Source organism: Carcharhinus amblyrhynchos, chromosome 26 (assembly GCF_965287045.1).
Source record: "Carcharhinus amblyrhynchos chromosome 26, sCarAmb.v2.hapA, whole genome shotgun sequence".
NCBI classification, from domain to species: Eukaryota; Metazoa; Chordata; class Chondrichthyes; order Carcharhiniformes; family Carcharhinidae; genus Carcharhinus; species Carcharhinus amblyrhynchos.
Genome location: NC_137349.1, coordinates 19,932,055 through 20,004,143, shown reverse-complemented (window position 1 = coordinate 20,004,143; position 72,089 = coordinate 19,932,055). Strand labels below are relative to the sequence as shown.

At 43.3% G+C, this 72,089-nt stretch overlaps 1 protein-coding gene across 2 annotated transcripts; it reads left to right on the top strand.

Annotated features, from left to right (window-relative positions):
• Window positions 1-26,702: 26,702 nt before the first annotated feature.
• On the top strand, window positions 26,703-63,363 carry tbxa2r (thromboxane A2 receptor). Of its 2 annotated transcripts, XM_080212772.1 has the most exons (4): window positions 26,703-26,860; window positions 58,362-59,204; window positions 62,001-62,273; window positions 62,845-63,363. In XM_080212772.1, the coding sequence occupies exons 2-3, from the start codon at window positions 58,419-58,421 to the stop codon at window positions 62,244-62,246; spliced, it is 1,032 nt and encodes a 343-aa protein (XP_080068898.1). In that variant the 5' UTR covers window positions 26,703-26,860; window positions 58,362-58,418; the 3' UTR covers window positions 62,247-62,273; window positions 62,845-63,363. The 2 variants fall into 2 exon arrangements, with proteins under 2 accessions (XP_080068898.1, XP_080068896.1); XM_080212770.1 differs by having other exon boundaries at window positions 62,001-63,363.
• The last annotated feature ends 8,726 nt before the right edge of the window (window positions 63,364-72,089 follow it).

The following is a 72,089-nucleotide window of genomic DNA, read 5'->3' as shown; positions in this document are numbered from 1 at the left end:
TTCTGTCTGTCGTACTAACAAGGAAGGTCAGCAGAGCTACAGGCCGCAGAGCCCTCTGTTCCAAATACAACATTGAAGAGTGATGCTTCTAGGTCATCCTCCTCAAACACATTGCAAAGATAATTCCAAAAGAAAAAGTTGCTGACAGAATGTCTCTGGCTGCAAGCTGTTCTGTAAGAATGGAATATGGGTCACTGGTCATCCCAATGGAAAAACAGGGGCAAAATTTTCCACTGTGCGCACAGAGTGCTGCCTGAGGTGAGAAAACTGGCACATCGCTGCCCAGCCTTCTCTCCCAGCACTCTGTGTGTAGAAAATCCAGAGGTGTGGCCCATGCTGTCATGGTGACGGGATGGGGCTTGATAGAGCTGGCAATCAGAGATTGGGGAAACCCACCCCTCCCCCAACTGATAAGGGGAAGCATCCTCCCCTCCCCCCACCATAAGAACGAGGACAACACCACCCTCCCATGCATTCGGACAAATCCCCCCCCGCTCCACAAGCACCAGGGCAAACCCCCTAACCCCTATAAGTGCTGGGGTAACATTTCCACATACATAAGCCCCCCCCCACCTTCCACCACAAGCACTGGGGTAATACCTTCCCCATCAGAACCAGGGCAACACCTCCCCGCCGCGCACTCGGGCAAATCTCCTTTCCCCCCACAAGCACCAGGGCAAACCCCTAATCCCCACAAGCAGGGGGGCAACATTAGCACATACATAAGGGACCCCACCCCTTCCTCCACCACAAGCACTGGAGTAACAGCCTCCTCACAAGAACCAGGGAAACGCCCCCCCCCCCCCCCTCCCCACCTACACACATTAAGGGGACAAACCCCTCCCCCTTTATTAATAACAATTCTGTGATCCTGTGATTGAATGGAAGTCTCCAGAGGGACCCCCTTGGCACTGTTCCCTGGCATGGTGCCAGGGTACTGCCCAGCAAGTCTCTCTCCCGCCCTGAGATCTATATAAACCCCCAGCGGGTTCCTTTCACCTGCTTTTTACAAAAGCAGTTGTAAACCTTGCCGATGTGACATCATGCTGGCGAGGGGGCAGTTTCTGTTGTTGGGAGATCATATGGCAAAGAAGCTTATGGAAATGAAGTTCCCATCCTTTCTGGGCGGGAATCTTGTTATAGGGAAAATTTGTAAATGAGGTCTCGTTGGCGAGGGTGTCATTTCCAGAGACTCGCACAACACTACATCATTTGCACTCATGGTGAACGTAGGCACAAAATCACGCTTCCTATCTGTGATACTGATTCAATCCATATGCCCTTGTTGACTTTGTCGATATTAGATGGAGCATCAAAGGAGGTCCACAATGATTTCCTCTTAAGATTCATGAGGTGAGATGGGTCAGGAGTTTCTATCTATGGTGTGCATTTCATGTAGCCACAGATACATCAGCACCTTCCCATTCCCAGTTCATTCTTCTGTACAGATACATGATAATATGAGGTAATATGAATGATTCACACAGGGGAGATCACTCAGGTGCGTGATTTTCTAAGTTTTATGTATCAAGGTGCATTATATAATGTCGTCTTGATAACTACAAAATGAACCATTTGACCTAACCTACTGCTGACGCCAGTAAACGGTAGCAACTGAGGACACAGACAGAAAATCACAGCAACAAATTTTCTGTAACATGACTGTGTGTTCTTTGGCACTGGAACATTATAAATACAATGCCAGAACTACCCAGGATCTTCCTAAGTACACAAGGAGCGAAGTACACCAGAGCTAAACTTTACTATAATAGGAAGCACAATAAGAAAATACCGGAAACAGAACATCTGGAAATTCTCAACCACAGCCTGAGAAGATAATTATCCTACTATTAAAGTGCCTTCTTCCTCCTTAGAGGTAGCTTGTGGGAATATTTTTCCCACAAGTTGTCTTTTTCCACCCCGCCCCCCCCTCCCCCCCCCCCCCCCCCCTCCCCCGTAGCTCCCCACACCCTGCGATCAGCAAAGCTGTCATCATATTGGGCCATATTCCAATATGGCCCAATATGACGGGGCCATATTTGTAATACATTTGAGTTGCTGTGTTTTCGTGTGCCCATTTTCAGAATGCAATCACAAGATCATTCCTTACCATCATTGGGTATTTTGTGGGCTTTGCCTAAGTCAAAATGCAGCCCTTGTACAGTGAACAACTCTTAATAAACCTGTGTCTTGTTTTCCACAAAATCTACACGATTAACACCACATTCTTTAGAACCAACATCTAAAGCAGCACGTACAACAATATTCTGGTGGGGATATAAACCATTGGACATTCAGAGTTACGTGGCATGTTTGTCTGACCATTAGTTCAAACACTTATATAACTGTGTATTCCATGTACCAGAATTTCCTGATTGCACTGCCATGAAGAAGATGCTCCAAATGCAACATGAAGTCGGAATCAGAAAATCACCTCCAGAGTGTTGCTTTAGCAACAAAGAACAAAGAAAAGTACAGGACAGGAACAGACCCTTTGGCCTCCAAGCCCATGCCGATCGTGATGCCCCAACTAAACTAAAAAATAAACCTTCTGCCCTTACTTGGCCCTTATCCCTCTATTGTCTCCCTATTCATGTACCCAACCAGAGGCCTCCTAAATGTTGCTGAGTGCCTGCTTCCACCACTTCCCCTGGTAGTGCATTCCAGGCACCACCACTCTGCATGAAGAACTTCCCCATACATCTCCCTTAAACTTTCCCCCTCTCACCTTGAACCTGTGCCTCTGTCTAACTGACACTTCCATCCTGGGAAAAAGCCTTTGACTATCCACCCTGTCTATGCCTCTCATAATTCTGTAGATCTCTATCAGATCTCCCCTCAGCCTCTGTCTTTCCAGTGAAAGCAATCCTAGATTATTCAACCTTTCCTCATTGATAGGAAATGGTGCCAAGTTTGAATCAATACAAACAACAACAGTGCTACAGAACGAGATTCCAATTGATGCTTCACTTAAACTAAATTGTGTGAAACCTCCACCTCAAAAGAGGCCAATCAATTCACACCAGTTTTTTTTTCTCTTTCCATGGATGCTGCCAGACCTGCTGAGTTTATCCGGCATTTCCTGTTTTTATTCCAGATTTCACACATCCGCTACATTTTGCTTTTATTTATATCAGATTTGAGTTTGGCTTAAAGCTGTGATTTGAAAGCTTACAACCAGAATGTTACGGCTGTTCACGCCGGTGGGATTTTCCCATCCTGCTGCAGTGAATGGAGATTTGGCTGGGCACCAAATTCTCCAACCTCGCTGCAGCTGGAGCATGACATGATTGGCTGGTAAGATCGCGCTCTACGTTCCATCGGACTTCCGACCCTAATAACAAAAATGAACATAGGCCTGCCCATGTGTCGAAACTCCTTTGATGCAGATTTACATGTGGACTATGTTCAGGGAGAAGATGGCCCAGTGGCATTATTGCTAGACTATTATTAGACTAAGATGTGCTCTTAGGCTGATTGGTTTTACCAAATTGACACTATTCTCCCCTGAATCTGGCTAAGTTAGGGGTTCCATTCGGAGACACGCAGGGTAGAATAGGTGTAGGGTGATGCGGCGGCGCGGGCTCATTGGGCCGAAGGGCCTGTTTCCCGTGCTGGGTTGTTCTTTGTTCTTTGTTCTTTGTTAATACAGAAACTCAGCTAAGGTTCTGGGGTCCCAGGTTCGAATCCCACCACACCAGATGGTGGAATCTTAATTCAATTAAAAAGTATCTGGAATTAAGTATCTACTTCTGACCATGAAACCGATTGTCGGAAAAACCTGTCTGGTTCTCTAACATTCTTTAGGAAAGAAGATCTGCTGTCCTTAACTGGTCTGGTCTAAATGTGACTCCAGAGCCACAGCAATGTAGTTGACTCTGAACTGCCCTCAGACAACTAGGAATGGGCAATAAATGCTGGCCCAGCCAGCGACACCCATGTCCCATGAATTAATTTTAAAAAATCAAGTGAAGGCCCTTCAACTATCAAAATCATAAATATATAACAAGGGAATGTCAAACAATGTTGAGATGTAATTTTATATAGAATGTTGAAATTATAAGAGAAATATAACTTGAAGAAGTTTAATTGGCAGACATCCACATCAGGCCCAGCCCATGTACTGGTGTTTTTGTGTTTGTCAGAATCAACCCAATTTAGTCACCTACAAATTTTATCCTCATCATTCTAGAGACCAGCTAAGCTCTGCCTTATGAAAGCCTTTTCTGCTTACAGTTTACTGAAGGAGCTTTATTTTTTTGGTGTGGTGATGAGCATATCTGTTGTTGTAACTATAGCTAGGATAATTACCAAGCTTGTTTGTGTTCAGTCTTTGGAGACTAAGTAATTATCCCAAAGACGGAAGATAGGAAGCAAATATTGACATGAAACAAATAGATTGTACTTGTTTCTATCATCAGTGGCACATGCTCTGTCACATCATCCTGATTTTCAAGCAACGTACAATGTTCAGACTCTACAACCTTACAAAGATTTCAGCAATTAATAAGTTCAGGTTGTGGAGGGTTATCTTTGCAGTTCACAACAATAAAGTCAAATCCAACGAAAGTGAAAATAATACTGCAAAGGGTACCAGCTAATGACTTTATTTTTCCTTATCTTCTCTTTGGAAAAGAGTTGATGTCTCTATCATTATGGCTGGGATCGAGTTTAACTTCCAACTGCTTTTGGACAGGAACCCCGATGACCCATTTTAATTCTAACCTGCCCAGTGACAGCTTCAGGTTACAGCTCTCATTAAGATGCCATCAGTGTTATTCCAGCCTGGAACAAGCAGGAAATGGATGGGAAGCAGTTGTTGCTTTCTGGAACAATCAGGTGTCCTTTCAACATCTGTCAGCAGTCAATTAAGTCTGGGGAAGAGGGCTTCAAGGAAGGTCCTACAGCTGCCGAGAGCAGCCAGGATTTTACCGCCTCGCCCTCCATGGAATCGGGGCGGGCGAGGCTCACAGAACGGCATTCTCCTTTGGCCTTGGGCTGGATCTTAGCAGCCTCGGGTAGGCAACGTGTTAAAATTCTGGGTGAGTCCAGTCTTAAATTTCCCTCGTGGGACTCAGAGAAGTATTTCTCCCTCTAAAGGAAAAATAAAAATTTACCTTACAGCCCCCATCATATCCTGGTTCTCTTCTGAGCTGCTTTAAGACAACTGTAATCTGCTTACTAAGGAAGTACCCTCTGGCTTTAGACCTTTGTGTTTGTTTGGAAGCTCAGGTTAAAATCCAGGTGAGTGGGTAAGTCACCAGGCATTTCAACCTGCCTAGTTTCCATTGGATGGGTACTGGGCAGGGTGAAAATCTCCCCCACAGGTATTTATCAAAATATCTATAGTGCATAGCCAGCCCAGTGTGTATCCTAGTAAATCATAGTATTATTTATCAGTAAAACGTCCTCTACATCACCTGTGTCCAAGTTGTTAGTCTAGCATCTAACTTCCATGAAACGTCATTCATCATTGACACAAATAGTTCAACTTCAAAAACTGTTACAACATAAAATTTAAGAAAGGCTGTCTCCATAATGTAAGAAATCTCACAACACCAGGTTAAAGTCCAACAAGTTTATTTGGAATCATGAGCTTTTGGAGTGCTACTCCGTCATCAGGTGACTCACCTGATGAAGGAGCAGCGCTCCAAAAGCTTGTGATTCCAACTAAACTTGTTGGACTTTAACCTGGCGTTGTGAGGCTTCTTACTATGCCCACCCCAGTCCAACTCCGGCATCTCCACATCATAGTCTCCATCATGGGCTTCCCTTGCTGTGCAAACCCAGACGCAGTGGCCGGAACTCTACCACCTCACCCGCCACAGAATTGGCACGGGCAAGGGTCTGACAGAGTTGACCTCGGGTGGAAATTTCCAGTCTCTCCCGAACGAGGCCGTATCTCTATTTCATCCCCCTTTGCAATCTTTCCAATCTTGGTGATGTCTACCGTTACCTTAAACCTTTCGCACAAAGAAAATAAATCGTTGGCAGCCTGTTTGGATTAGGCTAAATGGCCTTCTCCTGTGCCTGTATTCCTGCTTCATTTAAATCTTTTATCATATATAAAGTGGATTGTTTCATGGGTGGTCTTAAAAGTCAATTGGAAAACCACATTGGAAAATTACGCAAATGTGAATTTATTGGATTGTAAGTACCACTTACAATTAATGACACTCGGATAAATTTTGGGAGCCTATTAAAACTTTGTTGAAAAAGTGCATTGCATTCTGGTCAAACATCAAGCTTAGCTACTATTATTCTGGGAATGGTTTGTTGATCAAATCCAAAAGATGGTGCTTTCAATTGTCAAACCATACAGTACACTCACTTCACCATATTTTAGCAATTTGATGGCTGGTATGAAAAATATTGAGCCATTGGAATTTTGGTTTCAATCCAATAAATTCTCATTTGCGTAATTTTCCAACATGGTTTTCCAATTGACTTTTAAGACCACCCATGAAACAATCCACTTTATATACGATAAAACATTTAAATGAAGCAGGAATACAGGCACAGAAGAAGGCCATTCAGCGCACTGAACCTGTCTCACCATGGCACAATGCCACATTTTTGTACTATCCCCATATCCCTTGATATCACTAATCTCCAGAAATTTATCTATATAAATTTCTGGAGATTAATCTATATGTCTTGCATATACTCATTGAGGGAGCTTCCCCATACCCATCTGGGGTAGAGAATTCCAAAGATTCACCACCCTTTGAGAGAAGAAATCCCTCCTCCTCTCAGTGTGAAGTGCCCTACCCTTTACTCTGAGATTATGCCCCCGGGTTCTAGTTAGGGGGAACACATCCACACTGTCCTGCCCTGTTAGAATTTTGTGAGGTGGAATGAGATTGCCTCTCATTATTTGAAACTCAAGAGAATACAGGCCCAGTTTCCTCAATCTATCCTCATAAAACAATCCCACCATCCCATGGATAGGTCTGGTGAACCTCCATTTCTCTCCCTCTACGACAAATATATAAATGTATCATTGCTTACATAAGGAAACCATAAACTATACAAGGCTCCTGGTGCAGTGTCACCAAGGCTCTGCACAATTGCAGCAAGACATCTTCAATCCTGTACTCAAATCTCCTTGCAATGAAGGCCAACATATCATTTGTCTTCCTTATTAGCCTTAGTGACTCATGAACAAGGGGAACCAGATCCCTTTAGACACCAACATTTCCAACCTCTCAGTATTCAAGAAATATTCTGGGTGCGATCTTCTAGTTGCGTCCTGCCAACCGATGGGCAGAGTGAGCTGATAAGATCGCAACAGAGCTGAGAAATCTGGGTCACGCCTGATTTCTCACCTCTTGTGATCTTACCAGCACCGGATATCCGGCACATTCAGCCTCCTGCCCATTTCTGGTGACAGGCTGAATAAATTATTTAAATATATTTAAATCTGTTTTTACATTGATTTAATGAACCCGGGATGATTTCGTCCCAGGCTCACTTACCTGTGTGGCCTTGCCGGGAGAGGCTTTTTCCAGTGGGAAACGCAGCTGTTTCCCGCAAATGGGGAACAGTTGTTCAGGCCTCGCAAATAGAACTGGAGGTCATTGAGGTCCCCCCAGGAGGTCGAGGGCAAGCGGAGTGCCTCTTTGGCATTGCCAGAAGGGCTTATGGGTGGTGAGGCCAGAATGGGGATGGGCCATTCAGGTAGGAAGGGGGGCCCCACTGTCACTCTGCAGGTGACTGGGGAGATGGAGGGAAGCCCTGCTGCCCTCTGCATTAGCAGTCGGTGAAGGGGGGGGGAGGCCGACCTTGGTGGCGGGGGTGGTGGTACTGCGATATTTCCGGACAGGACAGGGCTCACAATCAGCTGCAAGCCCCCCACGGTAGCTGGTGGGGGTTGGCTGGATCAAGGCTGGCTACAATAGTAGAGAATACAATAATATTCTCAGACCACAGAGTTCTGCACATGCGCAATGGCACTCTCTGCTGCCATAGTGGATTTGCTAGTGGTTTAAGCCCCGCCCCTTCCCCTATAGGCAAGGAATAGTTTAGCCCATTTTTTTCTGCATGAAGTGGATAAGATACTGGATTTGAACTCACCAAAGAAGGGTCAGAAACTCTCCTGTATTCACGCCTGTCCAGTACTTAGGCCAGAATTCCACCGCGCCACCCACCCGAATTGGAGTGGGTGAGGGGTGGGCAATGGAAATGTCCATGGTTCTTGGGCGGGATTTTCCTGTCTCGCTCATTCCCACCTAGCTATAGGTCAACAGCAAACAGCAAACTCTTTGTCAACCAAACTCGAAATGTTGGCTCTGTTCATTCTCTACAGATTCTGTCAGACAGGCTGAGACTTTCCAACATTTCCTGTTTTCATCTCCTGTGCGCTGTTATTTTTTCATTGATTTCCTGTATGGGACCTTACCAAAAGCCTTCCGAAAGTCCAAATACACCATATCCACTGCTTCCCCTTTGTCTATGCTACAAGTAACATCCTCAAAAAACTTCAGGTGGAACCTTCCGCCTGTTCACACTGACAAAGTTTTCTGGTTCCGCTGCAGTGAATGGAGACTTGGCCGAGCACCAAATGCTCCATCTTGTCTTGCATGGGGCGTGAATGACCAGAAAGATCGCGTCCTGCACGGCAAATGTGATTTCCCTTTCATAAACCCATGTTATTTAACCATCATTTTCTCAGTGTCCGGTTATCACACCCTTTATAATAGATTCTAACATTTTCCCTGCTTCTGATAACAAACCAACAGGTCTGTAGTTCTCCTTTCTCCCTTTCCCTCCCTTCTTAAATAGTGGGGGTTACATTTTATATTTACGTGCAGGTTTCTGATTGTTTTCATGGCATTGGACTGGGTAAGCCTCCCACCTCCAGTCAGTCAAGTTCATGAATATTGGTGTTTCTATTAGGTTCCAGGCTTATTTGAGCTTACTGTCTAGCTACGCACTACATCTTCTCTACTGGCGCCTGTTATCAACTTTCCTTGGCATTTTTACGAAACACTTCATGCTTTTTCTGGGATTGTTTTCTCTTCTGGCAGTGAGTAATGTTGTATGGCATTTAGTTGGTTGAATAGTAGTGATTAATTCAACTGTGAAACTTTCCCAAGACTATACTAAGATGGGAGAGAATGAAGAAAGAAAGACGGAACACAGTAAAGGAGTTTCTAGAGAATATCTAAGTTAAGAGCCCAGTGGCAGTTAGCAGGCCAAACAAAAAACTTTTTTATTAAGTTTATTTATTTATTAGTCACAAGTAAGGCTTACATTAACACTGCAACTAAGTTACTGTGAAATTCCCTTAGTCCCCACACTTTGGCACCTGTTCGGGTCAATGCACCTGATCAGCATGTCTTTCAGACTGTTGGAGGAAACCGGAGCACCCAGAGGAAACCCACACAGACACAGGGAGAACGTGCAGACTCCACATAGACAGTGGCCCAAGTTGGGGATTGAACTTGGGTCCCTAGCACTGTGCAGCAGCAGTGCTAACCACTGTGTCACCATGACGCCCCACACTGACATGAATGGATTTCACAAACTTCACAAATCTATTTTGGATGTGGGGCAAAATACTGAAGGCAAGAAGGAAAGGACAGCAGGTAGCAGAGCTAGGCATCCCATTATTGTATCACCACCACCCATATACCTGACAATGGCTATGCAGAACTATGCAGTCAATACAGAGTTAATTAAACCTTCAAGTTGCTTAGTGCATGGGTACCTCTTGCCAAGCTGCACTATTGGGAAAACCAACGGCAGTAAAGTTCTCTTCATTGAATATTTTTACCTCTAATGCCTTGCAGCCCATTATAGGAATCACAATCACTGTTTATTGTGCTTCCTGTATGTACATTAGCTAGAAATAATGAAATGTGGGTCAGTATATCCAGCAACTGTCATCACCTTTAGAGAACCACGACATAGTCATCATACTGTTACACAAAATAGAAAGCATACATGTTTTCAGTTCTGATCTATAAGACCATAAGATATAGGAGCAGAAGTAGGCCATTCAGCCCATTGAGTCTTCTCCACCATCTAATGAGACCATGACTGATCTGAAAAGGTTGCCTTCAGAATCTGTCCCATATAAACTAGATCACAGACAGGGGCTTGTCTTAGCATCTGAGCTGATAGGTGCCGATTCGGTACCCCACTAAATGACAAGGTCAAGTTCTGGAGCAGGGCTTGAATCAACAATTAGCTATTAAGAGGTGAGAGCTTTACCAAATGAGTGAAGCAGATAGAGTCATAACCTTGTTAGGAAAAGTGCACTACACCTGGCTAAAACCTCCTCCAATCCAAGTAAAATTGAATGTAATGTAATTAAAACAAAGTTAAATGGCTTTTTATAAACATTCAAAACAAAATGGTTATAAATCTGGCTCAGCGTCACAACATTATTCGGCATCCAGCAGAAAATTGATCTGTTTAAAAATTCAAGTAATATTTACACATTGATGGAGGGATTGGGTGCAATCAATGCTATGGCAACAGTTTCAATGATACCATAGAATCCCTGCAGTGCAGAAGGAGGCCATTTGGCCTATCGAGCTTACACCGAAAACAATCCCACCCAGGTCTTATCTCCATAACCCCAAGCATTTACCATAGCTAGTCCCCCTGATTCTAAGGGGCAATTCAGCATGGCCAATCCCCCGACCCACATATCTTGGGAGTGTGGGAGGAAACCGGAGCAAATCCACACAGACGCGGGGGAAATGTGGAAACTCCACACAGACAGTGACCTGAGGCCGGAATTGAACCCAGGTCCCTGGCGTTGTGAGGCAGCAGTGCTAACTGCTGTGCCACCATGCCACCCATTCTTTTACCCTTTTGCTTCAGATAATGATTGGTTCTGAACTGAAACTCAACCCAAAGCATTTGCTTTAACCAAAGTTCAAATCCAATCACAACAGACAAATGGGCTGACATCAGCTGCCTGGATGACTGATGGTACCAGTTCACCCGTGTTAAGTTAGAGCCTGAGAGGCAAGCATTTCTGTAGGATGCTTAAAACCAAAACAGCTAAAATTGATGTCAGACAGGATGTCGTGGGAACTGAGACACTGTATTATTGATTTCTCAATGGCTGTGCTTGGCTAGCAGCTCACAAGAAAATCCTTTTAAAACTTTGAGACTGGGTTAGTTTACATTTTGAACTGTGTGACGCATTGTGACCCTGAAAATAAATTCAATATTGGGATCTGGAATTGGGTGTAGAGTGATAATGAAACTTCATTGTCATTGCTCCAGCACAGATTTAAATTGAATGCATTCTCTATCCGGAGGGTGAAGTGGGGGTCAGGGTGCACATCCAAATGGCCAAGATGCATTCCTGGCACACAATGGAAGTATCTATTGGAGCATTGGTGACAACAGCTCGCTCCCATTCCCTTACCTTAAGGTACAAACAAGGCTGCCAAATGCGATTCAGGAATAGGAGTACAATTCTGTCGCTGGTAAGACTATATTTACGAAAACACAAAGTCCAAAATGAGTCACAGGGAGTGAGACATTCATAGAACTCATAGAATCCCTACAGTCCAGAAGGAGGCCATTCAGCCCCTCAAGTCTGCACCAATTCTCCGACAGCGCATCTTACCCAGGCCCTATCCTCACAACCCCACATATTTATCCCGCTAATCCCTCTAACCTACACATCTTGGGGCACTAAGGGGCAATTTAGCAAGGCCAGTTAACCTACTCTGCACTTCTTTGTTCTGTCATATTTTGTTAAAATAGTTTTAAGGAGAATAATTGCCCTTAAATTTTAACATCGAGTAGCAGTATGAGAATCACTGCAGACATTGGAAAGCATACAACACAAAAGAAAGCCATTCATCCCATCATGTCTGTGCTAACCGAAGGACTTATCCAGGTTAGTTCTATCTTGGCCTACAGCCCTATGTGCTTCAAGCCCATATTCAAATATTTCTTAAAATACAATAAGAGTTTCTGCCACCACCATCCTAGCAGGCAATGAGTTGCAGGCTGGCCCCGTGAAAGATATTTCTCTCAGCTCCGCTCTTCTCCTTCTGCCAAATACTCCTGCTTTCATTTCTAGCCGAAAAGCTTCCTTTTTTTAAGGCTTAGTTCAGTTAGCACCTGAAAATGGGCACAGCAGGCCTGTATATACGGCTCTTTGTAAAGGTGGATGTGGTGTTTTTAGATTTCCAGAAGGCATTTGATAAGGTGCCTCACAAAAGGTTGCTGCAAAAGGTTAGGGTGCACGGAGTTGGGGGTAAGTCATTAGCGTGGATAGAGGATTGGTTGTCTAATAGGAAGCAGAGAGTTGGAATCAATGGGTGCTATTCTGATTGGCAGTTGGCGACTAGTGGAGCGCCGCAGGGATCGGTGCTGGGGCCTCAACTGTTTACCATTTACATAGATGATCTGGAGCAGGGGGCTAAGTGTAGGGTAATAAAATTTGCTGATGACACGAAGGTGAGTGGAAAAGCAAATTGCGTAGAGGGTGTGGAAAGTCTGCAGAGAGATCTGGATAGGCTGAGCGAGTGGGCGAGGACCTGGCAGATGGAGTATAATGTTAGCAAATGTGAGGTTACCCACTTTGGTAGAAATAATAGTAGGAGGGATTATTATTTAAAGAGTGAAAAGCTGCAGCATGCTACGGTGCAGAGGGACCTGGGGGTCCTTGTGCATGAATCGCAAAAACCCAGTCTGCAGGTGCAGCAGGTGATCAAGAAGGTGAATGGAATGCTGGCCTTTATAGCGAGGGGGATAGAATATTAAAGCGGGGAGGTCTTGCTGCAACTGTACAAGGCACTGGTGAGGTCGCAACTGGAGTACTGTGTGCAGTTTTGGTCGCCGCATTTGCGAAAGGATATATTAACCTTGAAGGGAGTACGGAGAAGGTTCACTAGGCTGATACCGGAGATGAGGGGGTTAGCCTATGAGGACAGGTTGAATACACTGGGTCTGTACTCATTGGAGTTTAGAAGGCTAAGGGGGGATCTTATAGAGACATATAAGATAATGAAGGGGCTAGATAGGGCAGAGGTAGAGAGGTTCTTCCCGCTTAGAAAGGATAGCAGAACTAGAGGGTACAGCCTCAAGATAAGGCAGGGGGGCAGTTTAGATCGGAGTTGAGGAGGAACTTCTTCACTCAAAGGGTGGTGAGTCTCTGGAATTCTCTGCCCACTGAAGTGGTGGAGGCTACCTCACTGTCACGGGTATTTAAGTCACGGGTAGATAGGTTTCTGATAGACAAGGGAATTAAGGGTTATGGGGAGAAAGCAGGAAGGTGGAACTGATCCACTTCAGATCAGCCATGATCTTGTTGAATGGCGGGGCAGGCTCGAAGGGCTAGATGGCCTACTCCTGCTCCTATTTCTTATGTTCTTATATGGTCTATTATAGAGACTTGTACAATGGGGAAGGAATGACTGAAAATATATGTTAATATCTGTGGGCATAATAAATGAAACAAAATAGTGATAAAGTTACAGGATTTTTTTTACATTCCAGTAACTTCTCACAGTAAAATGGCTCAAATTTTTCAGTCAACGATAAAAAAAAGTTGATGGTTCAGTGTTTGTTTTTGCTAAATTCCAGACACTCCCATGTTGACTAATCTCAAAACTATGAAAGGCTAGTTTGTGAATGTAGCCCAGTCCATCAAGCAAATTAACCTTTCCCACTATCTCAGAAAAGTAGCCAGCATACTCAAGGACCCCATGCACCCCAGACATTCTCTCTTCCACTTTCTTCCATTGGGAAAAAGATACAAAAGTCTGAGATCACATACCAATCAACTCAAGGACAGCTTCTTCTCTGCTGCCATCAGACACTTGAATGGACGTATCTCATATTCAGTTGATCTTTCTCAACGCCCTAGCTATGGCTGTAACAGTGCATTTTGCACCCTCTCCTTTCCTTCTCCCCAATGTACTTTATGAACAGTATTCTTTGTCTCTATAGCATGCAAGAAATAATACTTATCACTGTATGCCAATACATGTGACAATAATAAATCAAATCAAAAACCAAATCAAAAAACCCTAATTGATCCAAAATAAAATTAATCACTTTGTAAATTTTAATTAACTAAGCTTGAAAGAAGAGTGATAATCAGTCACTCAATGTTATACAGACCAGTAAAGTCCTGGACATAGTGTCAAACCAGGCTGAGGTAGTTTCATATACCAAAAGAAAAGTGGCAAAAGCTGACCAAGTGCTTTAAAAAAATACTGACAGAGAAAACTTTACGATTGACATATATCCCTCAGTATAAGCATCATAAAACAGTTACTCTCCCCGCTAGCCTCCACCACAAGTGTGGATAAAAGGCACTGGTTCCTAACTTCTGACTATCCATATGGCTGTATGACATTACAAAAATGTGAAATAGTTGTACACTATGAAATAATCAGTTACCCCTATTCCAAATTCCGGCTTGCTGCAGTTATTAGCTCGTGTTCAGTGATGCCAGTCTTGCAATCTGATTGTCTGCTTTAGTTTTCCCTTTTCACAGATGTTGAGGCCCCCTTTCTTGGATTTCCCAGTGTGGGACTCGAGCAGGACAACTAAATTCCTTCCTAATTGCAACTAGATTCCTGAGTCTTTAATCTCTCAGAAAACAGGCCTAGTTAAGGGCTGGGTAATATGTTGTTACATACTGTGAGTACGCTGCTGTACTCCACAACAAGCAAACCATCTAGATTACCAAGTCATGAAAAGATTCACTTGATACAATCAATTCAATTTCTGCGTAGGTGCATTTAAGGATCACACGGATGTCTTGGGGAAATTGAGGGAGAAGGAACAAAGGTTGTCCATACGGGGTTAGTTTTTATTATTCATTCATGGGACATGGGCATCGCTGGCTAGCCAGCACTTTTTGGCCGTCCCTAGTTGCCGGAAAGTAGTTGAGAATTAAACATGCATTGCTGTGGCTCTGGAGTCACATGTAGGCCAGACCAGGTAAGGATGGCAAATTTCCTTTCCTAAAGGACATTAGTGAACTAATTAGATTTTTCCGACAATCGACAATAGTTTCATGGTTATGAGTAGATTCTTAATTTCAGATGTTGATGGGCTGAATGGCCTCCTTCTGCACTGTAAGGATTCTATGATTCTATGGTATGTTTTACTGAATTCAAATTCCACCATCTGTCATGACGGGATTCAGACCTGTGCCCCCAGAGCATTAGCTGAGTTTATGGATTAATAGTCTAGCGATAGCACCACGAGGCCATTGCCTCCCTCCAATGAAGAGTGTAGGAAGGCTCATATGAAGCATACTAGCATGTACCAGTTGGGCTGAATGACCTGTTTCTGTGCTGTAAATTCTACGTAGATTTATGTTTATCTGCCATGAGAAAAGACTAGATTGAGTACCGAGACCAATCAAGGAATTTCTTACCAAATGTAAATAAAACTGCTCTGCTAATATCTTACTGACAGAGCAAAGGTTATTCACAAACATGACATATATAGACAGTCTATATGCCGTGTTTGTGAACCCAACTCTGCACTCACCTGATAAAGGAGCAGTGCTCTGGAAGCTCGTGATACCAAATAAACCTGTTAGATTTTAACCTAGTGTTGTGGGACTTCTTACTGGACCCACCCCAGTCCAATGTCAATCAATCAAATCAAACCCTACTCTGTAACCCCAGGAGAAAATAAAATAAACAAATATGTATTAGATCAGATGTAATCAGATTAAAACAAATTCCCCATTATTTGGGATCAATTATTTTCCTGTATTCCCAGCATAGAGCAGCCTGGTGTGCAGACAGATTGACACCAGGTAAACCAGAGCTGAATTTTAAACATACCCCTCACAAGAAACATGATATAAATACATTTCTGAAAGGCACAGTATTATCATGCATATCTTGAATCTCATTCAATCCCCCCATCTGCCCCCCCCCCCCAACCTTTTACCATTCCCTACAAGAGGGTAGTCACCATCTAGACATTGGCAAATAGAAAGCATGGGTTTTGTTGTCGTTAAGCAGAAGCAAAGACTAACAGCTCGTTCCAAGTGACTGGGTGCACACCATGAAATAACACCATCGCCCTGCAATAAACACAGCATACGTGAACAATCCTGACACCTGATCATTTCCTCATAAAGTCACAATCTGCTTCACAATAAATAGATCGCTTCATCAAGTCCTATTGTGGTTCTGTGAATCAATGGAGCAGTAGGAAGTCTTACAACACCAAGTCCAACAAGTTTATTTCATAGTAAACCCACAAGCTTTCGGGTTTGCCCCTTTGTCAGGTGAGGGGAGAGTTCTGATCTCAAACAGAGCATATAAAGGCACACCCAGTTTACAGAATACTGATTGGAATGTGAATCTTTACAGCTTATCAATTCTTAAAGGTGCAGACAATGTGAGTGGAGATAGCATTAAGCATAGGTTAAAGAGATGCGTATTGTCCCCAGACAGGACAGTAAGTGAGATGTTGCAAGCCCAGGCAAGTCAATGGGGTTACAGATAGTGCGACATGAACCCAAGGTCCTGGTTGAGGCCATCCTCATGTGTGTGGAACTTGGCTATCAGTTTCTGCTCAGTGACTCTACGCTGTCGTATGTTGTGAAGGCCGCCTTGGAGAACGTTTACCCGAAGATCAGAGGCTGAATGCCTGTGACCACTGAAGTGCTCGCCAACAGGAAGGGAACAGTCTTGCCTGGTGATTGTCGAATCCATGATGGATCAGCAATGTGCGCACAGTAAAGAATGAATGCTACAACTTCCCAAGGCTAGAGATTCCTGTGATAGTTTCCTAAAGAGCACAGTGGAATTTCCAGAATGCAACCCTGTCGCTGACCTGAATCCTAGAGCCTGGTTATTAGTATGTGATGGCACCTCAGTATAGATGGGAGGGGGGGCCATGGGTGGCAGGAATATCCCTTGCAGCACTTTGTTAAGAAATAAGTAGTCTGTGCCACTCAAATTAATCAAATAAACTACATATTTTACTTGCTGCCTTCATGAGGGGAATTTTTTAAAAAATTAATTGAAAGGGTGTGGGCATCGCTGGCAAGGCCAGCATTTATTGCCCATCCTTAATTGCCCTTGAGACGTTGGTGGTGAGTTGCTTTCTTTAACTCATTGAATCCTACAGTGCAGAAGGAGGTCAATGTGGTCTCTCTGTGGCTTATAATAAGCACAGGTGGTGTTGAGAGATATACCACACAATTCTATTTTACTAGCAACCTGACATGGGTATTTTGCAAGATGTCATGACCTCAGTGAGGCCCATGAGGTTGCCATTTGGCCCATTGAGTCTGCACTGACAACAAATCCACCCAGGTCCTATCCCTATAATCCCATGCATTTACCCTAGCTAGTCCCACTGACACTAAGGGGCAATTTAGCATGGCCAATCCACCTAGCCCGCACATCTGTAGACTGCTGCAGTTAGGGATCTTGTCCCAGTGACAGTGAAGAAACGGTGGTGATATATCTCCAAGATAGGATGGTGAGTGGTTTGAAGGGGAACTTCCAGGTGTTAGTGTCCCAGGTATCTGCTACCGTAGTCCATCATAATGAAGCACTGTGATTGACTGCTATACAGAAACTTATTTCAAAGAGGAAAGGTTATTGGGCATCATCTTATCACCCATTCACACATTGCTTCATTTGTAGCAAAGCCGGAGAATTTGATGACAAGACAAATCCCCATTGACTGCAATGGGATGGGAAAATCCCGCTGGCGAGAACTGTTGGAAAATTCCAGCCATTGAGTTTCTAAATCCCTCGTTCTGTTGGTGTATTTGACTTGATGACATCAAGATAGTTCACGACAGATTCAACTCTTTAGAATTTTTCTGGAAGTGATAAGCTGGAAGTTTACATGAGTAAGTGATAACCAGAAGACCTGGAGTCATAACCAATAGTTGTGAGTCACTCATGTTAAAAATAGAATGGCCTGTTCTGAACCATGTGATGTCCATTGTATATTCTTATTTGATAGGCAATGAAATATAATTCAAAAGGGATATTAAATCTTGATTTTTTGTGGTTGGTGCACACAGAATGACAGACATGAGCTCAATGCGGTCTCTCTGTGACTTATAATAAGCACAGGTAGTGTTGGGTGGTATTCCGAACAATTCTATTGTTCTAGCAATCTGGCATGGATATTTTGCAATGAGGCCCATGAGGTTGGCCCCTTGAGTATGAGCTCCCCGATTAAGGTAATGATTTCCTACCCAATCAGGTAGTCTCACCTGTGTGTATATAGAGCGTGTCAAGACTTCAATCAGGTCATTGAGGTTGGCTTATTGGAGTATGAACTCCCTGATTGATTAAGGATCCAACTGATGGGCCCACCATGGAGTTTTGCCTTGTACTTAACAGGGAGTATCAGTTCCTCGGAGATAGACTGCTAACTGTGAGCACTCTGTTTACAGCTATTTATAAAGAAAGAGCTTATAAATAAAGGGAATCTGGTGAAGGGACACCGGCTTCTGAGGAGTTAGGGTTTCACTGTATAACAGGTTGTGCATTCCACTGTTGGAACCATTTGTCACTGGGGAAAATTCAAGAATCACAGCAATGTCACTTTATTTTTTTAATCATTCTTTGGCTAAGTCTCATGCTCCCAACTCTTGTTTATTTTTGTATTGTGCCAGTTCCTGTCTCAATCTCGAGAAGCCAAAATATTTTTGCAGCTTTTTAGTTGCATATATAGAGCGCAGGTCTCGACAAGCAAACCAAATTCAGGATGTTTTTCTCAGGCTCACTAATAAATTACTAAGTCATGCAAGTACAAAAGATTTTGGTTGAATATAGTGCCTTTCACAGTTTTAGGATATCTGAAAGTATTCCACTGTCAATTGAATACTATTGACCTTCAATGCCCACATGAGAAGTCAGGCAACACTTCAATGTACAGCAACTTGCCTTATAGTGTTTTTTACCACATAAAATGTCTCAAGGTGCTTCTGACCCCATTTGGAGTATTGTGAACAGTTTTGGGCCCCATATCTAAGGAAGGATGTGCTGCCCTTGGAAAGGGTTCAGAGGAGGTTCACAATAATAATCCCTGGAATGTTGTATGAGAAATGGTTGAGGACTCTGGGTCTGCACTCTTTGGAGTTTAGAAGGATGAGGGTGGATCTTATTGAAACTTACAGGATACAGTGAGGCCTGATTGAGTGGACATGGCGGGGATGTTTCCACTAGTAGGGAAAACTGGAACCAGAGGGGCACAACCTTAGGCTTAAAGGACGATCTTTTAAAACAGAGAGGAGGAGGAATTTCTTCAGCCAGAGAGTGGTGAATCTGTGAAACTCTTTGCCGCAGATGACTGTGGAGGCCAGGTCTTTGAGTGTCTTTAAGACCGAGATAGATAGGTTCTTGATTAATAAGGGGATCAAGAGTTATGGGAAAAAGGCAAGAGAATGGGGATGAGAAAAGTATCAGCCATGGTTGAATGGTGGAGCAGACTTGATGGGCTGAGTGGCCTAATTCTGCTGCTATGTCTTATGATCTTCAGATGCATTTTACTAGGCAAAATTTGACCAAACACATAAAGCGATATTAAGATATATGGCCAAGATCTCAGTTAAAAGAAAGATATGTTTCAAGGAGCATCCTGAAGACTTGTGCTACAAAGACTCATGGACCATCTCTCCTATGTGTGTAACTCATTTCCAGGACTCTTAGCATCAAGAAAACCATGCTCATCGGGCCAGATGTTGCATCTCTGTCTTGACCGCAAATAACAACCTGTTGGAAATGGTTGGTGAATTCTGTTACCTTCGATCCACTGTGACAGATAATCTAACCCCTGGTGCAGCACTCTCTATGCACAAACAGGGAAAGCAGCCACCACCTTTGGCAAGCTTGCAAAACACTCATGGGATAACAGTTTATTTATTATTGTCACAAGTAAGCATACATTAACACTGCAATGAAGTTACTGTGAAAATCCCCCAGTTGCCACACTCTGGCACCTGTTCAGGTACACTAAGGGTGAATTTAGGATGGCAAATGCACCTAATCAGCATGTCTTTTGGACTGTGGGAGGAAACCGGAGTGCCAGGAGGAAACCCATGCAGATACAGGAAGAATGTACAGACTCCTCATCGACTTTGGGCAAAGCCGGGAATCGAATCTGAGGTGGCAGTGCTAACCACGGTGCCATCCTCAACACCAAGCTGACTCTTGGAACCAAACTAATGACTTGTGATGTCTGTGTTCTCAGCATTTTGTATGAGCATCAGGAAGAGATGCTCAGTAATTTCCGTCTTTGCTGGCTGGACAAGAACATAAATGTGCAGTCCACTCTAAGGAGTCTCACAGCACCAGCTTAAAGTCCAACAGGTTTATTTGGTAGCACAAGCCACAAGCTTTCAGAGTGCTGCCCTTTCATCAGGTGAGTGGGAGTTCTATTCACAAACAGGGCATATAAAGACAGAACTCAATTTACAAAATAATGGTTGGAATGCAAGTCTTCACAGGTAATCAAGTCTTAAAGGTACAGATTGTATGTCACTGTGCCTTTAAGACTTGATTACCTGTAAAGACTCACACTCCAACCATTATTTTGTAAATTGTCTTTGTGTCTTTATATGCCTGGTTTGTGTACAGAACTCCCACTCACCTGATGAAGGGGCAGTACTCCGAAAGCTTGTGGCTTGTGCTACCAAATAAACCTGTTGGACTTTAATCTGGTGTTGTGAGACTTCTTACTGTGCTTACCCCAGTCCAACGCCGGCATCTCCACATCAGTCCACTTTAAGACAGAGATCCCTTGGATGTTGACACTCATCAAACAGATGCAACTTTGGTGCATCACACAGAAGTGAGAAGGGTGAGCTTTACGTAACGTGAAGAGGAGGCAATGGCCTTGTGATATTATCACTAAACTATTAATTCAGAAACTCAGCTCACGTTCTGGGCACCTGAACCCCGCCACGGCAGCTGGTGGAATCTGAATTGATAAAAAATATCTGGAATTAAGAATCTACTGATGACCATGAAACCATTGTCAATAATCGGAAAAACCCATCTGGTTCACTAATATCCTTCAGGGAAGGAAATCTGCCGTCCTTACTTAGGTCTGGCCTACAGATGACTTCAGAGCCACAGTAATGAGGTTGACTTTGAACTGCCCTTGGGCAACAAGAGATGGGCAATAAATACTGGCCAGCCAGTGATGCCCATGTCCCACGAATGAATAAAGAAGTAATGGAATGAGGCAATCATTGGGGCAGTCTAGGTTCAGCTTCAAGGCTGCTTACAGAGGAGATGTAAAGGTGCTAAATATCAACTATCACCTGGGAATTTAACTGGCCAATGAAGAAAATGGTAACACTTACTGTGGGGACATGTTACCATGACAACCAGTGACTACAACAGCTTGACAACAGGCGCTGACACCAGAAGCAACAACGTGCAGCGTCACTGGGCGGTTTCATCTGCAGCACTTTGGAGCAGAACCTCCCTCTCTGTGAAAGCCCGACTTTTCACAGCCAGCAGCAAAGGACCACCAAATGAAGACAAACTACCCCCATTTGTTTTAATATTTATATGAAGAACAATTTCCTTTAAGTCTGAAATATAAACAGGGGTAAGGTTTATAAGTGCTGTGCTGTTGTTCAAGTTTGGAGGGAAGTTCTGACTAAAAGACTTGGCATAAATGTTTATTTAAGCTTATTTTGAGAACACTAAGTACCCTCGCAGAGATAAATAATAAAGAAAGAAGGATATAAATTAGTGTAATTTCAGTTTTATGTATTCTCTGATCCTGATTATTATTAGCAACTAATCTCCTTTTTTATGTTCATTACAGAGTGCTTCAAATTTGTAGAATCATTGGAACCGTACAATGCAGAAGGAGGCCATTAGGCTCATTGAGCCTGCACCAACAACAATCCCACAAACCCTATCCCTCTAATCCCACATAGTTATCCTGCCAATCCCCCAACACTAAGAGGCAATTTTAGCATGGCCAATCAACCTAACTCGCAGATCTTTGGAATAGGGCTTGAAATCCCACCCAAGCCCTATTCCAGTAACCCTCATTTATTTGGGGGCATCTGGAGCCACAGACATGGAGAGAATGGGCAAACTCCACACAGACAGTCACGAAAAACTGGAATCGAATCCAAGTTCCTGGTATTATGAGGCAGCAGTGCTAACCACTGTGCCACCGTGATCAAGCGTATGGAGCCAATTTTATTTCTGTCTGGTTGGAGTGATTATCCCAGTTAGAACAAAGCAGTGGCTTTTGGCTTCTTTATCCTTTGAACTCTCTGGAAACCTCTTGAAAACCATACCCAATTAATCATCATATTTGGCCGACATCAAAGGAACACACTGCAGATAAAGGTATATATGTTTTTGAACCCCTTGCAAACAATCCATTCATATAACCATTGTAGTTACTGACTCCAAAATAATTTCCCTAAACAAAATGTCCTATTGTAACAGTTCTCAGTCTCTTTGAAGAACAGGTTTTCTATAGTATAGTTATGGATTCCGCTATCTATATTGAATAGTCCCTAGATTTTAATGACTCATGGCTGACGTTATCACGTATTCTCTTCCTCAAGCACTGTTTGTATATAAAACTCTGAAAGCAGGAGATAAAGCACGGTTTCTTCTCCTGACACTTCAAAGCCAATCTGCTTTATCTCGAAAAAAAATGTTGCTTCACGGTAGAAAGAAGTTTAACTGATAGCCCTTAATCCTCATCAGTAAGACACAATACTCCAGTGTGTCCAACTGTTACAAGAAAGTGACCTTAAACAGACGAGCTACTCCCCCATTCCATATGTGGAGTCTTATTATCTGAGTGGGAGAATGTTTGCTTTTTACCTGCAATGATTAAGGATATAATAATATAACATTATAAATACAAGTTATTTATTTTCAAAGAATTAATCAAGAAATATTTATCTCATCAGCTCTGAGAAGCAATGGTTCTTAAAACATGTTTCAATTATTTTAGTGCACATGTGCGTTCCACTCCATAAGGGCGTCACATTCTAGTACCTATCTTAAAGTACCATCATCCATATATTTAGCATGCATAGCTATTTCTTGAAGAGCAGATGTTATACTACAGTAGTAACATCTTAAATTGTCTTATTTTGTTATTGACAAGAAATCTTAAAAGAAGTGGAAGAAAGCTGGTCACACATTAGAGGGTGAAAGTTACAGGCAATTTACTGACCTGAGTTATTACTACAATGACCTGAGCTTCCACAAGGCGCAGTGGTATTCAAGGGGCAACATAAGTAAGCAGGTATAGTCAGAGTAACGCTCCAGATTCCAGAATATCCAATCCCCCAGTTTAACACAAATGGTTACCTCTAAGTCAAACACATCACTTAAGCAGTGCAGTGCTAATGGAGCGCTGCATTATCAGTGGTACCATCTGCTGGATAGGAAATCCATGTCCCACCTGCCTATTCAGTTCAGATTGACGTATAAGAAAATGGTTAAATATTTGAAGATGAGGAAGATATCTACCTGTTAGCCAATATACTGTGGGTTTGACTACCTAACACCCTTCAAAAGCAATGCATTAATTGTAAGTATTTTAGTATGTTCTATGCAGACAGAATATTGTTGGGCAAGGCAATCAAAGGCTATCGGGGTTAGATGTGGAACTCAGCCATGATTTTACTGAATGGTGGAGCAGGTTCGAGGGGCTGAATGGCCTACTCCTGCTCCTAATTTATATGTTTGTGCGCAAGTGTAAATTCTTCCTTCCTTATTTCTCCCAAAACAAAATTCTGGGAAATAACTAGCATAGACTAAGCCTGTTTTAATTGAGTTACTGACAAAAGCTACAGGCCTTTTTGTGAAATGAACAATGAAAACATTAACTGCCCAGTGCTGTTACTTGCTTCTCTTTTAAGGCACTTTGTCCTTGTTAAGTCAGCTTTAGGGCTGTCAACTGTGATTAAACGTAACCCTGAAGGTTTTGTCACAAGACCCACCCACATGCTCCAGCTGTTAATCGGCCAACACATCCTTTCCTTGCAACGTGCTGTCTTTCTACACCAATTGGAAAACAAAAAAAACTCATTACCCAATAGAATGTGCTTGACCACCAACCAATCAGCGATCCCCCTCCCCTACCCCCTCGCAATAATTTGACCAAAAACAGGAAACACTGGGAAACCTCAGCAGGTCTGACAGCATTCGTGGAGAGAGAACAGAACCAACGTTTCGAGTCTGGATGACCCTTCGTCAGTGCCGAGGACAAGGAAAATTGGATCTCCTCACCTTACCTCCTCCCTGCTTACCATCCCAGGGCCCAAATACTCCTTTCAGGTGAAGCAGCACTTCAAATACATCTCCCTCAATTGCATTCACTGCTCCCAATGTGGTCTATTCTACATTGGAGAGACCAAACACAGACTGGGTGATCGCTTTGCAGAACATTTTTTGGGTCCTGCAAGCAGGACCCAGACCTTCCTGTCGCTTGCCACTTCAACACATCACCCTGTTCTCCTGTCTGCCCTTAGCCTTTTGCAATCACAGAATCCCTACAGTGCAAAAGGAGGCCATTCAGCCCATCAATTTTGCACTGTCCACAATCCCATCCAGGACCTATCCATATTACCTCACATATTTACCCTGCTAATCCCCCGACACTACAGGGCATTAATCCACCTATTCCACACATCTTTAGGCTTTGGGAAGAAACTGGAGAACCCATAGGAAACCCACACAGACACAGGGAGAATGCGCACACTCCACACAAACAGTGACCCAAGCTGGGAATTGAAATCGTGTCCGCTGTCTGTGAGACATCTCCATGCCGCAATGTTCTAATGAACCCTGATACAAACTGGAGGAAAAGCACCTCATCTTCCAATTGCACTTTACAGCCTTCCCAACTGAACATGGAGTTCAACAACTTCAGAGTATGAATTCTCTCCTCCACTTTCATCTCTTTTCCATTTATTTTCTTTTGTTTCTTCTTTTCATCTTATTCATCCATTTTTGTTACTTTATATTCTCATTTTTATTTTTCCACTTCTAACATCTCACTTTCCATCTTGCTTCCCCTCACCCCATCCTACCCCACTAAGGCCAACTGCCACATTCCTACACCCTGCACCTTTGTTCTGCCATTTATATATTCCAATCTCTTAATAGACGCTATTCACACCATTCTTAGCCTTTATCACCACAATTTCTATTCCTTTTTTTTGCCTATGCTATTCCTATAAATTACAGCCTCCCCTTCATCCTCACAATATAAACCTTGTTCAATTTTTCTGGTCTTTAGCTCTGACGAAGGGTCATCCAAACATTGGCTCTATTCTTTCTCCACAGGTGCTGTCAGTCCTGCTGAGATTTTCCAGCATTTTGTTTCAGATTCCAGCATCCACAGCATTTTGCTTTTATTTCAATATCTGGCAAAAAGAAATGTTAAAAGAAAATGGCAAACAATCTCTTTCAATGTCCTGACAGTTTTTCTCCAGGGTTACACAGAGCAGTGTCTTAAAGATTGATTTGCAATTCTTGCAGATCCATAACCAAACGTGGAGAGTTGGTAACCACAATAAGAGAATCAATGATCAATTTTGGTTCAACACTACTGTGCTGAGTGTATCTAAGCATTAATACCCCACTTTTGGGTGAGATGTTAATTCATTCAAAACACACCCACATGCACACAGTTAAAAGTTGGGGGTATTAAAAATGAGAGCAAATATTAACAAATATTAACAAATCATATCTCCGTGGACCGCCATTAGCAGCCCTTCCCTTTGTTTTTGTGGACATGACTCATCTTTCATTCCCTCACCCTGGAGTATAAACATCTCCCACTTTCTGTGCCTTTTAGTTTTGACAAAGCATCATCTGGTCTTGAAATGTCAGCCCTTTTCTCTCCTTACAGAGGCTGCCAGACCTGCTGAGATTTTCCAGCATTTTCTCTTTTGGCTTCAGATTCCAGTACCAGCAGTAATTTGCTTTTATGTTAACAAGTCATTTGGTGCAGCAATGAATATTGGCAATTCGAGCCCTCATTTAACTGCGAGCCTTAATGGCTATCCAGTGGCAATCCTGGAGGCATAAGATACAAATGGAAGCTGGTTATAAAATCCTCCCGGACTAAAAAACCTCGCTATTTGCTCTGACGAAAGGTCACCCAGACTCCAAACGTTGGTTTTATTCTTTCCACACTGTCAGAACTGCTGAGATTTTCCAATAATTTCTGTTTTGGTTTCAGATTCCAGCATCCACAGTATTTTGCTTTTACCGCTGTTTGATAGTTTGCCCTCTATTTTTTTGGAACAAACTTGCTATTTCGTGGCAATGCTGGAATAAGTGAATAATTTCCTCGGTTTCTCCAAAATTGGCGCTGTAAATAAAAAAAAGTTTATTACATTGGATTTAAAAAGAAGTGTTGTGTGGTCCCCTGAGTCCTTAGTTTAACGCTATTAGCAGGTCACAGAATAATGACCACTGGGGAGGGAGTTTGTAGATTTACCCCAGTTGTCTGCTCCAGCTTTCAGATGTTGGGGTACTGCTCTCTTGGAGCAGAATCGCTCAGTATAAGAGGCAACAGCGACGCCCTCTCGCCGCCTACACTCAACCACAGCACTGAACCTTTCTGCCACTCCACTGTGGGGATCTGAGACGGTGGACACCTGATTCACTTCTCCATTTAAAGAAAGAGGTGAAGGGGGCAGAGGGTGGGGCGGGGAGAGGGGAGGAGATACCTACAATTATCTGAGGAATGTTCTTTGGGAGACTATCCACCAACCACTGAGGAAATACGAGGGGGTGCAAACTGACGTCTTAAAAGCTGGAGAATGTAACGGGCTCATAAACCTCCTAGCATTCACGCAGTCTGCAGGGACAAGGCTGAAATTGCAGCTGTCGGAATTCGAAACAGTAAGAAGAAGGTCTGTAATTTTCGACTGCTTACATATTCTGTAGAGTCTCCAATCGAGACTCTAATTTCTAATTGTTTGGAAACACTGTGGTTTCCATCTGAGTCTAATTCAATTGTTTGGAAACACTGTGGAGCTCCCAATTGAGACGCTGTAATTTTTAATTTGTTTGGAAACATTGTAGAGTGTCCAATTGATACTCTTGTCATTTCCAATTGTAACACACTGTAGTCTCCAACTGAGAATTCTGTCGTGGATCTTGGTGGTTGAATGTATTTGGTGTCAGAACACCTGAAGCTCTTTGAACTCGGCTGGTGTTTAACACAGTGTGCAAATATGTATTTCCTTTTCGTATGAATTTCTTTTCGTAAGCGCCTGCCTTGTGGAATGGCTATCATTAAACAAAAAGTGTTGCGGCGATTTAAAATGAGTGCTGGAATGCACCGTGAAATTTACAAGCGATTTTTTTAATTGCAGAATGTGTGATTAAAGTGCTGGGGGTTAAGGTAAGGTAAGATTAAGGTACACGGAGTTGGGGGTAAAGTGTTAGCGTGGATTGAGGATTGGTTATTTAACAAGAAGCAGAGAGTTTGAATAAATAGGTGCTTTTCTGGTTGGCAGTTGGTGACTAGTGGCATACTGCAGGGATCGGTGCTGGGGCCTCAACTGTTTACCATATACATAGATGACCTGGAGGAGGGGACCGAGTATAGGGTAACAAAGTTTGCTGATGACACGAAGATGACTGGGAAAGCGAATTGCGTAGAGGACACGGAAAGTCTGCAAAGAGATTTCGGTAGGCTGAGTGAGTGGGTGAGGATCTGGCAGATGGAATATAATGTTGGCAATTGTGGGGTTATCTACTTTGGAAGGAATAATAGTAAAATGGACTATTATGTAAATGGTGAAAAACTACAACATGCTACTTTGCAAAGGGACCTGGGGGTCCTTGTGCATGAATCACAAAAACTTAGTCTGCAGGTGATCAAAAAAGTAAATGTAATGTTGGCCTTTATCGCGAGGGGGTTGGAGTATAAAAACAGGGAGCTTTTGCTCCCTGTATAAGGTACTGGTGAGGCAACTAGAGGACTGTGTGCAATTTTGGTCCCCTTATTTGTGAAAGGATATATTGGCCTTGTAGGGAGTACAGAGAAGGTTCACCAGGTTGTTACCGGAGATGAGGGGGTTAGCTTATGATGAGAGATTGAGTAGATTGGGCCTGTACTCATTGGAGTTTAGAAGGCTGAGGGGTGATCCTATAGCGACGTATAAGATAATGAGAGGGCTAGATAGGGTAAAGGCAGAGAGATTCTTTCCACTTAAAAAGGAAACAAGAACTAGGGGACATGGCCTCGAAGTAAGAGGTGGGGGGAGGGGGGGAAGTCAGTTTAGAACAGAGTTGAGGAGGAACTTTTTCTCTCAGAGGGCAGTGAATCTCTGGAATTCTCTGCCCATTGAAGCAGTGGCAGTTACCTTGTTGAATATGTTTAAGTCACAGGTAGATAGATTTCTGATCAATGAGGGAATTAAGGGTTTATGGGGAGCAGGCGGGAAAGTGGAACTGAGCTACTTTCAGATCAGCCATGATCTTATTGAATGGCGGGGCATGCTCGAGGGGCTAGGTGGCCTACTCCTGCTCCTATTTCTTATGTTCTTAAACATAAACAGACAGTGTCCTTAACTTTTCATTTACTGTGGAATCACAGGACTATACGACACACATCGAGGCCATTCAGGCCGTTGTATTTGTGTCAACAGAAATAGAGCTATTCCTGTTTGATCCCATTCTACAGGACTTGGACCCTACCCTTATTGCAAGTTCAGTAAGAAGTCTCACATCAACAGGTTAAAGTCCAACATGGTATCATGAGGTTTCGGATCGCTGCTCCTTCATCAGGTGAGTTATCAGGTTATGAAGGAGCAGCACTCTGAAAGCTCCTGATGCCAGATAAACCTGTTGGACTTTAACCTGGTGTTGTGAGGCTTCTTACTGTGCCCACCCCAGTCCAACAGTGGCATCTGTGAGACTTCTTACTGTGCCCAATACAGTCCAACGCCAGCATCCATGAGACTTCTTACTCTGCCCGCATCAGTCCAACACCAGCATCTGTGAGACTTCTTACTGTGTCCACCCCAGTCAGTACAATGCCGGCATGTCCACATCATTGCAGGTTAACATGTTTCAAGCTGATTTGCAAATGCTTCTTCAATATGGGGAAGGTTTCTATTTCTGTCATTCTTTAAAGCAGTGAGTTCTTGACCCCCATCAGCCATTATATGAAAGACATTGCCTCAAATTCTCCTCTAACCCTCCAACCAATTATTTTAAATCCATACACCCCAGAAGGATGAGAAGAATGAAAGGTATTATTCAGTCATAGAATCCCTACAGTGCATAAAATCATAGAAATCCTACAGTGCAGAAGAAGGCCATTTGGCCCCATGAAGTCTGCACCAACCACAATCCTACCCAGGCCCTATCTTGTAACCCCACGTAATTACCCTTCTAGTCCCCCTGACACGAAGGGGCTATCTAATATGGCTAATCCATCTAACCCGCACATCTTTGGAGTGTGGGAGAAACACAGTAAAAAGTCTGACAACACCAGGTTTTAGTCCAACCGATTTATTTGATAGTAAACTCACAAGCTTTCGAGGGGACTCCCTCTTCGTCAGGTGAATGGAGAGTTCTGGCCTCGGACAGAGCATATAAAGCACAGACAGTATAGAGATTACTGATTAGAATTACTAATCAGTAATCTCTAAACTGTCTGTGCTTTATATGCTCTGTCCGAGGCCAGAACTCTCCATTCACCTGACGAAGAGGGAGTCCCCTCGAAAGCTTGTGAGTTTACTATCAAATAAATCGGTTGGACTAAAACCTGGTGTTGTCAGACTTTTTACTGTGTTTACCCCAGTCCAACGCCGGCACATCCACATTGTGTGGGAGAAAAGCAGAGCACCCAGAGGAAACCCACACAGACGTGGGGAGAGTGTGCAAATTCCACACAGTCAGTGACTGAAGCCAAAATTGAACCCGGGTCACTGACACTGTGAGGCAGCAGTACGCCACTGTGCCACCCACAGTCAAACACTCAGTTACTGCAGCCCTTTAAGCTCTTTCCTCTGGGCTTCCAATCTCTTGCTGATGTTAGAGTGAGTGCTTTATTCTCGTCTGAATCTCAAATGGAGTGATTGAGAACCACTGACCAGATTCATTCAGCTGGTAATTGGCATAGATATTCCAAAAAAATTTGTTTCTAATCACCAGTAAAGATTAGACCAAAGGAAAATGAAAGTTTAAATGTAACACTAGTGCATGTTAATAATGTAGAGGGCTAAAGAGTAATGTTAGAAAGGAAGGACTCTCCAGTATTGAAGCATATGATTGTTTAAAAAAAAGACTATTGTAAAAACAAAATTCTACTATTCGGCAATTTGTGAGGAGATGGTATATTGTTAATAATCCAAAAGCTCAGGCTTTGGAGATATGGGTTCAAATCCCTGCTGGAACATAAAGCTAGCCTCAGTGATGGTAGCCATAATAACTGTCATTGATTGTTGGAAAATCCTAACAAATCCACTAATGTTGTTTAGGGAGGGAGATCTGTCATCCTTACCCAGTCTGGCCTGCATGTGACTCCAGATCCATGGCAACGTGGTTGACTCTTAACTGCCCTCTGAGATGGCCCAACAAGCCTCTAAGTTTAAGGGCAATTAGGAATGGGCAACAAATGCTGGCCTTGCCCGTGATGCCCACATCTCATGTAAAACAAATATTCCAGTACTTTGTGACTAATACCCACAAATGACTATATAAACTGATGGATTGTTATTAAATACCAGAGTGGTTCACTAATGAAACCAACATTTCTATCCTGTCTAGCATGCATGTGATTTCAGTCCCATACTATGTGACCTCCTTCAGAATTATCAAAGAATGGACAATGGATGTTGGTTTACCAGCATTGCCCAATCCCAAGAACTTTTTTTTAAAAGGTTGAGGATATTTCTAAAGCAGGCCAAAGGGATTGACTTGTCTTAATGAGTTATTGACTGAAATACCCTTTGTCTCCTTCCTGGATACTCTTGTGTATGTCTTGGGGTCATGAAATTCCATGAATGCAAGAAAGTGAAAGACTCTTCTTTGAAGTAAAATGCTGATATCCTGGGATGATGGCTGTCTTAATCACTTAAAGTCTGTTTGATGGCTTGTAATAGTCACAAATGCCCTTGATATAGCTTTGCAATGTAATGCTGTTTGCAAGACTGCTAATACAGATCATTATCATTAGAAGATCATAGAATCCTTACAGTGCAGAAGGAGGCCATTTGGCCCATTGAGTCTGCACTGACTTAGCACCTTATCCAAGCCCTATCACCGTAACCCCATGTATTTACCCTGCTAATCCCCCTAATCTACACTTTTTAGGGCATTAAGGGACAATTAAGCATGCAAATCCACCTAACTTGCACATCTTTGGACTGCGGGAGGAAACCGGAGCATCTGGAGGAAACTCACACAGACATGGGGAGAATGTGCAAATTCCACACAGTCACCCAAGACTGGAATCAGACTTGGGTCCCAAGCGCTATGAGGCATCAGTGCTAACCACTGTGGCACTATGCCACCCTCGTAGAAAAGGTTCTTTTGTGTGCCATTTTAAACATGTTAAAGGAACGTATTAACGAATGACCTGCAATTTTCATTAGTGTGTAGAAAATATCTTGTCATTTTTCTAGCTTGAACTTCATTATAAAACACACTTTATACCTCCAGCATATCAAAATAGTATGGTATCTGACAGCCTACACAGGAGAAATATTTAAGAATCATAGTCACTTATATTTTGAAACCAATTAATAGTTATGAAGTATTTATATATTAAGTTTAAAAAAATCCTTTGAATTGCAGGAATCAGTCCCAGCATCTAGTTGGTTGGATCGAATCAGTATTAAGTTAAAATCTATATCTGCATACACTTCTCATTGTTACGTTGCCATAAATGTCACATTTTCCTTTTAACTTTCCACGTCCACATTTATATTGGAAATTACTATTCTAAACTCCACATGGTCCTCCACAATGATGTTATGGTCCATCATGAGGGTAGGTTCATATTTTACGTGTTAGTGTAAGGCTTACTTATAGCAAGAGATTTGTCTGCGGTAGGACTCTTGATCACTCATTTCGAGATCCACTTGAAAATCAAATCATGCAGCCAAGGAGTGGCAAAATAGATTTAATCTCCCACCCCATTTTCCAGTGAAAATGCGGTGATAGACATACGGTGGTACAGTGGTTAGCACTGCTGCCTCACAGCACCAGAGACCCAGATTCAAATCCTGGCTTGGCTCACTGTCTGTCTGGAGTTTGCAGGTCCTCCCCGTGTCTGTGTGGATTTCCTCCGGGTGCTGCAGCCTTCCTCCCACAGTCTGAAAGATGTGCTGGTTAGATGCATTGGCCATGCTAAATTCTCCCTCTGTACCCGAACAGGCACCGGAGTGTGGCAACTAGGGGATTTTCACAGTAACTTTATTGCAGTGTTAATGTAAGCTGATTTGTTACACTGATAAATAAACTTAAACTTAAAATCACCTTCCCATGTGCAGTGACATGGCTAGTTGACTGGCGTATAATATAAAATATACTCAACCGTATGGGCCCCAGTGCTTATACTATACATACATGGAGATGTGATTTGTCTGCTATCTGTGATTGAATCATAGAATAATTACAATGCAGAAGGAGGGCATTCAGCCCATCAATTGCATGCTGGCTGTCTGCATGAGCAACCCAGCTAGTGTCACTCCCTGCTCTAATGCTGCAATTGTTTTTCATTTCAAATATGAATCTAATTTTCCATTGAAAGCCGGATTGAATCTGCCTCCACCATCCTTTCAGCAAGTGCTTTCAAGACCACTCACAGTGTAAAAATCTGTTCCTTTAACCAAGCACCTTAAATTAATTTCTGTCCTCATGTTCTGAATCCTTTTGTCTTTAGGAACGGTTTCTTTCCATTTCTCTGTCAGATCCCTCATTAATTTGGAGACGTCTATCAAATCTCCTTTCAACCTTCTCTGCTTTCAGGAGAACAACCTCAGCAATCTATTCAGGCATTTGAGATCCTTAATCTCTAGAACCACTCTAGAAATTATTTTCTCCATTCTCTCTAAGGTCTTTACGTTCTTCCTGAAGTATGTGCCGAGAATTTGTCGAATTCCTGCAGTGCAGAAGGAGACCATTTGGCCCATCGAGTCTTTACTCACTCCCCAACAGGGCATTACGCCTAAGCCCTATCCCCATAACCCCACATATTTACCCGGCTAATCCCCCTAATCCACACATCCTGGGGCACTAAGGGGCAACTTAACAGGGCCAGTCAACCTAACCTACACATCTTTGGAGTATGGGAGGAAACCGGAGCACTCAGAGGAAACCCACACTGACATGGGGAGAATGTGCAAACTCCACACAGTGACCCAAGGCTGGAATTGAACCCAGTCGACTGTGGTGTGAGGCAGCAGTACTAACCACTGTGCCATCCCATCCCACAGTCATAGTGGATATGATACTCCCATGTTCCCAGACAAGTGTTTATCATAACTTTCTTGCTTTTCTACTTTCTTTATAAAACCCAGCATCCAATTGGGTTTTTAAATTACTTTTTCAACCTGTTCTGCAACATTCAATTAAAAGCAACAATTTTGTGGATTTTGAAAGTTCGATGAAAACAGAAAATGCTGGATAAAGTCAGTAGGTCCGGCAGCACCTATGGAGAGAGAAACACAGTTAATATTTCACCACCAACTTGAACATGCAGATTCCACACAGACAGTGACCCAAGCTGGGAATTGAACCCGGGTCCCTGGTGCTGTGAGGCAGCAGCGCTAACCATTGGGCCACCATGTGTGTATCACCTCATTTTTTTCTATAGAATTGAAGAGGGATAGAAATGTGATGAATTGTATACTGGGAGAGGAGACTGGGGCAGAATGGAAAGTCAGTGATAGGTTGGAGCTAGGGAGAAACTGACAAAGATGCCAGGGACATGAGACGAAGGGGCTGTTAATGGTGCCATTAGGGACTGAAGAATGTTAATAGCGGCAAAATTAAGTAAACAGACTGTATTAGTAGAAGAATAGTAAGAAGTCTCACAATGCCAGTTTAAAGTCCAACAGGTTTATTTGGTAGCACAAATTTTCAGAGCGCCGCTCCTTCATCGGATGAATGAGGACCAGTGTTCCGAAAGCTCGTGATTCTGAATAAACCTATTGGACTTTAACCTGGTGTTGTGAGACTTCTTACTGTGCCAACCCCCGTCCAATGCCAGCACCTCCACATCATAGAAGAACAGAGATCAGTGTTCAGTGGGAGCAAAGCTGGCCATGTGGGAGGGTTGGGGCTGTGTTGGCTTAAGCCGGGGGAATCGAATAAAAGGAAAAAGGGGGATGGCAAGATGGAGGGGAAAGTTCACAGAGTAAAGCTGTTGAACTCAATGTTGAGTCCGGAAGGTTGTAACGAGCCTAATGGGAAGATGGAGTGTTGCTGAACAACATGCCCTCTTGGAGTCTATCACTATCGCCCGTACAGTTTGTAAAAGTTCCAAGTTTGATGTCATCTGCAAATGAAGTCCAGATCATTAATATATATCACAAAAATTACTGACCCTGGGAAATCCAACTGTGTACCACCTTCCAGTCCAAAAGACAACTGTTCACCACCTTCTCAATTTCTTTTTGCTAATTTTTTACCCATGCCATTACTGCCCCCCCCCCCACCACTTAGAATAAGGATTTCACGTTTGCTGGCAAACCTATTATGTGGCACTTAACAAATGCCTTTTTGAAGTCTGCATACACCACGTTAATCTCATTGCCTATTTCGACTGTCTTTCTTGCGCATCAATAAAATCATTAAAGTTAATTAAACACCATTTGCCTTTAACATACCAATGTTGGTGTTCCTTAACAGTAGCCCATGTGACTGTTAATTTTCTCCCACATTATCATTTCTAAAAGCTTCCCTATCACTGAATTTAAACAGACTGACATGTAGTTACTGGAATTATCCCGAGGCTCTTTTTTAAGAACAAGGGCATTTATAATTCTCCAATACTTTGCTCCCACCCATGTCTCCAAGGACAATTGGAATATTTTAGACTGTGTACCTCAGCATCTTAAGATGCATCCCATCCAGACCGGACTGATCTACTCCTCTGAGTGCAGCCTCTTTATTAATTTTAACCCCATCTGGTATGTCAATTTTTCTTTAACTATGACTTTCCCTGATCGAGATAGATGCAAAATGTTCATTGAATACGTTAGGTACACACTCTGCCTCCATGAATAGGTCACCTTTCTAGTTTCTACTGGGTTCCACTCATCCTCATACTACCCATCTACCATTTATATGCCAGTAGAATATTTTAGAATTTTGGTGTTAGCTGCTATTTTCATGCATTAATTTCCCTTTGCACTTTCTCTCTGAGCTTTCAATATTCTCACTTGTATTGGATATCTATTTGAAAAGAAAAAGGATAGCATGGCTGTGGGGAAAGGGCAGGGGAATGGGACCAGCTGAGCAGCTCTTGCAGAGAGCAGGGATGCACAAGTTGGGCTAAATGGCCTCCTGTGCTGTTACGGTGCTACGAATTTATGTATTAGCGATGTAATATCTGCCAAACCTCCCCCCTTTTCCTGCTGTATCTTATTCTGTCTCTTTCGCCACCCAGTTTTTTTGATTGCTCTGCCTGTCTGCCCTTGTGGGAATGTACCTAGACTCTGTCTGATGGCTGGTAATAACTGGTATATCATGGCAGCATAAACAAAATAATAAACATTCAAAAAATGGACTGGAAAGGAGTTAAGTTTCCATTATCTGACTGCCTGAGTTTTTGAGATATGCTGTTCTACATGGTGATTTATTACCAAAAGTCTAAACATGAAGCGGAACTGGCAACAATTTCACTTTTATGTATCAGGGAAAAGAGTGAATATTCAAGGCATTATGTAATACAAAATTTAAACTCTCAAGATCCAGCATAGACACAATAGACTAAATAGCCTCCTGTGCTATTTATTTCAAAGCTCTAAGCGCTAAGGCAAGGTGGCATGGGATGCCACGGTGGCATGGGATGCCACAGTGGCACAGTGGTTAATACTGCTGTCTCACAGCGCTAGGGGCTTGGTTTCGATTCCTGGCTTGAGTCACTGTCTGTGTGGAGTTTGCACATTCTCCTTGTGCCTGCGTGGGGTGCTCCGGTTCCCTCCTGCGTTCCAAAGATGTGCATAAAAGGTGAATTGGTCATGTTAAATTCTCCCTCAGTGTACCCGAACGGGCGCCAGAGTGTGGCAACTAGGAGATTTTCACAGTAACTTCATTGCAGTGTTGATGTAAGCTTACTTGTGACACTAAGAAATAAACTTTAACTTTACAATAATTAGGCCCTCATGATACCGTTGTTCTTTTCCAAAGCTGATGGACTTGCCATCTTCGAGATGCTGTACTTTTAATTCAAAATTCCAGAATAAGCCCTTTTTATCTTTAAATTAAGACGAGTTCCTAACAACCTTTGCTGGCTTTTGATTTTTTTTTCTTGTCTCAACATTTGACGATTACATTTGAACACAAGGATGTAGAGAATGTTGGTCTCTGTGGTGAATCAAACTTGAAGCACAATTACAGGAAAGCATTGTTGCAGAATTAACTAATCACTGGGTAATTAAACATATTGCAAGCAAGGTTTAATCGTTCTTTCTGTTTCTGCAGGGTAAAGTGTGTTATTTTGAGACTGAAAGGATTATTTTCAAATTTTCCACCTCTGGTCTGCTGGTATGCAACACATAATGGAAATTTGACATTAGATCATTTTAGTCAGTGATTGGAAAATAATATGCAAACTGTTTGTGTTTTAAATGAAGCCATGTTGTTCGGGACAGAATCATTCTTATTTTTTCTGCTAATTGTCACCCTCTCCTCTCTAAATGTTGTACACATACATATGAACATACAAACATGGAGCAGGTGTATGCCAGGCCCTCGAGCTTGCTCCGCCATTTAATAAGATCATGGCTGATCTAACAGTGATCTCAAATCTACATCCTGACTACCCCCAGTAACCGACTACCCCCAATAACCTATCACCCCCTCATTTGACGAGAATCTATCCACCGCTGCCTGGAAAATAATCAGAGACTCTGCTTCCACCACCTTTTCAGGAAGAGAGATCCAAAGTCTCACAACCCTCAGTGAGAAGACCTTTCTCCTCATCTCCGTTTCAAATGGGTGACCCCCTTATTTTTAACCAATGACCCCCTTGTTCTAGATTCTCCCACAATCTCTCCACATCCACCCTGTCAAGACCCTTCAGGACCCCACAAGTTTCAATCAAGTCACCTTTTACTCTTCTAAACTCCAGCAGATAGAAGCCTAGTCTGTCCAACCTTTCCTCATAAGAATCATAGAATTCCTACAGTGCAGAAGAAAGCCATTCAGCCCATCGAGCCTGCACGGACAACAATCCCACCCTGACCCTATCCCTGTAACCCCACTTATTTACCCCACTTTACAGACTCTGCACAAACAGTCACTTGAGGCCTGAATTGAATCCGGGTCCTTGGCATTGTTAGGATGTAGTGCTAACCACTGTGCTACCATGACACCCAGCCCTCCAGGTATTAGTCTGGTAAAGTTTCTTTGAACTGATTCCAAAGCATTTACATCCTTCCTTGAATATGGTGATAAATGCTAAACACTGTACTCCAAATGTGGTCTCACGAGCGCCTTGTACAAGTAAATAACCTCCAATTTTTATCTTCTTGTGAGGAGCACTAGTTAATCTATGGTACCTTGTTATAGCTATAATCCATATGTGAACCTTAACAGTAAATGTCGCACCATCTAAACACAGATAAATGTCGCGCACTGTCCAAATATATCTATTTTCATTAGATATCATTGTATAATCAAGAATAGGAAACATGGAAATATGTTCCATAATGTAAAAAGAAAATTTCACTTTTCCAATATATGTTGCAGGTTAAATGTATTAAGAGATCCAGGATTTTGTTTCTTGCCATGAATGTGCCTCCATTAGTAGGCAGTGAGTTAAGAGAATGGCCCTGACTTTTACCTTCCATGAGCTGGGAGATACCAGGCCAAGATCAGTTAAAATGGAGGAGTGGTATTACTCACTCCATTCCTGCTCTGAAAGAACTGCCCACAATTTTAAATTGCCGGTGGCAGGGATACCTGCTGCCAACTGGCAGAGTATTCCTCAAATATACACAGCACACATCACTGATATGTCCAAATCGCTATTTTAACTTGAGGGATGCGTTGGTTCCCACTTGGTAAAGCCTGGTGGAAGTTGGTTTGTGAATCTGAAGAGATCCAGACAGTTAAATTATTTCCCCTTTTAGGTTTTCTTCTGAACGGAAACTTTTAATTTGTGTTCTGGGTCTGGGTGTTGCTAAGAGGGGTGGCCATTTCTTGATCATATGTAGTTGCCCTTGAGAAGGTGGGGGTGAGCTGCCTTCTTGGACTGCTGCATTCAATCTATGTAGGTTCACAGACAGCACTGTTGATTTTGATTTGACTTGCAAAGTATTGTTTCTTGTGTGCTATACAGGCAAAGCATACCATTCATGGAGAAGGAGAGGAGAGCATGCAGAATGTAGTGTTACAGAGTAGTTAGGGTATAGAGAAAGATCAACTTATATAAGGCAGGTGTATTCAAAAGTCTGATAGCAGCAGGTGATCTCAGAATTTTTTAACTTTTCCCCAATGGAAGAAGATGGAAGAGAGTATCTCCGGGGTGTGTGGAATTCTTGATTATGTTGGCTGCTTTTCCGAGACAGTGGGAAGTGTAGACAGAGCCAATGGATGAGAGGCTGGTTTGCGTGATGGACTGGGCTTCAATCACGACTCTTTGTAGTTTTTTGCAGTCTTGATCAGAGCAGGATTTGATTTGATTGGATTTATTATTGTCACATGTATTAGTATACAATGAAAAATATTGTTAGGGCAGGAGCTCCAGGTCTTAGACCTGCCAACAATGAAGGAATGGCAGAATGTTTCTAGGTCAGGAGGTGGAGACATTCCTATCTGCCCATTGCCCTTAATCTTCTAAGCAATTAGAGGTCAAAGATTTGGAAGTGGAGAAAGATTTGGTGAGCTGCTGCCCTTTGTCCAAACAGGGTGGCCATGTGGCACAGAGGTTAGCGCTGGTTAGCACTGCTGCCTCGCAGCACCAGGGACCCAGGTTCGATTCCCAGCTTGGGTCACTGTCTGTGTGGAGTCTGCACATTCTCTCCGTGTCTGCATGGGTTTCCTCTGGGTGCTCCAATTTCCCCACATACTCCAAAAGATGTGCTGGTTAGGTGCATTAGCCATGCTTAAGTCTCCCTCAGTGTATCCAAGCAGGCGTTGGTCGGAGTCTGGCAACTAGGGGATTTTCACGGTAACTTCATTGCAGTGTTAATGTAAACCTACTTGCGAAGGTAATAAATGAACTTAACTTAAACTGATGGTAATACCATTAGCCCATCATCTCTATGGTGTTCAGTGTTCCTCAGCTGAAGAATGCAGAATCTTCATTGATAAAGATGATAGATTATGTATGGACATTGAATGCTTTTATTTTGATACATAGATGTGGTTGAGCTTCTGTTACTGAGCAAGTGCAATAGATGAGTCTGAGTCAACTTGGTTGAATGCCTGGCCCTTTAAATAATACGACTGACTCTGGTGGGTGTCCATACGTTAATTAATGAGTGATAGGCAAATACTTTGAATCAACTAGCGTGATTGAGCTTGGTAAATCATGTGTCAAGTCAGCTGCCTGACATCACAGTCGTCGCCAGTTGGGACGTTTCCAATGCTCGAATGAATCCAACAGAATAATGGGCCGACAGGCTTGCAGTGATGATGTTTGTTTTATTGAGAAACAGATGGGTAGCGTGTGTGTTACGAATTACAAGATGTGTAGGCTTTAAGCTCAGAAATCAGCAGATTTTTTGAGGCTTCTTTGAAATTGAACACATCGTTGAACACCAAATTCAAGTCAGCATTGGAGAAGTTCAGCTTGAGGTTTCAGTTTCATATCTCACCTATCAGTCACTGGAGCCACAGGAGATTAACTTCTCTCCCAATGATCCCACCTGGCCAAACCATCATTTGTAAAGCATCTGAAACATACCAGAAAGGGTGTTGCACACTTTCAGCAAATCTCTTACCATCAAGTCATTTCCAAATGGAGATGTTGATTGTTAATAAAGCTCTGTTCAATTATATCACATTTTTCATAATTCTCCTAGTACAGTCAGATGGAAATCGGAGATCGCTTGAATTCTTGAAATGAATACAGAAATGGATACGTGGACAGTCTGGGCTGGCATCGGCACTGTAGAAGTCAGAGGCCCTTTGGGGGGAGTGCAGCATTCCTGCCCACTAACAGTACAACCACATGGTGTCCTGTGTTGGCAAAGGCACTCATTTGAGCATTGGAAACTCCCCAACTGATGAGAATGTGATGCCAAACTCACATCCAAATCTGCATCCAACCCGCAGATTAAGTTGACTCAGACTCATCTTTGTTGTTGCAGAGTTTTTTGGAAAGTGCTCCTGGAGGTGTTAGAATGAGTTGCTGGATTGGGCAGGCGTGCTGCATCCTCACAGAGCGGAGTTGTTGGAGCGCAGAGGATTTAGTGACCTGCCCATACAATGGCTGCAGCCTGTCTGAGACTGCAGGACAGCAAGGGGATGGAGCAGTGGTTTTAGGCAGGGTAAACTCTTCCAGTTCGGAGCCAGACTCCTCCATGATCTTTGACAGTGAGTGAAGGAGACTGCCAGACATGCCAGCCAATTCACCCAGCACCCTACTGTGTCTGCCCAACTGCACGTCACCACTCACGCCCAGTGACTCACCTCATACAGATCCTAACTCTGCACTTGCCACTCAAGTATACAGAATGCCAATAATTGTATTGTGAGCATCCGAGCAAGTGGATAGGCCTTCTGCATAATGGCCCTCTTTTCTTCCTGGGGCTGCTGGGACGGGACATGTGACAGTTTGTGAGTGGCTGAGAGCAGGAAATCAGAAAGGGGAAGGTCAGGGTGAGGGCAGTGGGGTGGGGGTTGGAAAGCAAGAAATCCGTGGTTGCACCATCACCAGGACAGATAACATGATGAGAAGTGAGCAGGAAGTCGAGAAGGGGTGTATGCGACAGGAACGTACCGTCAGTGATGGTGGATGCCACGGACTTGAGCACAATAAGCTGCATGATGTGGAGCACCATTTCCTTCTCCGAGCTCAAAAGTCCTTATCCCCACTTCCTCCCCACTCCCCGAGGTCACAGGTGACTCTGCCCTATGGAAGGGGGCACAGATTAACGGTGATTGTGTTGCACTGCATTTGAGTTTGGATAATGTGTCTACAATAACTGAGTAGTTGGCAATTTGTGGGAGTAGAAAGGGCTGTGGATGAAGGTGAGCTGGATGATAGGCCAGAGTACTGAATGGTAGGATGATGGGTGAGTGATGGACTGCTGTGGATCGAGAAATGTGGGGTTACTGGGCTAGCACCTGGGTGGGATTGTTGTCAGTGCAGGCTTGATGGGCCGAATGGCCTCCTTCGGCACTGTAGGGATTCTAAGTGGGAGAATGGTAATGCAGTGGGTATGGGGTCCTTTGAAGATGTGTTCAATAACCTTTACCATCACCAATGTGAGATCACTAAACCTCTTGAGGCTCTGCTGTCAGCTTCTTGAGAATGGTCTTCTCGCATTCACCTTTCTGGACATCTACTTCCATTCTCTTTGCAGAGTGTTCTTTGAGGGTCTCCTGTGAAAACTTTTCTCCTTCAGACCTCCTCCTTGATTACGTCCAGTGCCAGTTCCCTGAACTGGAGAGCCCGCTTCCTCTTCCCCAATGTTCCATTTGGCCTGCTTCAACCTGTAGCCAGAGCAGTATACATAGGCAGGCAGCAGCACCCTTGCACTGAGGGTAGCACCCCTGTAAGAGGAGCAGACTGGTGTACCATGCGCTATTAGAGATTACTGCTCAGCACCCCTCCCTGCTGAGTGCTCGGGCAGCCCGCAGTGTGGACCTCGCTCAGTCCAATACAGCAATCAGCTAAATGGAGAGGCAGTGCTAAGTTTGTGTGGTGTCTGCCTCAAAGGGAAGGGGTGCGAATAAGGCTTTCTTGAATATTTTTCTGTTTTTTTTCTTCATAAACCTTCTCAAGTTAGCACGTCTGCCTTAGAGCCCCAGGGACCTGGATTCAATTCTGGCTCGTCTGTGAGGAGTTTGCACGTTCTCACTGTGTCTGTGTGGGTCTCCTCCGGCTGCTTTGGTTTTCTCCCACGCTCCAAAGATGTGCAGGTTAAGTGGATTAGCCACGTTAAATGTGTGGGGTTAAAGGGAGAGAGGGCCTGGGTAAACTACTCTGTCAGAGAGTCGGTGCAGACCCAATGGCCTGTTCTCCACTGTAGGGGTTTTATGATTCTAAGTTTGAAAATAAGCGAACATATGAAATAGAGACTGTCTCTCTTTTCCTCAAATGCTGATTAACTGCTGTGTAATTCAAGTTTTTTCTTTCTGTTTGTATTCCACTATTCTAGCATCTGCAGTTTTTGTTATGACTTATCTTCCCTTTTCCTTGACCTGTTGCAGTACATGTGATAAAGGGTTTTTTTTTAAATTCCAGAATGATTGCTGACAGAGCAACAGCAGTGAAAATGTTCCTGATACTTTTAGATCCATAAAACAGATCTGTTGACGTTGAATTGAGATTCTTCTCTAAATTTGTGCAAGACTGAATTGGAGCAGAGCAAGATGTTAATGGAGAAAAAAAAATCTGGTCATCTTTTCTTCCAAGCCATGATTCAGGGTGCAACCATTGACCAATCAATTGAGCTGAGCTGAGTGACTGACCAGTTTTGCTTTCCTTCCAGGGAAGCGATGGCCTAGAGGTATTCTCGCTAGACTATTAATTCAAAAACTCAGCTAATGTTCTGGGGTCCTGTGTTCAAATCCCACCATGCAGGTGGTGGAATTTGAATTCAGTAAGAATATCTGGAATTAAGAAACTGCTGATGACCATGAAACCGTTGTGGATTGTCAGAAAAATCCATCTGCTTCCCTAATGCCCTTCAGGGAAGGACATTTGTCCTCCTTATGTGGTTTGGTCTACATGTGACTCCAGAGCCAAAGCAATGTGGTTCAACTGCCCTCAGGCAGCTAGGGATAAGCAATAAATTCTGGCCAGCCAGCGACACCCATACCCCATGAATGAATAAAAATCTGAGAATTCCTACGGTGCAGAAAGAGGCCATCCGGCCCAACTGACCAACTCTCCAAAAGCGCATCCCATTCTGGCACTCCCCTCTACCTTATCCCATAATCCCATGCATTTACCATGCTAATCCACATTTTGTGAGACTAAGGGGCAATTTAGCATGGCCAATTTTGGGAGACAAAGGGGTAAATCCACCTGTATAACCTTGGAGTTTGGGAGGAAATGGGAGCATGCGGAGGAAACCCACGCAGACACAGGGAGAATGTGCAAACTCCACACAGACAATCACCCACCCTGGGTATCTGGTGCTGTGAGACAGCAGTGTTAACCACTGTGCCAATGTGCCACCCTGCCCTGGGTACTCAATTCAACTGAGGTAACTCATTAAATATTCAGCCTAACAATATGATTTGGGGGGCTGTTCTGGTTTCATCTAAATGCTGAGTGCCAGATTTTGCAAACATTCCTTTCTTCAGCAGTATTTCCATTGTAAAACCTGGATGCTTTCCTCCTTCTCAATCCCATTTGGAGCTTTAATCTTTCCCGGAAACTTTAATCCTTCCCTTGTGTCCGCAATCCACAATGGAAGATGCTCATAGAGATTCTTTGTTTACCTCAACTTTGTAATTTAAAACAGATGTAATTTTCCATGCCTTTTCCGAGAAAAAAAACATATTTAACCAGCTTATTTTTCCTTTCTTTTGAAGGACAAGGCTCATAAATGTGGGTCAGCTTGAAGTACACAGAATATAAGTCAAGAAGTTCCTGTGGTGATATAAATGTGTGACTCAAATGTGTTCACAGGAAAATATTTTGTACCAATTTTTTAAAGGAGCTACTTTGAATACCATCATCATAGAATCCCTACAGTGCAGAAGGAAGCCATTCAGTCCTTCGAGTCTGCACTGACTCTCCAACAGAACATCTTACCCAGGTCCTATCCCCCAAATTTCACACATTACCCCGCTTGTTCCCCTAATTTATGCATCTTGGGACACTGAGGGGCAATTTAGCGCAGCCAATGCACCTAATCCACACACCTTTTGAGCATGGGGAGGAAACCAGAGCAGCAGGAAGAAACCCAGGCAGACACAGGGTGAATGTGCGGACTCCGCACAGACAGTCAACCCAAGGCTGGAATTGAACCCGGGTCTCTGGCACTGTGAGGCAGTAGCCCTAACCACAGTATCACTGTGCTGCCTTAATAATGTCTTCAGTAAAACAGCCCAGAGAGAAATATTGTGCAATCCCATTAAGCATGCATTCACTAAAATTGACACTGGTAATTTCTAGGCTATTTATTTCTAAGTCACTGATTTTAAGTATTTGTTATGTGATTTGACTTGTCCTTCCTGTTTATGTCAGATGCCGCCAGTTAGTTCCTTATGTGGTATCTCATGAGAATTAAAATATTGAAGTTATTCTTGTGACATTTTTGTTCTTAGCTGCAAACTTCACCTCATGTCCGACATCTACTACTGGCTATTTTGGATAATTTATTCCACTTTCCAAATGAGGGCCCTTCCATAAATGGAAGCAAGCATAGGCGCAGGAGCATCAATTCCACAGACTCCGAGAGTAATCACTAAGATGTTTTTGTTTTATCCAATCTCTCAGCTTTGTGCCTGAATCACCAGAAGACTGGTGTGATTGGCGTTATGCCTCTGGGTTCAAAGCCAGCAAAATAAACAGCAAGGCTGGCAAAAGTTTCTAAAAGTAAACAAATCAGTCCCTGAGATTTGTAGAACTTTCTAATATGTCCTTATGCTTTAATACTTCTGTATTATACTGTATACAAACCAAGAGCATTGATGTCTGGTGGAATCATGTTTAGAGCCTCTATCTGTCTCTCCAGTTTCATGATTCAAGCTTTTGTTGGTCTTTCATGAAAACTCAATTCACTTCTGGCCAATTCTTGGTAACAAAAGGTCAGACCCACGAGCCCTCGTGCCATTCACCAGATGGAGAAATGAATTGGCCAGGAAATAATAATTCGCATTTTTTCTTTATCCCTTGGAAAGGGTCTTGTAGACCGGAGTTTTCTGGCCATTTCCGCCAGCGGGGTTTTCCAGTCCTGCTGATGGCGAATCCCAAAGGTTTCTCGGGGTGCATACAGCGAGGAACCCCACTAACAGTAGGGGGACCAGAAAGTCTCACCACCAGCCAACAGTGGGCCACTTCAGACACCGCAAAACACATATTGGTATTGTGGAAAATCCCACCACTGTCAGAGATGTAGGGGGGATTTTTAGGGCCCATTGGCCATGACCGCAAATCCCGTTATAGCTGCAAACTCTCACAAGAGGGCTGTAACGTGATTACAGGAGGATTTGTAGAAAGGTAGAAAAAAAGAACTACTATAAAATTGCTAGACCCTGCTAGGGTTTCTGTTTAATCAACTTGTGGGTGGCACGGTAGCACAGTGTTTAGCACTGCTGCTTCACAGCTCCAGGGATCTGGGTTTGATTCCCAGCTTGGGTCACTGTCTGTGAGGAGTTTGTACGTTCTCCTCGTGTCAGCAGGGGCTTCCTCCAAGTGCTCCGGTTTCCTCCCACAGTCCAAAGATGTGCAGGTTAGGTTGATTGGCCTCTTAGTGTCCTGAGATGAGTAGGTTAGAGGGATAAGCAGGTAAATATGTAGGGATATAGGGGTAGGGCATGGGTGGGATTGTAGTTGGTGCAGACTCAATGGGCCAAATGGCCTCCTTCTGCACTGTAGGGTTTCTATGATTCTAACTTTGATGTAGAATTCACTTTCTCAATGGGAAGTAAGTTTGTTACGAATTGTAATTAGGTATTTTAAATACTTTGTAGTTTTAAAGATACATATAAATATATCTTCTATACATTTTTAGAAATTAAACAAAATAACTTTGATGCACAGTTATAGAGTGCCCCTTTGATACCAAACAGATGTTAGATACATTCCTTTAAAGCACCCATCTGTTAGCCACAAGACCATTAAGGAGACTTAATCGCCTCACCAGGCATCTTATCAGAAACAAGAGTAAGTTTAAATAAAACGGCCTTCACAGTTTCTAATCAGAACAGAATCAGAAAGACAATACTGTCTTAGCTAACAAAAGAGTTATGGTAGGGGACTTAGTGGGAGCTGACAAGAATTAACGGTTACAGAATGATACCCCTGGAAACTGTAGATAGTGGTTAAAAAGCTCAGTCGTTGAATTGATAAGCAATAAGCAATGTGTTTCATTATGTTGGCAATAAACAAAACTTATCAGGGCTGTAATTGGGAAATATCCTGAAGGCAGGATGAGTTGACCACATCCCTTAGAGGTTCAGTTAACTTCACCGACCAGGCCATAAAATACTAATGGCTTTTGTAGGCCCCCTTTATCAATTAAAGGATGCCCATGTGAGACTGTTTTAGTAAAGATGCTTTGTGAGGCCGCTATCAAAATAGAGACATGATGTCTGACTAAGAGACTAGAGGACAGGCTCAGGGATGATATATTGGGGTGTCCCACGAGGTATTGTGATCTCATAGATCAGGCTGGTTCACTTTTTTTTCTATTGGATCAATACATAAAGTATGTCATTTATAACACTTTTGATTGGATTGCGTCCAACTGACTGCGAGCTGCAGAATTGTATAAACCAGGATGATTTTCTTTGTCTGGTAGAGTGGTGTCTGGACCCATTGTTTTGGGAACTGACCCCCTTGCTAGCAAGTAAAGACAATTTGTTGCTTAAGTATCTTGTGTTAATGTGTGTTTGTGTTGCCTTCCCTAACTGTTTAAAGTTTATTTATTAGTGTCACAAGTAGGCTTACATTAATACTGAAATGAAGTTACTATGAAAATCCCCTAGTTGCCATGCTCTGGCGCCTGTTCTGATACACTGAGGGAGAATTTAGCATGGTTAATGCACCTAACAAGCATGGCTTTTGGTTTGTTGGAGGAAACTGGAGCACCCCCGGAGGAAATCCATGCAGACACAGGGAGAATATGCAGGCTCTGCTCAGACAGTGACCCAAACCAGGAATCAAACCCATGTCCCTGGTGCAATGAGACAGCTCTGCTAACCACTTAAGTTTATATTCCCCAGCTGCCGTGGTGGAATTTGAACCCATTGCTCCAGATTCTGTATCCAACCTGCTGGATTAATGATTGTCAAAATCACTCTATTACTAGTGAAAGTTCAAGAGAAATTGCATGTTGCCATCATTTAGACATCTTTACTCACTGACAGAATCCCTCTCTATTCTTCTATGTGACCATTTGTGCTGAGAAACTGCTTTTCACCCTAAGAAGTACATCACCAATGTTGACCTTTGCCACACTTATCCCCTTAGCTGGAAGGGCAGGAGTTCTGTATCGTGGATGTCATTAGACTCCTTACTGCTGCTGTATTTTAACTGAAGGTTGTGTCTTTGAGGTTGAGGCTGTTTTTTGTGATTCTAGCAAGAAGAGAAAGATCACTCACGATAAAGGAGTGTTTTCTAAAGGAGTTTGAGGAACAGTAAAGTACGATAGTTACCCAAGAGTCAGAAGTGATTTAATTCTTCTAATTTTTTCTGGATAACTATTGTTGTAAGGTGATGTGGGGATGCCAGTGTTGGACTGGGGTGGACACAGTCAGAAGTCCAACAGGTTTATTTGAAATCACGAGCTTTCATCAGGTGATGAAGGATGCTGTGCTCCGAAAGCTCGTGATCCCAAATAAACCTGTTGGACTTTAACCTGGTGTTATGAGACTTCTTATTGTAAGACACTTGGAACTATCCAAACTTTACACCTTAAAATAGAATTTTAGATGGTTCCCACTGCAGGACTTCCAGGGGGTGGTGGGGGTGGGTTGAGGTGGTTGGTGTGCTCGGGGTTACCCCGCACATCTTGTAACTTCCCCTCTCCCCAGCCCTCCTGGTACAATGTCCCAGAGATCACAAGGAACAGCGACAGAGACAAGGGTGAGGGAAGAAAAGAACAAAAGGGAAAGTCTGTAATAGGATGGAACAGGAATGATTAAATGAGAAATGGGATGATGGAACGAAGGAAAGATTGCTGGTGATGGGATGAGTAAAGAAACAAAAGATGTGCCTGGAGGCGATAGACACAGGAATAGCAGAGTCTTACCAGCAGCTGCCATTGAATAATGCAGCGTTCCGTCTGAAAGGTTATAAAGTGTCTAATGGAAAAAATGAGGTGCTGATTCTCGAGCTTAATGTGAAGCTTCATTGGAACAATGTCAGAGATGCAGGAAAGAGAGATCAGGGCTGTGATTCTCCCAAAAAATGACTAAGGGTGGAATTTTTCTTACTGCCCACGGCGGAAATCATAACAAGAGGGACAGAAAATTTGGCGGATCACTTAAACATCTGTTAACCTTGAGCGGGAATTTTTGGATCTTGGGGCAAGAAGACCGGAGCGATCCAGTGCAGACTGAACCCCAATTGTCTGACAACTCAGTCATTTTTTGGCAGATTGGTGAGTTGTATGGTGGTTCTGGGAGGGGCGGGGCCTAAACAGGCCAGTCAGCTCGGCTGCAAAGCAATGGGGCACCATTTTGAAAGGATGCCCCGATTGCACAGTGTATTGGAAGACCGTCTCCCTATCCACATGAATATCAAGAACCACCTCCCTCTTCAACAGCATGTTTCTCCACCCTGTCCCTGACATAGATGGCTGGCATTGGGGCCCTCCCAATGGGTCCTCCGTCATGAACCCCGACATGCCCCCCTCATGACCCAAAATGCACCCCCCATCATAACCCCAGACCATAACACTGCCAGATGGGCACTACCCAGCCCTGTCCCAACCTGGGAGTCTCAATATCCTCCAAGCCCTCATCACATCTGGTTTCCGCTCGTGGAGACCAGGAGTGATTCTCACCAAGCTCGCTCTGCGACCAAGGGTCAGAAGATTCTGAGATCTGGGAGAATCTCCGACCTTTCCTCATAAGGCAATCTGCCTGTTCCTGGTATTAGCCTAGTAAACCTACTCTGAACTGCTTCTAAAGCATTCATATCTTTCCTTAAACATGGAGATCATTCTGTACGCAGTACTCCAACTGTATGTGTCACCAACACCCTACAACTGAAGCATAAGCCCCCTACATCAGTTCCCCTTGCAATAAATGTTATCATTCATTTAACTTTCCTAATCACTTGCTGTACTTGTATACTAACCTTTCCTGATTCATGTATCAGGACGGCCAGATCCCTCTGCATCACAGAGCTCTGCAACCTCGCACCGTTTAGACAATAATCTTTTTTAATTCTCCCTGCAAAAATGGACAATTTCACGTTTGCCCACATTTTGACTATTGTTTCCCCTCTGTAAAAATGCCTTTGACTATTATAGAATAGAGGTGCTCTGTAAGTTTAAGATATTATTGTTTCACAGTTAAAAGGTGGATTTCCAGTCCATGTGTGTACCAGGGTATAGGATTATTCATGTGTACCAGGGTTTGGGTTATTCATGTGTACCAGGATATAGGATTATTTGTGTGTACCAGGTTATAGGATTATTCGTGTGTACCAGGGTATGGGGTTATTCATGTGTACCAGGGTTTGGGTTATTCGTGTGTACCAGGGTATGGGGTTATTCGTGTGTACCAGGGTATGGGGTTATTCGTGTGTACCAGGGTATGGGGTTATTCGTGTGTACCAGGGTATGGGGTTATTCGTGTGTACCAGGGTATGGGGTTATTCGTGTGTACCAGGATATGGGGTTATTCGTGTGTACAAAGTCTGACAACACCAGGTTTTAGTCCAACCGATTTATTTGATAGTAAACTTACAAGCTTTCGTGTTGAGGTAAGATAAAGCTTGTGCGTTTACTATCAAATAAATCGGTTGGACTAAAACCTGGTGTTGTCAGACTTTTTACTGTGTTTACCCTAGTCCAACGCCGGCATATCCACATCATGACATTTATTCATGTGTGCCAGGGTGTGGGTTTATTCATGTGCGCCAGGGTATGGGATGATTCATGTGTGCCTGCCAGGGTATAAAGTTATTCATCATGGCAGACATGATAAATGAATAGAATATATTTTTAATTTTTTTCAGGTTAAGCAATATGATTTTGTGATTCTAAGTTAAAATTGCAGGAGACTCAAATAATTTTGCAAGAAATTAAGCTGGGGCCTTGTACAGCTAATGTTACTTTCCTTTACTCTAATAAAATAATAAAAAGATCAAAGAACAATGCAGCACAGGAACAGGCCCTTTGGCCCTCCAAGCCCATGCCGACCATGATGCCCTAACTAAACTAAACTAAAAGAAAAGCCTTCTGCCCTTACTCGGTCCGTTTCCCTCTATTCCCCTCCCTATTCATGCATCTAGCCTTTTAAATGTGGCTAATGTGCCTGCTTCCACCACCTCCACCAGCAGCACGTTTAAAATGTCATATATATGGTGATTTCCGTGTCTCTCGTTGGAGACCAGTTTTAAACTGTCACGAAGAATATGAAGGATGTGCCATTGTCGTTTGTGAGATAAGATAAATATTTTCAAATTAAAGGGACTGGCAAAGTCAGTCATTCCAAAAAAAGAGGCAATATCAACAGAAGCAACATTTGTCTGTTATGATCCCACAATCTCAGATATTTCTTTTGCTACATATTTATATTATCTGATGAAAAAATGTAATTTCATGGTGTTTTCATGACATCAGAAATCTTGCATACAAGACATATCTCTATAGTGTACAAGTGTTGATGTCTGGTCCATTCATCACTCAAGGGCAGCAGACACTGACTAAACAATCAACCTTATCAGAGTGCTTTATTCAGAAATGTTAATGTGTGACGTATTTCAAACCTGCTGAGATTCTTGCACTAATAACAAGCCAGAGGAGGATTAATAGTGGAATGCAAGATAAGTAACCACAATGGAAATAAACAGAATTCTGTACCTATAAACATAGAATCCTACTCTGCAGAAGGTGGCCATTCGGCCCTTTGAGTCTGCACCGAGCACAGTCCCATTCAGGCCCTAACCCCATGCATTTACCCCAGCTAGTCCCCATGACACAAAGTGTCAGTTTAACATGGCCAATCCACCTAACCCGCACATCTTTGGACTGTGGGAGGAAACCAGAGCACCCGATGGAAACCGACATAGATACACGGGGAAAGTGTGCAAACTCCACACAGACAGTATCCCTAACCAGGAATCGAGCCCGGGCCCCTGATGCTGTGAGGTGGCAGTGTTAACCATTATGCTACTGTGCCATCCCAATAATGTGGGTCAGCACAGTGGCATACTGCCAGTTCACGCTGCTAGGAATTCAGGTCCCATTCCAGCCTTGGGTGACTGTCAGTGTGCAATTCATATGTTCTCCTTGTGTCTGGGTGCCCCAGTTTCCTCTCACAGTCCAAAGATGGATTAGGTTGATTGGCCATGCTAAATTGCCCCTCAATGTTCCAAGATGTGTAGGTTGGGGAGCTTGGCAGGGTAAATATATGGCAGGGTAAATATATTACCCAGAGGGTGGTGAGGGATTGGAATGCCTGCCTGCTGCAGTTGTAAATGCGCCTAGTTTGGGGGCGTTTAAGAGATCCGTGGATAGGTTTATGGGTGGAAAGGGATTGGCTTAGGTTAGAAGGTCATTGCTTTTTAATTGGTCGGCGCAACATCGTGGGCCGAAGGGCCTGTTCTGCGCTGTAATGTTCTATGTTCTATGTTCTATGGGGTCAGGGCCAGGGCGAGATTGTTGTTGGAGAGTCGATACAGGCTCATTAGGCTGAATGGCCTCCTTTCTGCATTGTAGGAATTGTATAATTCTATTAGAAAGATGAAAATTAGTGACGCAAAAAATATGCTATTAAGATTACATCATTTTTAACAAAAGCAAGATACTGTGGATGCTGGAAATCTGAAATAAAAATAGAAAATGCTGGAAAAATTCAGCAAGTCTGGCAGCATCTGTGGAGAGAGAAACCATTAATGTTTGGAGTTGAATTGACCCATTGCATTCCAAAGAGTGCATTGGACTCAAAGTATTAATTCATTGTGGTGTTAATATAAGCCTACTTGAGACACTAATAAAAATAAATAAATTACTGCATTGTACAGTTCTGATCATCCTATTATAGAAAGGATATTATTAAACTAGAAAGAGTGCAGAAAAGATTTACTAGGACGTTACCGGGACTTGATGGTTTGAGTTAAAAGGAGAGGCTGGATAGATCAGGACTTTTTCCCCTGGAGCGTAGAAGGCTGAGGGGTGATCTTATAGACGTCTATAAAATAATGAGGGGCATAGATCAGCTAGATAGTCAATATCTTTTCCCAAAGGCAGGGGCGTCTAAAACTAGAGGGCATAGGTTTAAGTGAGAGGGGTGAGATACAAAAGTGTCCAGAGGGGCAATCTTTTCACGCAGAGTGTGGTGAATGTCTGGAACAAGCTGCCAGAATTAGTAGTAGAGACGGGTATAATTTTTGTCTTTTAAAAAGCTTTTTAGACAGTTACATGGGTAAGATGGGTATAGAGGGATATGGGCCAAACGTGGGCAATTGGGACTAGCTTAGGAGTTTAAAAAAAAAAGGGCAACATGGTCAAGTTGGGCCAAAGAGCCTGTTTCCATGCTGTTAACTTCTATGACTCTACTGTTTCACAAATGCTGTCAGACCTCCTAAACCTTTCCAGCCTTTCCTCCACATTGTATGTTATTTTCAAAGAAACACAAAATTTACTAGGGTTAAAAGTAAAGTTTATTTATTAGTGTCGCAAGTAGGCCTACATTAACACTGCAATGAAGTTACTGTGAAAATCGCCTAGTCGCCACACTCTGGTGCCTGTTCAGGTACACTGAGTGAGAATTTAGCGTAGCCAATGCACTTGACCAGCACGTCTTTTGGATCATGGGAGGAAACCAGAGGAGCCGGAGGAAACCCACACAGACACGGGGAGAATCTGCAAACTCCACACACACAGTGACCCAAGCCAGGAATCAAACCCAGTTCCCCGGTGCTTTGAGGCAGCAGTGCTAACCACTGTGCCAGCATGGCACCCAAATGAACATGGATAATTTCACAATAATCAACAAGCACAATAACATGCCGGATAATATTTTACAATGGACAGACTTTCAAGGAGTGAATAGGTGAACTCCCAAAAGTCGTTCACTCCCATATTTTGCAAGAATGGAAGGGGAGCTATGACCAAACCATGGTTTACAAAGGAAATTAGAGATAGTATCAGATTCAAAGAAGAAGCATACAAATTGTCAAGAAAAAGCAATAGACCTGAGGATTGTGAACAGTTTAAAATTCAGCAAAGGCGGACCAAAGAATTGACTAAGAAAGGGAAAATACAGTATGAAAGTAAGCTAGCAGGGAACATAAAAACAGACTGTAAAAGTTTCTATAAATGTTTAAACAGAAAAAGATTGACAAAAACTAATGTAGGTCCCTTACAATCAGAAACTGGAGAATTCATAATGGAGAACAAAGAAATGGCTGAGGAACTAAACTTGTACTTCTGTCTTCACAAAGGAAGATGTGAATAATGTACTGTAAGTTCTGAGGAGCAGAAGTTTAGTGAGGAGCTGAAGGAAGCCAGTATTAGTAGAGAAATGATTTTGGAGAAATTATTGGGATTGAAGGCAGATCAATCTTCAGGTTCTAATAATCTTCATCCCAAAGTACTTAAGGAAGTGGCCCTGAAAATAGCAGATCCATTGGTGTCATTTTCCAAAATCCTTTGGACTTTGGACTGGTTCCTGCAGATTAAAGGGCAGCTAATGGAAGCCTGCTGTTCTAAAAGGTAGAGAGAATACAAGGAACTATCGACAAGCGAGTTTAGTGTTGGTAGTAGGGAAGTTGCTAGAGTCCATTATCAAACATTTCATAGCACAGAATTTGGAAAGCAGTGGTATAATCAGACAAAGTCAGCATGGATTTACAAAAGGGAAATGATACTTGGCATATCTACAGGAAATCTTTGAGGACGTATCTAGCAAAGTTGACCAGAGAGAACTGGTGAATATGGTTTATTTAGATTTTCAGACGGCTTTCGACAAGATCTCATATAACAGATTACTATGTAAAGATAAAGCTGTCTTGAGATTGGTAGAAAGCTGGTTCTCAGACAAGAAACAGAGTTGGACTAAATGGATCTTTTTCTGATTGGCAGTGACTATTGGTGAACCGCAGAGATATCCTGGGCCCTCAGCTATTTACCATTTATATAGATGATCTGGAGGAGGGAACCGAGTGCAGGGTGTCGAAATTTGCTGATGACACCAAGATTGGGGGAAAGGCAAATTGTGCGGAGGGTGTGGAGAGTCTGCAGAAGGATCTAGATAGGCTGGGCGAATGGGCCAGGAAATGGCAAATGGAATTTAATGTTGGCAAGTGTGAGGTGGTCCACTTTGGTAGGAAGAATGGTAGGAAGGACTATTACTTACGTGGCGAAAAACTGCAGCAGGCGACGGTGCAGAGGGACCTTGGGGTCCTTGTGCATGAGTCGCAAAAACCCAGCTTGCAGGTGCAGCAGGTGGTCAGGAAGGCGAATGGGATGCTGGCCTTCATAGCGAGGGGGATTGAATATAAAAGTAGGGAGGTCTTGCTGCAGCTGTATAGGGCATTGGTGAGGCCGCAGCTGGAGTACTGTGTGCAGTTTTGGGCGCCGCACCTGCGCAAGGATATTTTGGCCCTGGAGGGTGTGCAGAGGAGGTTTACTAGGCTGATACCGGAGTTGAGGGGATTGAGCTATGAGGAGAGGCTGAATAAACTAGGCTTGTACTCGTTAGAGTTTAGAAGAATGAGGGGAGATCTCATTGAGACGTATAAGATGATGAATGGGATGGATAGGATAGAGGTGGAGAGACTCTTCCCGCTCAAAAAAGACAGTAGGACTAGGGGGCACAGCCTCAAGATAAAGGGGAGGCGGTTTAGAACGGAGTTGAGGAGGAACTTCTTCACTCAAAGGGTGGTGAATCTCTGGAATTCTCTGCCCGTTGAAGTGGTGGAGGCTGCCTCGCTAAATATTTTTAAGAAGCGGGTTGATGGGTTCTTGATAAGAGAGGGGATTAAGGGTTATGGGGAGAGGGCGGGAAAGTGGAACTGAGCCACAACAGATCAGCCATGATCTTATTGAATGGCGGGGCAGGCTCGAAGGGCTAGATGGCCTATTCCTGCTCCTATTTCTTATGTTCTTATGTTCTTATGTTCTTATGTTATCTGATAGGACCTCAACTGTTCACATTAAATAATAATGATTTGGACAAGAGAACTGAAAGTATTGCCTCAAATTCCAGATGATACAAAGTTGGGTGAGCGGTGAGGAGGATGCAGAGATGCCTCTGCGTAATTTGGACAGGCTGAACTCATGGGCATTTAATATTTGCGTGGCAGATGCAGTATAAGGGGATAAATGTGAGGTTATCCACTTCGGTAGTTAAAATAGAAAGGCAGATTATTATAAGAGTGGGTGTAAATTGTGAGAGGCGGATACTCAGCCTGATCTTGGTGTCCGTATGTATCAGTCGCTGAAAGTAAGTGTGCAGGAACAGCAGGCAGTAAGGAAGGCAAATGGTATGTTGTCTTTCATAGCGAGAGGATTTGAGTATAGGAATAGGGATGTTTTACTGAAATTGTACAGGGCATTGGTGAGGCCACACCTGGAGTATTGAGTGAAGTTTTGGTGTCCTTATCTGAGGAAGGATGTTCTTGCTATGGAAGAATGCAGCAAAGGTTTACCAGGCTGATTCCTGGGATGGCAGGTCTGTCATATGAGGAGAGACTAAGTCAGGATTATATTCAGTGGAGTTTAGAAGAGTGAGAGGGTTATCTTATGGAAACTTATAAAATTCCATCAGGATTAAACAGGGTAGACCTTTCAGAAATGAGATGAGATTTCTTCACCCAGGGGGTGGTGAATGTGTGGAATTCACTATCACAGAATGTAGTTGAGGCCAAAATGTTGTATGATTTCAAGAAGAAATTAGAAGGCTAATGGGGTCAAGGGATATAGGAGGAAGGGAGGATCAGGATATTACATAGAAACATAGAAAATAGGAGCAGCAGGAAGCCATTCGGCCCATTGAGCCTGTTCTGACACATTCATTCTGATCACGGCTGATCATCCAACTCAATAGCTTTTTCCACATATTGTTTGATTCCTTTCTCTCCCAAGTGCTATATCGAACTACTCCTTGAAAACATACAGGGCGGGATTTTCTAGCCACGCTCTCCCGAAACAGGAAAATCCTGCCCGAGATGAATGGACTTTTGCATCATCTGTGTGCCGCCTGCTACGATTCCCATAGCGGGGCGAGACAGCAAAATTCAGCTCACAGTATTTTGGCCTCGGATACTTTCTGTGCTAGAGAATTCCACAGGCTGACCAGTCTCTGAGTGAAGAAATTTCTCCTCATCTCTGTCCTAAACAGCCTACCCTCAGACCGTGACCCCCCTGTTTCTGGACACTCCCAGCAGGTCTGAAGGACCAAATAGCCTGTATGTTTTTATGTATTATTGGAGATTAGTACTTGCAGATAGATGTCTTTGTTTGAAACTGGCTGGAGCAGATGGATTAGCTGCTGGCCCATTGTGCTGGCTTGGCTGGAATGCTAATGTGGAGTAAAGAACAACATTTTAAGTTGTTCACTTTGAAATGGCACAGAAACTTCTGGAAGCCCGCATGTGGCCAGCCGGAGCCATCTTGTCAGCTTAGCAATTGTCCAGTTTGGAAAGCACAAAAACATTGACTTTATAAAGTGGTCCAGCTGACGAATAAATTGAGAAATTTATTTTCCTTCATGTTTTGACCATGACACTCATTATTTTAAGTACTATTTCTGAACTGTAAGTAAGAAATAAATGGGAGGAAAAAGAAAGTTGATCCTTGTAAAGGGTTTTATATAGCACAGCTGAGTAGGATGATGGATGGTACGCTATCAGTTCCAAATGATATTATTGAAGTTAATTGCCCAGATATCTCTTATCTCATAATTCAGCCTTAATTTTGTCTGGCGTAGTTGGCGGAAAAAGCAATTTGACCCTGGAAGTGACAAATGTACCATTTCTGTCTGTGTGAAGACTCTCGGTTAATTCAACAATCAAAATCCATTTCCAAATGTATTGTTTGTGATAAAGAACGAAACCTACTTCAACTTATGGAACACTTTGCCACACTGAGATTCTACTTCAAGAGGCTAGGGTGGAATTTGAGAAATGAATAATGTAAGCTTCACTGTAATGAAGGGAACATGGATCATCTGTGCTGGAACAATACCAAAGAGGATGCTGCTATGCTTTGAATTAACAGATTGAACTCAGTTCAGTTTAGGGGAACAATTAGATTTTGCCAGAGATTAATCAAAACAGATCTTTACTGCCCAGCTAGCTCAAGGCCGATACAATGGTTAGCACTGCTGTCTCACAGTGCTAGCGGCTCGGGTTCAATTCCAGCGTTGGGTGACTGACTGTGTGGAGTCTGCATGTTCTCCGTGTCTGTGAAGGTTTCCTCCCACAGTCCAAAAATGTGCAGATTAGGTGGAGTGGCCAATCTGAATTGCCCCTTAGCATTCCAAGATGGAGAAGTTAGATGGATGCACCATGGCAAATGTGTGGGGTTATGGGGATAGGGCAAGAGAGAGAGCTTGAGTAAGATATTCTATTGGAAAGCCAATGCTGACCTGATGGGTCGAACGGCCTCTCATCCACTGTAGGAATTCTGAGATTCTCTCTAGAGTAGCCATTTCATCGATTAATAAAAGTTTCCATCTTGCTGACAATATATGCTACTCTTAACATATCTCTGATGTTGGCAGCTCCATATCCTAATCCTAGCTATACATAGCTTTATAATATTTTAACTTTATTACTATGTTATAATAGTTTAGAGTGAGATGCTTTTCCTAAATTGGAGATTTGTTGGAATCATAGTGGCACAGTGATTAACATTGCACCAGGGATCCAGGTTCGATTCCTTGGACGGCTTGGGTGACAGTGTGGAGTTTGCACATTCTCCACATCTGCGTAAGTTTCCTCCGTGTGCTCTGGTTTTCTCCCACAATCTGAAAGATGTGCTGGTTAGATGCATAGGCCATGCTAAATTCTCCTTCAGGGTACACGAACAGGCACCGGAGAGTGGCGACTAGGGGATTTTCACAGTAACTTCATTGTAATGTTAATGTAAGCCTACTTGCGACACTAATGAATAAACACTAAACTTCAATTTAGCAGCAAGAGCACTGGTATTTACACATGCTAACTTAACTCTTTTCTTTTTGTAGGATTTCTGAATATAAGTCATTCAGCGTGCTGCTCCGAGGAATTAAATTTCCAACACAATGAATGGAACCACCGTGGAACCAGCATTGTGCAATTCAACGGTGCTGATTCAAATCAATTCCAACAGCACACATGCTTCCCCTTGGTTCTCAACTGCGTTTGCAGCTATTGGACTTATCTCTAATCTGATTGCCTTTGTGGTGCTAATCAACGCTTACAGAAGAGCCCGGAGCAGGTCCAGGTCTTCCTTCTTGATTTTCCTGTGTGGCTTGGTTGTGACAGATTTTCTAGGTCTTGCTGCAACCTCATCCATAGTTGTTACCTATCATCATATATCTTTCGAGTGGGATGAGGTGGACCCTTACTGCCACCTGTGCAGATTTTTGGGGTTTTCGATGGTGTTCTTTGGACTCAGCCCACTGTTGCTGGGGGCCGCCATGGCAGTAGAGCGATTCTTAGGGATCAACAAGCCATTTCTACGTTCCACCAATTCCTCGAAACGACGGGCCTGGTGTACTGTGTTTATAGTTTGGACATTTGCTCTGGCTATTGGACTGCTGCCCCTCTGTGGACTCGGTCATTATACACATCAGTGGCCGAATTCCTGGTGCTTCTTTAACATGACAAACAGTGTAAGCGACATTGCATTTTCGTTATTGTTTTCGAGCGTGGGATTGCTATCGCTGTCAGTGTCTGTTATCCTGAATACCGTCAGCGTGGTGACGCTGTTCAAAGTTTGCTTCAACCGATTAAGTGTCGAGAGGAGGAGAGACCATGAAGTAGAGATGATGGTGCAACTGTTGGGAATAATGATTATTGCAACAGTCTGCTGGGCTCCATTGTTAGTAAGTACGGTTTCATTTGATTCTTTTTGAAGGTGGTTAGTTGCTGGATAAGTTGATAATTGACCTTTCCAATACAATTCACAGGTTCGTAATAGTAAGGGCCTATATAGTGAGGGATAGGTAAAACATTATTGAGTGTGCGTTTCAGCTATTCAGATTAACTGTTAACATCACTGTATAGTTTCTTCATGATCGTAATCCTCACGGTCACAGGGTATTGGCCTTCCTCTGCTGCTCATGCCCATCAGACCTGTGTTGTCTTTAAAACAGGAGTGGTGAGAATTAGGGTTAGGGCCGAGACAATTAGCCTTTCATTATAGTTTAAAGTTTGTTTATTAGTGTCACAAGTAGGTTTATATTAACACTGCAATGAAGTTTTTGTGAAAATCTCCAAGTTGCCACACTCCAGCACCTGTTCTGAGGGAGAATTTAGCGTGGCCAATGCATCTAACCAGCACGTCTTTCGGACTGTGGGAGGAAACCGGAGCACCCAGAGGAAACTCATGCAGACACTGGGAGAAGGTGCAGACTCTGCACAGACAGTGACCCAAGCTGGGAATCAAACCCAGGTCCTTGGCACAGTGAGGCAGCAGTGCCAACCACCGTGCCACCATGCTGCCCAAACTAACACCCTTTTTTAATGCCTAACGAAAGAACTTGCAACTATATATCGCATTTTACAACTTCAGAACATCCCAAAGCACTTCCCAGCTAATGATGTAGAATCATAGAATTATAGATTCCCTACAGTGCAAAACGAGGCCATTTGGCCCATCGAATCTGCATCAACCACAATCCCACCAGGCCTTATTCCCATAACCCCACATATTTACCCTGCTAATCCGGACACTAGGGACAATTTAGCATGGCCAAGCAACCTAACCCACACATCTGTAGATTGTAGGAGGAATCTGGAGCACCCGGAGGGAACCCACGCAGACATGGGGAGAACATACAAACTCCACACAGTGACTCATGGCTGGAATTGAACCTGGGTTCCTGGCGCTGTGAGGCAGCAGTGCTAACCACTGCGCTGCCCATGAAGAACTTTGGAAGTATAGTGATTGGTAGAATTGAGGGGGGGGGGGGGGCTCTTTCAGGTGCTAGAATTGAGGGAAACAGGAGAACCAACTTACACACAGCAAGATTCCTTGAACAGCAATGAGATATTTGCTAGGCTTTGCCAGTTGTACCAGAAGTCCATTGACTTTTGCCAGGATCAGAAAATCCCAGTTGGTAACCAGCTAATGTATTCTTTAGTGATGCTGTTTGCTGAATTTGTTTGAGTCATAGAATCCCTACAGTGTAGAAGAGGCCATTCGGTCCATCAAGTCTGCACTGACTCTCTGACTTTCTGACAGAATATCTTACCCAGGCCCTTTCCCCCGCCCTATCTGTTTGCATTACTTCATTCGAGTGCTATGGGTAAACATTGCACCAAGACTGGATTCGAGAGGCAGGGAAAGGGAGGAAGAGGGACCTGCATTAAGTTGGAAGTGTGGAGTGAAGGCAGGACAGGGGAGGTAGGCTTATGGGAGAAGTGGGGTGAGAGTGTCTGGGGAAGGGGGTCCAGGAGTGCCTTAGAGAGTGGGGTCAGTGGTGTTAATGATGAGATCTTGGGGAAGAACTCAAGGTACCCGTGATAGAAGGGAATAGTCACAGTTGCAGTTGCATGTCGTAGGGTGGCAGGTTCAGAGTGAGAATCTAATGGGTTAAGTTTCATCCAGTGGGTCATAGAGAGGGGGACGAGACAGGTTAATCGAATAATGGGAGGGGTAGGGTGAGGGTGTGGATATTAATAGGTGTCAGCTCTGATGGGAGAGAAGACATGTGGAGGTGGATCATGAGAGGATTCAGAGTATTGGGGGAGGTTCCAGGATGGCAGAGGGGAGGCAATATTGGATGATAATGGGGGCATGTGGTTCGGTGACAGGGGGAGGTTAGAAGATTTTGAAGTTTCCTTCCGGTTTGAAAAGTGAGTGGCACCATTTTTCCAAACGAACTTTGGCCATGCAGTTAGTGTGGTCCCTTGAGGTGGAAGGAAGATCCTTTTAAGTGGGTGAAGTTCATGGTCAGCTCAAGTGGCTGACGAAAGGAATACCCTGATAATTATGAGGTGACTGACTGTCAAAGATGCTCACTTGTGTTCTCCACTAGATAGATGAAGACAGGCTTGCTGCAGACCCATGGGTCTCATGACACCATGATCCCAACAAGGTGTGGCGCTGTGACATTTACCACCGTTTGCTAACTGGGCTGGGGAATATGTTTAAAATGTATTTATTAGTGTCACAAGTAGACTTACATCAACACTGCAATGAAGTGACAGTGAAAATCCCCTAGTCGCCACACTCCGGCGCCTGTGCGGATTTGCTGAGGGAGAATTTAGCATGGCCAATGCACCTAACCAGAGTGTGGGAGGAAACCGGAGCACCCAGAGGAAACCCACACAGACACAGGGATAACGTGCAGACTCCACACAGACAGTGGCCCAAGCTGGGAATCGAACCTGGTGCCGTGAGGCAGCAGTGCCACCATGGAGGGAGATGGGATTTCCTGGGGTGTGCTGCAAGAAACCATACTTTTCACTGTATCCTAGTACATGTGACAATAACAAATTAACTCAAATCAAGAAAGTTAATTATAGTAGCACTTATACACCCCCTTTTGTGTCTCAAAGTTGCTGTACATAGTAAGCTTTTGGAGTGCTGTTAGTGTTTTAGTGCGGGAGAACTCATGGAACAAGTCGAAAAGCAAAATGTAAGAGAAAATAACATTGTTTGTTGGTTTCCACAGATACTGATCCTCAAGAAGGCTTTTACAGGTACACCAAGCGATTTGAAAGAAATTCTAATTATTTGCATTCGAATTGCCACCTGGAACCAGATCCTGGACCCTTGGGTTTATATATTATTTAGGAGATCAGTTTTGAGGAGAATCAACCCAAGTTTACGAGCGAGACCTTCAATCTCATCATTGTATCCCTCTATAAATGCATCCTACAGTCGAAGATTCACACAAGCATCGGTGACGACCACATAGTCTACAATACAGCTGAATTCAGTGAAGGTGCCATCACTCTCCACTAATTTGTACTTACTGTAAATATGTATCTTATATTACATAAAGCTTGCTTCTTTTAAATATGGGTAAAGCATAGAATGCCTTGATGGTCTGACCTTGATTTTTGGAAGTACACATGCTGAGTGATTGATTTTTTTTTAAATCAAGTTTCATGTCAAATTGTATTTCTTATATAAAATCACTTCCTTCAAATAGCATGGTCAGCCCTGGGTTTCCCATACTTGTAAGACTGTACTGAATCATTTTGCAGTACGCCAACCAAGATTACATTGTCTGAAATTCTCCATCTCGCCCACCATGGGAACTGCAGTGGGCGAGACAGAAAATTTGGTGAACCATTGAAAGTTGCATTTGAGCTCCGATGGGAACTTCTGATTTTGGGGAGTGTGCGGCCAAAGAATCCTGCCCATTGTGTCCAATTATCACAGCTAAAGCTTGACTGACCATCTAGAACTTCTTAAATGTGCTTCTTTTTTTAGAGTAAAAAAGTGGCATTTTTATGGTTGTGTGACATTATTTTTGGGAAAAATAAATGTACTGACTGTCTTTTAGCAAGAAGTTGCACATTGGCAAATCGATGAGATTTTGGAGTGCGGGAGATTTCGTTGCCCCATGAGATGTTTATGAAGTGAACTTTACGTGGCCGTGACCTATGCTTGGCTACGGCTCAACTCTGGAGATCTCTGTGGCTGTTGCTGTTCATTTTGAGTTGATATCTAAATCACAGCTATTACTGGTCATCTACCAGAAATCACAGTTTGCCCGATGTATTTACACTGAAGAAATCACATCATTACTCAATCACCAGAACCCACTGTATGAGGAAAATCTTAGACTGTGCAGCAAGCCCCAAATTCAGCCTGATGAAGAAGAGGGTGCACTTGGAGACATGGAGCATTCTCAGGACAGAGACTAGAGGACTATGGACCTTGTGAACCTGATTATTGGGAGCATTATGCAAGTCATAATGGACCCTCCTTAACATTTACCACAAAGGACACAAAATTCACATGTCATTTTTGTACTATGCTTTGTTGGCTGTTAAAAAATAAAGTACAGATTGTTTATAAAATGAAAACAGAAACTTGCTTGAAGATCTATCATTTCCAGCAAGTTGCATTAGAAAAGGGCAAATTGAGTTGGCAACAATAAGCAGTGGATTCTCTGAGAGCTTTCTTGTAAGGTTTCCATGATAGATGGTAGAGAAGTTTTGCTACAAGTGTATGAGGTTTTGGTGAGACCACACCTGGAATACTGTGAGCAGTTTTTGTCCCCTTATTTAAGGATACATATTGGCCGGAATTGTCCGGATGTTCAAGTCGGTGGGAGTCTCTGGTCACGCCAGCAGTGCACCCCTGCCCGTTGGTTTCCCACCAGCATGGGGTGATGACAATGGGAATTCCCATTGAAAGTGGCAGGATCGGAGAATCCCGTCACTAGCAAACAATGTGCCACCTCCTGCCAGCGGGAATGCAGCTGGGAGACCGGAGAATTTCACCCTACATTTCATTGGAGACCATTCAGAGAAGGTTCACTAGAATGATCTCGGGTATGGAGGGATTGTCTTATCAGTAAAGGTTAACAGATTGGGACTCTACTCATTGGAATTTAGAAGAATGAGAGGTGACCTCATTGAAACAAATGGGATTCTTAACAGGCTTGACAGGATAAATGCTGAGAGAATGTTTCCCCTCATGGGACTCACTAGGACCAAAAGCCATAGCCTCAGAATAAAGGGGCACCAATTTAAGACTGAGTTGAGGAGGAATGTCTTCCTTCAGAGGGTTGTAAGTCATTGGAACTCCTTGGCACAGAGAGCCATGGGGCAGAATCATTGTGTATATTTAAAGCTGAGATAGAGAGATTTTTGATTAGTAAGGGAGCTAAGACTTGCAGGAAAATGGACATAAGGAATGTCAGATCAGCAATGATTCTATTGAATGACAGGCAACCTTGAGGGGCAAAATGCCCTCCTATTCCAGTCTCCTGTGGTCTTGTGTTGATATATGGCTTTTCAGGCTGGCCAACATTTCTAAGTTTTTGACAGTCTAAATAGTCTGGGACAGCAGACATCCAGTGAAATAGAATCCTAGAATTCCTACAGTGCAAAAGAAAGCCATTTGACTTATTAAATCTGCACCAGCTGTCTGACAGAGCATCTTTTTTAGGCATACCCTCTATCCCTGTAACCCCACACATTTCCCCTGCTAAACCCCTTAACCTACACATCTTGAGACACTAAGGGGAAATTTAGCATGGCCAATCCGCCTAACCTGCACATCTTTGGAGTGTGGGAGGAAACTGGAGCAAACCCACACTGACATTGGGAGAATATGCAAACTCCACACAGACAATGACCCGAGGCTGGAATTGAAGCCAGGGTCCCTGGCACTGTGGGGCAGCAGTGCTGGCCTCTGTGCCACCATGCCACCCTTCATTGTGTAGTGTACTTCATATCTGTTCCTTTATTCCTGACATGAGTAGTCATTTTCACATGTAAGTTAAGTCAATCTGATGCCTACCCTGTCTGAGGTTGTTGCAATGATTTTATGTGTGAAGCCATTTGAAGGGGTTCTCGGAGGCAACAAAACCATTAAGAGTCTTAGCAAACATGGTGGCCAGGGAGGGACACTGGGTGGTCAGCAATGTAGTGGAAGGAGGCTTGCAAAGCAAGAGATGGGTCTCATGTACAGGACAAGTTCAAAGAGGGTTTGAGGGAATATAGGAAAGCGACTGAAAAAAGATGTGAGTTGAGGGTCCACACAAACAAGATTCTGAAGGGAACTTGACCTGCTGGTATGGGGAAAGGAAGCAAGAGGCAGAGGCAGCTGAGTGGTCTCAATTTGAATGATACTTTGTTGTAGGAAAGGGAGAGCGGAAAGAAAAAATACACTGTTTTAGAGAAACGGGAATGTAAGGAGACCTTGAGAGGTGGAGACGTGGTGCACGATATTACTGCCTGTTCACGCCATGCTCCCACTGCAGCGAGGTCAGAGGATGTGGCAGCCAGCCAAATCTCTACTCATTGTGGAAATCCCGCTGGCGTGAATGGTGGTAAAATTCCAGCCATGAACATTTGGCTTTCTATGTGAAAGGTTCGTTGGGATTTACTGAGCCATCTTCCTAACAAATCTCTGATTCACGGGAAGCAATGCCACAAAAGAGAAATGAGAACCACATTAATCTCTGAAACTGGAGATTTTACAGTAATAAGTAACTGACTTAAAGGAGTAATTTGAATGGTAACTTGAGTTTGTTCTGTTCTGGAATAAGTTGAGATAAACGTATTTGTCACTGAGAAGGAAGGCAAGAATTTCAAGCAGCTTAACATTTGCCACGGCAAAACTTGCTCAAGCTGTAATGCCCAGGAAAGCAGTAAAAGAAAGTTTCCCTTTATTCTTTCGTGGGATGTGGGTTTCACTTAAATGGCCAGCATTTGTTGTCCATCCATAAGTGCCCTTGAACTGAATGGCTTGCTGTGGGTCTGGAGTCACATGTAGACAAGATCAGGCAAGGATGGCAGATTTCTTAATGCAGGGGGCAATTATTAGAGGTGTTCAGCATAAAATATTCACTCATGAATTACCTAAAGTCTTACTTTTGCAAATCATATAGATGCAACAACAACAGGAGGCTGGGAGAATAATAAGCTTGCTGCAACTACCCCCCCCCCCTTCCCCCTGTACCAATGCACTCTCACAGGTAGTCCTAGTATCCCAAATGGGGGTGAAGAGAGGCTCGGTGGCACAGTGGTTAGCACTGCTGCCTCACAGCACTAAGGACCCGAGTTCAATTCACTGTCAGTGTGGAGTTTGCACATTCTCCCTGTGTCGGTGTGGGTTTCCTCTGGTTGCTCCAGTTTTCTCCCACAATCCAAATATGTGCAGGTTAGGTTGGTTGGCCATGTCACATTGACCCTACTGTCGGGGGATTAGCAGAATAATTATGTGGGGTTATGGGAATTGGGTTTGGGTGTGATTCTGGTCAGTGCAGACTCGATGGGCTGAATGGCCTCCTTCTACATTGGAGGGATTCTATGATTCTATGTGAAGCAAGAATCTACATTTATTAAATGATATTCCAAGATGCTTCACATCCAATGAAGTCCTTTTAAAGTACAGTCACTTGAATGGAGGGAAGCCCATCAAACAATGTGCCATAAAGGGCAATGAGAAATGACCAATTTCTCAGTGTTATGAGAAAGAGAAATGCTGGCCAGGACACCAGGAGAGAACTCCCTTGCTCCTCTTCAAAAATGCCATGGGATCTTTCATGTAAAGTGGAGAGGGTTTATCTTTAACTTTCTAGAAATACAAATCACAGAATTCAACATGTAAGCCAGCTCGTAAATCTGTAAGGAGTACAATTCCACAACTGGCATTTTTCTTACTTTTAATAACTTTCGATTTGATTTGATTTATTTTTGTCACATGTATTAGCAGTAAGGTCAGAGAATGTGGTGGCCAGCCAAATCTATACAGACAAAGTAAATTATACATAGAGAAGGAAACGAGACAGTACAGAATGTAGTGTTACAGTCATAGCTAGGGTGTAGAGAAAGAACATCTTCATGCAAGGTAGGCCTATTCAATAGTCTGATGGCAGCAGGGATGAAGCTGTTCTTGAGTCAGGGTTGGTACGTTTTGTATCCTTTTCCCAATGGAAGAAAATAGAAGAGAACGCATGGGGTCCTTAATTATGCTGGTTGCTTTTTTGAGGCAGCGGCAAGTGTTGACAGTGTCAATGGATGGGAGGCTGGTTTGAGTGATAGATTGGGCTACGCTCACTAAGCATTGTAGTTCCTTGTGGTCTTGGACAGCTGAGGAGCCATACCAAGCTGTGATACAACCAGAAAGAATGCTTTCTATGGTGAATCTGTAAACGTTGGTAAGAGTCTTCCCCAGAAATGTTTGAGAATCTCTCAAAACCCTAATGTTAATCAATTTCATAAGAAATATATCCCATAGCAAAGCCACACATTTCATCAAATTAAAGTTCTATTTGTATGAAATAGAAATGTTTGGGATTTGAAATACTATTTTTTTTGGAAGCTGGAGTCTTACGAGTGAATTGAACTTGTTATTGTTGGTTGCAAATACTTACTTTCTTCGTGTGCCCTGATTTATTGGATAAGAACATAAGAACATAAGAAATAGGAGCAGGAGTAGGCCATCTAGCCCTTCAAGCCTGCCCCGCCATTCAATAAGATCATGGCTGATCTGTTGTGGCTCAGTTCCACATTCCCGCCCTCTCCCCATAACCCTTAATCCCCTCTCTTATCAAGAACCCATCAACCCGCTTCTTAAAAATATTTAGCGAGGCAGCCTCCACCACTTCAACGGGCAGAGAATTCCAGAGATTCACCACCCTTTGAGTGAAGAAGTTCCTCCTCAACTCCGTTCTAAACCGCCTCCCCTTTATCTTGAGGCTGTGCCCCCTAGTCCTAGTGTCTTTTTTGAGCGGGAAGAGTCTCTCCACCTCTATCCTATCCATCCCATTCATCATCTTATACGTCTCAATGAGATCTCCCCTCATTCTTCTAAACTCTAACGAGTACAAGCCTAGTTTATTCAGCCTCTCCTCATAGCTCAATCCCCTCAACTCCGGTATCAGCCTAGTAAACCTCCTCTGCACTCCCTCCAGGGCCAAAATATCCTTGCGCAGGTGCGGCGCCCAAAACTGCACACAGTACTCCAGCTGCGGCCTCACCAATGCCCTATACAGCTGCAGCAAGACCTCCCTACTTTTATATTCAATCCCCCTCGCTATGAAGGCCAGCATCCCATTCGCCTTCCTGACCACCTGCTGCACCTGCAAGCTGGGTTTTTGCGACTCATGCACAAGGACCCCGAGGTCCCTCTGCACCGTTGCCTGCTGCAGTTTTTCGCCACGTAAGTAATAGTCCTTCCTACCATTCTTCCTACCAAAGTGGACCACCTCACACTTGCCAACATTAAATTCCATTTGCCATTTCCTGGCTCATTCGCCCAGCCTATCTAGATCCTTCTGCAGACTCTCCACACCCTCCGCACAATTTGCCTTTCCCCCAATCTTGGTGTCATCAGCAAATTTCGACACCCTGCACTCGGTTCCCTCCTCCAGATCATCTATATAAATGGTAAATAGCTGACCTGATACTCTGATACTCTGACCTGAATTTAAAGTGTTGCACTATTTTCTTCATTCTGCTCACGGCTGTTCCTGTGACAGTCTGGCTGTCAGTTGCTTGCTTCAATTGCAATAAGCAAATTGGTCAGTATGGAAGCCCTTTTGCGGAATGCAGTGATGAGTTTCAAACAGATTAAGGTGATTTTTGTTCCGTTGAAGTGGTGGAGGCTGCCTCGCTAAATATTTTTAAGAAGCTGGTTGATGGGTTCTTGATAAGAGAGGGGATTAAGGGTTATGGGGAGAGGGCGGGAAAGTGGAACTGAGCAACGACAGATCAGCCATGATCTTATTGAATGGCGGGGCAGGCTCGAAGGGCTAGATGGCCTACTCCTGCTCCTATTTCTTATGTTCTTATGTAAAAATGTTTATTTATTAGTCACAAGTAAGGCTTACCTTAATACTGCAATGAAGTTACTGTGAAATTTTAGGTAGGCCAATTCCATTTTAATGGCCACAGATTAACAAGCCTTTTACTTAAGTGATTAGTTCAACTCAGAAACGGAGGGCAGAATTTTCCTGTCTCATGTGCCACGGGAATCGTAGAGAGTGGGACATGGCGACATGCGAGGATCCGTTGACCTTGGGCAGATCTTCCGGCTTTGGGGCGAGCGTGGCCAGAAAATCCTGCCAAGAGTTTTACAGCATAGAGACAGGCCCTTTGGCCCATTGTGTCTGTGCTGGCCATCAAGCACCCATCTATTCTAATCTCATTTTCCAGCACTTAATATGCAGCTTTATTTGTTATGGTGTTTCAAACACTCATCTAAATGCTTCTTAAATGTTGTGAGGGTTCCTGTCTCTGTCACCCTTTCAGGTAGTGAGTTCCAGATTCCCACCACCTTCTGAGTAAAAAAGGTTTTTCCTCAAATCCCCTCTAAATCTCCTGCCCCTTATCTGAAATCTATGCCCCCTGATTATTGGCCCCTCTACTGAGGGGAAACATTTCTCCCTTTGCACCCCTCCATGTCCTTCATAACTGTGTACACCTTGATGAGGTGCCCCTTCAGCCTTCTCTGCTCTAATGAAAACAACCTCAGCCTTTCCAGCCTTTCTCCATAACAGAAACACTCCAGCCCAGCCAACCTCCTGGTGAAACTTCTCTGCATCCTTTTTAGTGCAATCACATCCTCCTATAGTATAGTGACCAGAACTGCACACATTACTGGAGCTGTGACCTAACCAGTGTTTTACACAGCTCCATCATAACTTCCCTCTTCTTATATTCTATGCCTTGGCTAATAAAGGCAAGTACCCCATCTGCCTTCTTGACCACTTTATTAACCTATCCTGCTGTCTTCAGGGATCTTTGGACATATACCTCTCTTGTCCCCTGTACTATCTGGCACTTTCCCATTTATTGTGTTCATTGTGTATTCCCAAAATTTCTATTCCATTGTTTATAATACATTGGCCCCAGTCACAACATTAGCATGCTCCATTAGCATCTCCAGTATCCCTATTACTGGGATGGACATCAGTACCTTCACACGCTCCTTCTCAAATTGGAAACTATTTTTCTCGCATGCGTCCCCTTCAAGTGATCCTTGTATATATTATCCATGACCTCATTCCTCTATCGAACCTCATCCACACTTCCCATTCCTCTAATTTCAGCTCATTGGTGCCCATTAAGCATGCTATTTATTGTCTATATAGACCATTCCCTAATGCCCTTTACCTCTTGTACTTCTCCTTCGTTAAGGACCTTCCTTAAAACCATTTCCTTTGACCAAGTTTTAGTCTGCCCTATTAAAACCTCCTTTGCTTCCATTTCATTTTGTCCTCATGCGCCTACAAAGCACATTTTGACTTTTTCTTCTCGTTATAAATGATTGTAACTGTTCTGTGATTTTGCTCTGGTTGTTATACCAGTATTAGTGCTGCTGCCTCACTGCATCAGAGATTTGGGTTCGATTCCCAGTCACTGCCTGTGTGGAGACTGCATATTCTCCTCGTATCTGCGTGGGTTTCCTCTGGGTGCTCCGGTTTCCTCCCACAGACATGCTGGTTAGATGCATTGGTCATGTTTAATCCTCCCTCAGTGTACCCAAACAGGTGCTGGAGTGTGGTGTCTAGGGGATTTTCACAGTAACTTCATTGCAGTGTCAACGTAAGCCTACATGTGACACTAATAAATAAACTTTAACTCTAATGAAAGGTCAGTTGGCTCCTCTGGGTACACAATTCCAATCGCAAATGAATCAGGGCACAAGCTTAATTTCACCAGAGGATTTGGCCTGCTCTGCCTCACTGCCCTTTTGCCCAGATAACATTTAAAATATTTGACAAGTATTCTTCAATAATATCCTTTCTTTTTTGGAGCCAAGGCTTGAATTTAAGTCCGACTGATGGATGAAAGACTCCTTTTGGCCACCTGTAAGGGCCTTTGTTGAAGTAAGTTTGCTTAATCTCAATGTAGGGCTGATAGATGTGGACTCTCAACAAAGAAACAATCCCTGAATGACGCAAACTCAATTAAATTGGCAACATCAGCAAAAGAACAATTACAAAACTAAGTGATGGGGAAATCAAAAACTTTCCACTTGTGTACCCAGGGGAGACAATTGACCTTTCATTATAGTTAAAGTTTATTTACTAGTGTCACGTGCAGGCTTACATTGACACTGCAATGAAGTTACTGTGAAAATCCCCGAGACACCATACTCCAGCACCTGTTTGGGTACACTGAGGGAGGATTAAGCATAGTTTATTTCCTGTTGAGATTACGATAGAGTGAAAGGAAACTTACTCTTGATTCAAAAAGACCTGACCTGTGATTAATGGCAGATGTTGTACATGCTCCAAAAAATCAAAGCACTTTTTATTGCTTAGCACTTTGAACTTGATAAGAATTCAGAAGAAGGGTTAGGCACAGCACATCAATTTATCCTTTCTCCTTACCAGCTGATTGAAGTGCAGTGTACCTCCAGCATTTCCTTGTTAAAAAGAAGTTTAAACATAGCTGGAGCTGGTGTATTCCTGTGTCACTTAAATCTTGATTGTGGGGCTTGCCCCGGCTTGCCCATGAGGCCATCATTTCACTAAGGCGCCTTTCAGCAGACATTACTCCTGCAGTTGACATGATTATGGGTCCTGATGCCTGTTTTAAGCATTTGGGACACTTCATAAAAGGGTCCAATGGGACCAGTGCTTGAACAGATTTTCCATTGGCAGCACCGGTGATTAACGTTTGTATGATAAAATTGAATACTAATTTCAAGCCCAACATTATTCCAGCTCCAAAACACATGGACTGGAATTCTCCGAACTTGCCCACGGCCGGAATTCTCTACCACTTGCAGTGAATGTAGATTTAGCTGAGCATCAAGTTCTCTGTTTTTACTCACAACGGTGGCGAGGTCTGTGAGACTGGAGAACTTTGACCAAATTAAGTAAGTATTACCAAGAAATGTGAGAAATGTCTACATTGAACATTGTATAGAACATAAGATGTTTTGGAAACCTTTCCCGCTAAACATAGAAACTAGAAGCAGGAGTAGCCCTTTGAGCCTGCTCCACCATTCATCTTAATCATGGCTGATCTCCGAAATCAATATCCTGATTTCTCCTTTCCACTTCCCCCCCACCCCCCCACTCCCATATCCCTTGATCCCTTTAGCCCCAAGAGCTATG

Excerpts from the sequence above, each read along its gene's own strand:
- tbxa2r (XM_080212772.1), top strand. The coding sequence starts at position 58,419 with ATGAATGGAACCACCGTGGAACCAGCATTGTGCAATTCAACGGTGCTG. Across the intron at positions 59,205-62,000 it reads TCTGCTGGGCTCCATTGTTA|ATACTGATCCTCAAGAAGGC; the intron begins GTAAGTACGGTT and ends TGGTTTCCACAG.